This window comes from Theropithecus gelada, chromosome 3 (genome assembly GCF_003255815.1).
Source record: "Theropithecus gelada isolate Dixy chromosome 3, Tgel_1.0, whole genome shotgun sequence".
Lineage (NCBI taxonomy): Eukaryota > Metazoa > Chordata > Mammalia > Primates > Cercopithecidae > Theropithecus > Theropithecus gelada.
The window spans coordinates 89,185,368-89,246,695 of NC_037670.1; the positions used below are offsets into that span (position 1 = coordinate 89,185,368).

At 40.5% G+C, this 61,328-nt stretch overlaps 1 protein-coding gene and 1 pseudogene across 6 annotated transcripts; both read right to left on the bottom strand.

Moving 5' to 3' along the window:
- Nucleotides 1-12,298: 12,298 nt before the first annotated feature.
- Nucleotides 12,299-53,462, bottom strand: CCDC126 (coiled-coil domain containing 126). 6 transcript variants are annotated; one of them, XM_025381236.1, is made up of 5 exons: nucleotides 53,185-53,462; nucleotides 52,738-52,822; nucleotides 45,708-45,901; nucleotides 39,436-39,818; nucleotides 13,103-14,091 (listed from the first exon to the last, which is right to left on the bottom strand). In XM_025381236.1, the coding sequence occupies exons 4-5, from the start codon at nucleotides 39,671-39,673 to the stop codon at nucleotides 13,907-13,909; spliced, it is 423 nt and encodes a 140-aa protein (XP_025237021.1). In that variant the 5' UTR covers nucleotides 39,674-39,818; nucleotides 45,708-45,901; nucleotides 52,738-52,822; nucleotides 53,185-53,462; the 3' UTR covers nucleotides 13,103-13,906. The 6 variants fall into 6 exon arrangements, with proteins under 6 accessions (XP_025237019.1, XP_025237021.1, XP_025237022.1 ...); XM_025381237.1 differs by lacking the exons at nucleotides 52,738-52,822; nucleotides 53,185-53,462 and adding exons at nucleotides 49,432-49,433; nucleotides 52,569-52,651; XM_025381238.1 differs by lacking the exons at nucleotides 52,738-52,822; nucleotides 53,185-53,462 and adding exons at nucleotides 49,432-49,433; nucleotides 52,569-52,628 and having other exon boundaries at nucleotides 45,708-45,845.
- On the bottom strand, nucleotides 31,114-31,702 carry LOC112621815 (annotated as a pseudogene).
- Nucleotides 53,463-61,328: the final 7,866 nt, after the last annotated feature.

Sequence of the window (61,328 nt, forward strand, 5' to 3'; positions counted from 1 at the left end):
ATGTATGAGCCACTGTAAAAGTGTATTTAGAATTAGTATAGATGGTTCTTTCCTGGTCCTGCAGGTACTTTAGAGCTTGACTAAGTGCATACAGCTTATAAATTTGAATAGACTTTTATTAAACACTTTGACTTTATTTTTCCAGGAACTTCTTTATTAATTACTGAACACCTGTTGCATTCTTTTTCCCTTAGTCATTTCTGAAGAGGGTTTCTCCTAAGTTTGGCCAGATGTTTATAACCAGCTAAATCTAAATATGTGTGCTTTCTTTTTAGATTTGGATCTCTTGTTAAGAAACTTGCTAGGTTAGGCGAATTATCAGTAGTTAATGTTAAACCATCTTTTTTGACAGAATAGCCTTATACACATGTAATACTTTTCTGGTGGTACATTTTAATATAAGTGACCTTAAAGAATTAAAGTTCTTTTCTGGTGGATATTTTCACTTTAACATTGGCCTGACCACAATAATTGCTAGTGGATGTATCAGCTGAAAGATTATCTACTACTTACTTAGGAAACTTAACTGCGGGGATGCCTAGCTGCTTGGAGCCGCAGCTGAAGCCCCGTGTTACTTGGCCCTGGCAAACGTAAGGCAGATGTTCCCTAATGTAGTCGGCTTGGGGCATAGGCTGCGGCCTGGCCCGCGTGTCCCGCAGAGCCGCGGTCAATATGGTGCCGGGACCCTGGACCAGCCCCGGGGGCAGGAACATGAGCTTTGCCTGCCGCGAGGGAGCACTATGGGCTGGAGGAGGCCGACAACATGTTGCAGCGGATCCTTGATGTTGCTAGCCTGGCAAAAGCCACCTGGTGAATTAGGAGCTTGGAGTCCTTTCAGAAAGGGGGACTTAAGCTGGGCCTGATGGGAAAGGTTGGGGGGTATTAGGTGGGGGACTAGGGGTATTAGGTGGAGGATGATCTAGGGGATCCGGTGTGCCGTTCTCTTTGCCAGATCCCCGAAATCCCTTCCTTCACTGTCTTTACAGTAGGGGCAGGTGCATAAGGGAAAAGGGAGGACAGGTCTTTGCTTCCAGCAAAGAGCATAGTCCAGTTCTTCTTGAGAAACTGGGCTTTTATTATTTACATGTTGAATTAAAAGTTGACATAGTATCCCCTCAGTCGACCCAAACTTTGGACAGAAAATTGAGGGATTAAGGATAGGTCTTGAGTCCAAATAGAACAGCAACATTTTATCATTTGTTGCCTTTCCTTATGGTCTTTCATTATCTTCCCAACATTTTAGCATGAGACTTAGGGGCTATCAGGTGGTATATTTTTGTTACTATTCTTATCTTTTCTCATGGGATCTAGGGAACTATCAGGTGGTGTATCTTTTTCACTGTTCCTATCCTTTTTGCTTTCCCATATTGGGTCTTGGCTAGGTGCAATCCCTCATATCAGGAATTTCTTGCCTAGCAGGGGCTTGCTGTGGCTCAACCTCTCATATTAGGGACTTCTTGCCTATTTGGGGGGTTCCTTGTGGCTCAACCCCTCATATTAGGGAATCTCTTGCCTATCCTTCACTGGAAGCTTTACTAAGGCTCAATGCTAACATATTAGAGATGTCTTGCCTATCCTTTTTTTTTTTTTGAGACGGAGTCTCACTCAGTCACCCAGGCTGGAGTGCAGTGGCGCGATCTCGGCTCGCTGCAAGCTCCGCCTCCCAGGTTCACGCCATTCTCCTGCCTCAACCACCCGAGTAGCTGGGACTACAGGCGCCCGCCACCACGCCCGGCTAATTTTTTGTATTTTTTAGTAGAGACGGGGTTTCACCGTGTTAGCCAGGATGGTCTCGATCTCCTGACTTCCTGATCCGCCCGCCTCGGCCTCCCAAAGTGCTGGATTACAGGCGTGAGCCACCGCGCCCGGCCTTCTTGCCTATCCTTTAGCCCCATCTGCTGGAGGTTCCTTGCATCCTTTCATTTCGTCCGCTCTGGCCACTTCCCTCAAGGGAATATTTCAGGTCCCTCTTAGCATTAATGGCGGGTCACTATAAACCCCTGATGGGACTCCCGGAGGGCCTCCCTAAGCTATATGAGGTGATCATGGAAAAGCAGATTGGACTCACTCCGCACAGTAGTGTTTGTTACCATTCACACACTTTCAACCTCCAGAATGCCCCGACACCCATCCCAACCACCAAGGAAGTACTTTGTCGCCCCTGCAATGTTTCCTACCTTGATCTGTGCACAGAGTTTACCTGCTCACCGTGGTATTGCAAGCCTCTCCTCCCCGCGTTGCTGAGAGTCCAGGTTTATTCATCACAATGGGTGGGTCTCAATTTCCCATCCCTGAGGCTACCGCAACAGGGCAGTGGAATGCGTCTCCCCTGGGTAGGGTGACTGAAGACCCCTTCCCAAAGGTGAATGGGGATCCTGATGAGCCCCCAGAATTGCTGGATATAAAAATGCTCTAGGAATAAATGCTGGGTGCTGCAAAGTGAAACCAGCACTCAGGCAAAAGTTGTCTCAGCAAGGAAATTTATTTCTGCAGAAGGGTGCCACTCACATCAATCAAGATCACAAGAGCACACCAAACAAAGGAGAGCAGCAGGTTTTATTCCTGACACATAGTCCCTACTTCTGGGTCACTCCCCCATGGGTTGGGGCCAGACCGCACAATCTGAGCTGACCCGATTGGCTACTTGCAAATATTTTTCTAAATATGGAAGAGAAGGGGGATGTGAGGTACAGTGGTGGAGCATGTGAGACGTGCAGTTTCGGGGCAACAATGGGTGCAGGTAACCAAGAGAACAGATGTGAGTTATTGACTAGAGCTGATGGGAAAGGGGTAGGCTGCTTATAGTAACTAGGGGCAAGGAGGAACAATAAAGTTGAGTTTGAAAACAAAGGACAAGGAATTTAGCAGGGTAAATCTTTGAAGAGAAACTCAGAAATTCATTGTATCTTACCAAGAAATACAGAAAATAGAATTAATCTAATAGAAAGCAAGAAAGGGAAAAATGAAAGCATAAACAAGGATTGTGATATTGTGATTTATAATAAGAAATATAGATTTGGTTTTCACCCCATCCTGTTTCTTGACACACAGCTCCAAAAACCCTTGGAATCTCTGAAGCAGTGTCTTTTTCTATGGTAAGGTTAATGGATGGGGGGTTTGGTTGCCAGGCAAGCCAACTATTTGATTAGAGGGTTGGGACTTTCAGCCTCACCTTCCCCACCTCCAGGGAGACGAGAGGGGATGAGGGTTGAGTTGATTACCAATGATGAATGACATAATTAATCATGCCTACTTAATGAGGCCCTCACAAAAGCCTAAAAGGACGGGGTTTGGGGAGCTTGAAAATTGCTGAACAAGTGGAGGTTCCTGGAGTATGGTGCGCCTAGAGAGGGTATGGAAGCTCTCTATCCCTTCCCACATACCATTCCCTGCATATCTCTTCCATCTGGCTGTTCATTTGTATATTTTAAAATATCCTTTTAGTAAATGGGTAAATGTAAGTGAAGTGTTACCCTCTGTTCTGGGAGCAACCCTAGCAAATTAAACCCAAAAAGAGGATCATGGGAACCCCCAGTTTATAGTCGGTTGGTCACTGATTGGTGACCATTTCACCTGAAATGGCACTGTATGGGATGAAGCCTTTAACCTGTGGGACCTGACACTATCTCCTGGTAGACTGTGTCAGAACTGAACTGAATTACAGACACCCAGCTGGTGTCTGCTGAAGAACTGCTTGGTGTGAGGAGAAATCACCCTCCCATATTTTGGTCACAGAATTGTTCCGTGTTGTATGCGTGTAGTAGCAGAAAAAGCTGTTTGTTTTCCTACATCAAACAAGGATAGGCCGGGCTCAGTGGCTCATGCCTGTAATCCTAGCACTTTAGGAGGCCAAGGCAGGTGGATCACCTGAGGTCAGGAGTTCAAGAGCAGCCTGGCCAACATGGCAACACCCCGTCTCTACTAAAAATACAAAAATTAGCCAGGCATGGTGGCAGGCATCTATACGTCTATAATCCCAGCTACTTGGGAGGCCGAGGCAGGAGAATCACTTGAACCTGGGGGGCGGAGGCTGCAGTGAGCCGAGATCAGGCCACTTCACTCCAGCCAGGGCAAAAGAGCAAAATGCCATCTCAAAAAACAAACAAACAAACAAACAAACAAAAAACGAAAAACAAGAATAAAGAGCACAAAATAAGACAAGTAAATGAAAACATATCAGTAATCACAACAAAGGTAAATAGATTAAGTTCACCAGTTAAAAGAAAAAGAATCTCAGATTGGAGAAATTAAAACATCTGAACATAGGCTATTGACACATCTAAAACATACAGGGGAAAAAACTTCAAAGGAAAAGGAAGGGGAAAAAAACAAGCAAATATTAACCAAAAGAAATTACACTTGTATTTTGAGATAGTATATTGGTATTCTGAGATAATTATTTTAGTGTCAGACAAAATATACTTTTAAGAAAAAAATCCTTATTATGGACAAAAAAAGTTACAACATGAAGATAAAATAATTCATTAGAAAGATTAAACAAACTTTATATAAATTTTTTCTTTTCATATTTTATAAAACTTACTAACATGTAAAAGAAAAAAAAGTACAATGAACACCTAAAAATCAACAATTTAGGTAGGAAAACTCACCTTTTTCCAGATGTGTGAAGTATTTTGGCATGAAATGTTATAATGTATGAAACTTACTTTGAAACAGTTCAACCACAATTATAAAAAACAAAATATAGATAAATCAGGAAGCTATTATGACAAACTGTTAACAATGGATGACTCGCATTATCACCTCAACACATAAAAATAGCTCCATAATTTCATCTCATACTCATTCTATAAATTTCCCCATTGTCACCAAAAATACCATTTATAGCACATATTTTTTCATAGCAATATCCAATCAAGGATCATCTGTTGCATTCCATTGTTATATCTTTTATAAGGAAGAAAAAATCACAGATCATTTTCTTCTCATTACATGTAGATTTTTAAATTTCCTATGACGAAATAATAGCAAATTAACTCTAGTAAAATATAAAAAGAATAATACAAACCTTTTGTACCAAGTTGGGTTTTTTCCGGGAATGCAAAATTGGCTTAACATCAGTCAATGCAATTCACCATATTAACAGAGTAAAGAAGAAAACAATGCAAACTGACAATAACATGGAATAGGAATCAAAAGCCCATTATAACCAGATGCCTCAGAGCACAGTAAGTCTACAACACAAGCAAAAACAAAAACAAGACAAAAACCACGTAATTATTTACAGAGAAATAGGTAGCAATTTAGTTTTGAATTTTGCCAAAGGACGAGTCATCTCTAGGCTAGACCTTACTTTTTTTTTTTTTTTTTTTTTTTTTGAGATGGAGTTTTGCTCTTGTTGCCCAGGCTGGAGTGTAATGGCGCGATCTCAGCTCACTGCAACTTCCACCTCCCAGATTCAAGCGATTCTCCTGCCTCAGCCTCCCGAATAGCTGGGATTACAGGTACCTGCCATCACACCCGGCTAATGTTTTGTGTTTTTAAGTAGAGACAGGGTTTCACCATGTTGGTCAGGCTGGTCTTGAACTCCTGACCTTAGGTGATCCACCCACCTAGGCCTCCCAAAATGCTAGGATTACAGGCATTAGCCACCACACCCAGCCACTTTCTTTATATTACAATTAACAGACAAGTTTGGGGACACCAAAAGACAGTGACTGATCAAAAAGTCATTCTACTAGTACCTTTATTCTCTGTTTTAAAGACAATATTTTGCATTTCCCTGATGGAAGGAGGTATTATGACTCTTTTATTACCTTTTACCTACCCTGGGAATGAGGGAATATGGAGACATCCAATCATTGGGAATGTAAAATAGCACAAACACTTTGGGGAAAGATCATTCGGAAAAAGGTGCATTTCTTAATGCAATTATCCTATGATCCAGTAATTTCACCCCTAGATATTTATCCAAAAGACATGAAAGGTTAAATTCACAAGAAGGCTTCTATTAGAATGTTCATATCAGCTTTATTCATGATAGCCAAGCACTAGAAATAGCCCAGGTGTTCATCAATAGGAGAATGGATATACAAACTATGTCAGATTCATACGATGAAACACAACTCAGCAATCAATTACTGACACATCAAACAACGTGAATGAATACCAAAAACTGATGAGTGAAAGCTGCCAGACATGAGAATACATGTTTTATGATTACATTTATGTGAAATTCTAAAATAGGCAAAACAAATCTATGGTGGAAAATTTTGCCTTGTGCGAAGAGAGGTGAGAATTGACCAGGAAGAGTATGAGGGGACTTTTCGGTGTGACGGTAATGGTCTATATCTATAGGAGTTTGCGTAAGCAGGTCAATGCATTTGTCAAAACTCAGCTAGTGCATACTTAAAATTTGTGCATTTTACTTTTATATCAAAAGAAGAAAACCTTAAACAAATACCAAATTTGCTAATGATTTACATGCTAAAGTGTTTATGGGGAAGTGTACTGATGTCTGTAATTTGTTTTGAAAAGCATAAAAAGATAAAATGGATTAGTAGCTGTGGTGGAGTATAATTTAAAAACTAGCACTTTGGAAGGATGAGGCGGGCAGATCACATAAAGGTCAGGAGTTTGAGACCAGCCTGGCCAACATGGTGAAACCCCATCTCTACTAAAAACACAAAAATTAGCCAGGCACGATGGCACGCACATCTCAGCTGCTCGGGAAATTATATATATATTATATATAATCTGATGTGTGTTCACTGTCATTTTTTTCAATTTGGCTGCATGCTTGAAATATTTTATAAAATGTTGAAAAAAAAATTGAGCTCTATTGCCTCATTTGAAGCAAGTTAGTAAGGAAGCTTTCTCTAAGTTGATAGATTAAGTAGCAAGTAAGCATAATTTTAAGAGGAACTTGTCACAGGAATTTTTTAAAACATCAAATTTTCATTCCTTTTAAGCAACACATATAATTTGTCTTCAGGGTAGGGTGTTCACAATTCTTAGTGTGACTTTTAAAATGTTAGTTGAGGCCGGGCGCAGTGGCTCACACCTGTAATCCCAACACTTTGGGAGGCCGAGGTGGGTGGATCACCTGAGGTCGGGAGTTCAAGACCAGCCTGGCCAACATGTAGAAACGAAACCCCCAACTCTACTAATAATACAAAACTAGATGGGCATGGTGGTGCATGCCTGTAATCCCAGCTACTCGGGAGGCTAAGGCAGGAGAATCCCTTGAACCCGGAAGGCAGAGGTTGCGGTGAGCCAAGATTACACCATTGCACTCCAGCCTGGGCAACAAGAGTGAAAGTCTATCTCAAAAAATAAATAAATAATCAAACAAGTCAGTTGATAGTTAAAAATTTGACAATTCCATTTTTTTCTCATAAGAAATGAGAGAAATCATTAATTGCATAGTATGAGGGAAGGGGGAAGGAAAGTCTTCAAAAATATTTGACCAAGAGTTTCCCAAAACATGACCTGAGCCTATTAGTAAAGTAGGTGTATTTTAGTTTCTTCTAATTACCTCCTCCACCTGAAAAATAGTCCCTTCTATATCCATTATTTTGTTTTCTTAAATCAAGCAAAATGAGAACAGCACTGTGTAAATTATAATCTATATAACTATACTGCGTCAATGACTTCTAAAACTTTTAACTTATCTAAGGAATACATTTGATATCATGACCCAGCACACACACACACACACACACACACACACACACACACACACACACACAGTTGAACTGAAGCTTCAGGAAACATTTACCCTTATTACTTATAATAGAATTTTTCTGTTTTTCTTACTTGCCCCAACTTAAAGCTCATGATATTTCATATTCCATTGCTTTAAAATGCTAATCACAACCCACTAAATTGATAACATCTAATGGATTGTAACATACCATTTGAAACACAGTACTATGCATTCCTTAAGGTTTTTTAGAAATACTGGATTTGGACTGTGTTGTGATACAGTGTAAGAACTGTAGGACCATGAAATATCTTTATATTGCTTTATATGTGCTATTCCAAAGATGCCTTTTCTCATATAACAAATATATATTGAACACCTATTTGTGCAAGGCCTCATACTAGAAACTTGAGGTGAACAATCTGATAATTCTTTTATATATTTTCTTCTTAAGAATTGAAAAGGGCCGGGCGTGGTGGCTCAAGCCTGTAATCCCAGCACTTTGGGAGGCCGAGACGGGCGGATCATGAGGTCAAGAGATCGAGACCATCCTGGCTAACACGGTGAAACCCGGTCTCTACCAAAAAATACAAAAAATTAGCCGGGCGAGGTGGCGGGCGCCTGTAGTCCCAGCTACTCGGGAGGCTGAGGCAGGAGAATGGCGTGAACCTGAGAGGCGGAGCTTGCTGTGAGCTGAGATCCGGCCACTGCACTTCAGCCTGGGCGACAGAGCCAGACTCCCTCTCAAAAAAAAAAAAAAAAAGAATTGAAAGGGTTTTAAACACATATGCTTATGTTACCAAAATTCCATGTAGTCACATAGGATAGACATTATCAATGATTTGGAGCTGGAGACACCAAATCAGAAAGCACATACATGGTTAGGTGTGGTGGTTCACACCTGTAATCCCAACACTTTGGGAAGCAGAGGTGGGAGGGGAGAGGATTGCTTGAGCCCGGGAGCTCGAAGCCAGCCTGAGCAAAATAGCAAGACCCCATTTCTACAAAACATGAAAAATTGGGAGGTGCCATGGCTCATGCCTGCAATCCCAGCATTTTGGGAGGCCGAGGCGGGTGGATCACGAGGTCAGGAGATCCAGACCATCCTGGCTAATGCGGTGAAACCCCATCTCTACTAAAAATACAAGAAATTCGCCAGGCATGGTGGTGGGCGTCTGTAGTCCCAGCTACCGGGGAGGCTGAGGCAGGAGAATGGTGTGAACCCGGGAGGCGGAGCTTGCAGTGAGCAGAGATTGCGCCACTGCAGTCCGGCCTGGGCGACAGAGCGAGACTCCGTCTCAAAAAAAAAAAAAAAAAAAAGGCCGTGTACAGTGGCTGACGCCTGTAATCCCAACACTTTGGGAGGCTGAGGCGGGCGGATCACAAGGTCAGGGGATCCAGACCATCGTGGCTAACAAGGTGAAACCCTGTCTCTAAAAATACAAAACCTTAGCCAGGTGTCGTGGCATGTGTCTGTAGTCCCAGCTACTTGGGAGGCTGAGGCAGGAGAATTGTGTGAACCCGGGAGGCAGAGGTTGCAGTGAGCCGAGATTGCACCACTGCACTCTAACCTGGGCGACAGAGCAAGACTCCCTCTCAAAAAGAAAAAAGAAAAAGAAAAAAACATAAAAAATTATTAAATATCTGGCCATGGTGACCCATGCCTGTAGTCCCAACTACTCTGGGGGCTGAGGTGGGAGGACTGCTTGAGCCCAGGAAGTCCAGGCTGCAGTGAGCCGATTGTGCCACTGTACTGTAGCCTGGGCAATTGAGCAAGAACCTATCTCAAAAAAAAAAAAACAAAGAAAAGAAAGCACATACATACTTGCCCACAGTCATACCATTAAATCGATGGAAGAACCAAATTTTCCCAACCTCCATTCTAAAAATATAAGGTATTTTAAAACAACTTCAAAATAATATTTTCTATATTAAAATAAATGCCCTTTTTGCATAGAAACAATCACAAAAATGTTTCCTCTCCCCAAGCCTTGATATCACATCAACTGTATCACCCTCTCCCCTCCATAGACTCCTCAGAAAGTTTATTTCTTTGCCTGAATAATTAGTAAAGAAAGGGTGGGTGGGTGGATGAATTAAGCACCAAAGAAGATTAAGTTAAAAACAGTGATTTATTCAAATAGATGCTGCTGCTAACCAACACTTAAAAGCAGTGTGAAGTTACACTTGCCCTACGAAGGACTCGACGGAGGTCCGAAACTCATCTGAAAAGATATGTGAAACATACTGATACTGGTAACATCTGAAGGACAATAATTTTTTTTAAATCATGTCCTAACTTCCTTACTTAAATGCACACTAATATTATTGATTCATTTAAGCCAAAAGCAACAAACTCAATCTGATTCAAGCAAAAATCTGACCACTACTCAATCTCCTCCCCACTCTCAAACAAAATTATGAATTAGCCATTGTACATTTTATTCCCAGTCTTCTCCCTATGCTGCAAAATGCTTCTAGCCTGCTGCTCTTGATATAAAACAGAGTATGCGGATGAACACCTATTTTGGGTTTTCCATGTCCTTATATATTGATACAAATGGAGATATTTCACCATTTTGTCTCCCCCATATGGGTATTAATCATATTTTGTTATGTTACCTCCAACATCTAAAATAACAGTAACAGCATGAAGCAATAAAAAGAATGTGAATGTGAGTCTAATTTCCCCTCCCCACACTCTATTATAGACTTCCCACTTCTCTTCAGACTTGTCTCACACCTCGGGCTAAATCTTTTCTCTGCAACCAAAATGCTTAATAATTAAGTGAAAGATACACCAATGTGATATAGCCACACAATGGAGTAACTATTAAAGTTATTTACTTGCTGACTTAGAAATTCATCCTACATTGTACAAAAAAAAGTATATTATTTTTAAAACGTATGTATATATGCACAAAGCAAAAAAAGTATAGAATGGGTTTAGTAACTCATTGTCTTAACAAATATTAATTGGGTACCTATTATGAGCTAGACACAGTTGTAAATGCCCAGGTTACATAAATGAACATGATGAAGTCCTTGCCTCCATGGAGTTTATATTCTAAGAAACATGAGAGAAAACAAAATAAGTTAATATACCATTTAAAGTTGAGTATATCAGAACTACAAAGAAAAGTAAAATGGCTAAGCGTGCTGAGGCCTAGTATTTTAGGAAGGTGGTCAAAGATGACTTCCCTTAAGAAGTAACATTTAAATGTACACCTGAATGCTGTTTGGGAGGGAACCATGACGTTATCTGTGGGTGAGAGTGGTGGCAGGTAGAGGAATAAGGTGTTTGAAGTTACTGAGGCAAAAGCATGCTTGGTATGTCCTAGGAAGGACAAGTCAGTATGACTGAACAGGAATTGGGAAGGAGGAGGGTGGTAAGAAATGAGGTCAGGAGGCATCCAGGGGCACATTAGGGCTTTGAAGGCCACAGTGGGAACTTTGGATTTTAAGTAGAAATGGGAAGTCACTAGAGAGTGTGGGGAGGGGAAATCAGATTCACATTTATCTACTAAAATATCAACAGTAGTTATCCCTGGGTAGAAAGATTTCAGACTTTTTCCCATTGTGCTTCTCTATATTCTCATTGTTTCGCCTGGTTTGTTGTTGTTACTGTTTTGAGACAGGATCTTGCTCTGTCGCCCAGGCTGGAGTGCGGTAGTGCAATCGTGGCTCACTGCAGCCCCCAGGCTCAAGCCCCTGAGTAGCTGAGACTACATGAGCAATACCAGTTCCCTAAACAAAAGTTCTTAAGAATCATTCAGGGCTTTCAATTATGGGAGAAAAATGGTTTCAATTAACTATATATTTTTTGGTCTGTTTCATTACATCATGCTCCCTTTTCAGGTAGATACTTCTATAAGAGAAAGGGGAAAAAATGGTAACTACATTAATAGCTACTCAGCTCAAAGTGTTTGGTTAAAAACAGAATATTGTTTACATTTAAACCAAAACTGTGTGTGAGAGGCTCCTATGTAAGCTGCTAACACTTTGGGCTTCCAAGGCATAACTAAATGACATGAGACAGATTTCTGTAAATTCAAAATAAGTAATATGCTCAACAAAAAAGCAGACTTGAGTCTCTGCAGTCTATGTAACTCCAGAGTCAAAATCATACGTGTTTCTTGAAAACTAATGAGACCTAAGTTATCTATCATTAACTACCTGAAATAATGTTTAAATTACTTTTTAATTTCATATATTTGCTTAAAGTAAACCCAAAGACACCCTGATACAAGTTTGCAAGTTTTTAGTACCTTTAGTGATGCCCTCTGTGCTAATGTCCAAATTAAGATTAACTGAAAATATAAATACTAAGGCTTGACTTCTTAAAAACCAACAGTCTACTGTTGATTTTTAAATGTGGCTGCTACCCATTTCAGATTATCAGTTTACTGTTGATTTTTAAGAAGTCAAGCCTTAGTTCTCCAATCTATCTCTGCACTCAGACTCTCCTACCCTAGGTACCAAATGAGAGGCACTATTGGGTAACCTTCAGTTTTTCTCTTTTGAAAAAGTTATCTGGAATTGAAACAAAACCAAAATTTTCTTAAGATTCCTTTTAACTATCATTTATTAAATGCACAACCAACATTAAAGAAAAAAGCCTGTAATACTTTGTAGGTAGAAATAATATATTTTATTTCATCCCTGAAAAAAACAAAAACAAAAACAAAAATGTCCACATCTAATAGGAGAGACTAAACAATTATTCCAAACTTCTACCTGGCAATGGCATATAATTAATTTCTTCACATAAAGGTAGAGAGTACAGAGAAGAGAACAGAGATTTGGAAATCTGTCTTTCATGAAACAATATTTCACATATTTATTTTAATAAAATATTATAATTATTGCTACTACATGTGGTAGCATATTATAATAATGAACAATACAATATCTAAACTAAATTCTATACAGTCTACATCTAGAAGCTAGCTGCACTTAAGCAGTTATTATAGAGAATAAATACTATGAAATATAGGGCACCATGTGGCAATTAGATTTGCTACAAGGAAAATTTAAATAAAAGTATAATTTGTTTTATACCAGAATTACCCAAGATTAGGGTTCCCTGTACTATATACAGCTTTTTTCCTGAAAAGATAGTCAATCTTCATAGTTTATACTTTAAATGTTCTTAATTAAGTGGCCATATATAAAATGAATATCTAATGTATCTGTTATACAAATTCAAAATTTCATAAAGGATACTCTTATATAATATAATGTTAACATTTTCCAAGCAATTTAATGCAGCACAAAAGTACCTTTATTATATACATCTGGCTAAAGTCCTCAAGAGTTCATCTCCCAAGTCCCTTCCTCCTGGACAAAAGCAAAATTAACCCAAATATGGAAATAATGTGCTTTCCTGATAGCATCACTCAAAGGGTTAAACTTTTAAAAGAACATTCATGTATGTGAAAAATCATGAATAATTTAGTTATTGTTACTCTCATCATAAAAATATCTTTCATTCTTCAGAATATAAGAAAAATTTAAGTATGAGATTAGAGTTTACAACTATTTTAATGCTGTTATTAAATTGCCCCAATGTTTATGATAGGTAATGGACAGTGGCTGCTACCCATTTCAAGATTATACTCTTATAAGTGTAATTTTTAAAAATAAACAATAATTAACCTTCGGTTATTCTGAAGGATAGTGCAAATGAATACATTCTTTGGGTCATGATTTCAAAACATTACTTCCAACATTATATTTCCTTTCTCTGCTCATAATTGGAATAACAAAATATAGTACTAGAAATAAGCACATTTTCAAATAGCCTTAGTCTAACAGTTACATCAATTGAGAACAAATGACAGAATGATTAAATATTCTCCACTTGCCCAAAAAACATGTTATATACTTAAATAAATATGTTATAGAAATGAATCCATGTTTTTCAGAGTTTTCATTTCAGCTTGATCTCAAACACAAAAGATTTATACAAAACTCACCTACCTGCTTATCACATCAACCAAATTACCAAATTCCCTTTAAGGACATAGTACAGCATTGAACAGACTTGCCTGAAAGCAAACAAATAACTTTAAAATTTTTATGTACAGAATTAGAGTTCCATGAATCCAGCATACTCCTTGAAAATGTGTAGAGCTTTTATTGTAAAGTATTAGTCTGTCCTAGCCAGCGATTATAAAGCTTTTCTGCCATAGGATAAAATCCACAGTGGATGGAGCAGCACAAGGTGATTTTCAACTGCTATCTGATACTGCCTGAGACATTCGTTCTTTTATTTGTGGTTACTGGCACCAAATTCCCACTAGTACCATTGGTGGTGTTGGTTGCTGAGCCATTCACAACAATATAGTCAACTTTGTTCTCCAGCTTCACCAATCGTTGCAAAATGTCATCCAGAAGGACAGCAATTGTTCTTTTCAGATCCGCTAGGGGAAAAAATCAGAATAAAATAAACATTAACAGAGCTCTTAATTTTTGTGTTTTTACAGTTTGAAGGAAAGAGGTGGACAACTACTGGGTCATCTAGAGAAAATGTACTAGAGAGAATGCACTCATACTACAAATAGGAAAAGCCTTTTTTTTTTTTTTTAAGACAGTTTCCCTCTGTCGCCCAGGCTGGAGTGCAGTGGCATGATCTCAGCTCACTGCAGCCTGCACCTCCTTGGTTCCAGTGATTCTCCTGCCTCAGCCTCCTGGGTAGCTGGGATTACAGGCTCCCGCCACCATGCCCAGCTAAGTTTTGTATTTTTAGTGGAGATGGGGTTTTACCATGTTGGCCAGGCTGCTCTTGAACTCCTGACCTCAGGTGATCCGCACTCCTCAGACTCCCAAAGTGCTAGGATTACAGGTGTGAGCCACTGATCCTGCCCTAATTTTTAAATCAACAGCATCATTTACAAAGAGTTTCCAAAAGGAATTTTGGAGTTGTAAATGTGGGGGAAACTCTCACTTTTCCAGGGCGATATAATAGATTTCAAAGTCTGGTTCAAAATATTAGTCTTGCTGTAAGTAATTCATTTATCTTGAGTTTCTTAAGCAGTTTGTAAAAAATACCACAGACATGTAATCCCAGCATTTTGGGAGGCCAAGGCGGGCGGATCACGAGGTCAAGAGATCGAGACCATCCTGGCTAACATGGTGAAAACCCGTCTCTACTAAAAATGTAAAAAATTAGCCAGGCGTGGTCGCATGCGCCTGTGGTCCCAGCTACCTGTGGAGGCTGAGGCAGGAGAATCCCTTGAACCTGGGAGGCAGAGCTTGCAGCGAGCCAAGATTGCGCCACTGCACTCCAGCCTGGGCGACAGAGCGAGACTCCATCTCGAAAATATAAAAATAAAAAATAACATAGACTAAGCCGGTAAAGTAAAAAGCTAGCTAAGTAAGAGAGTCCATGAAATACAGAAATAGAGAACCTCTACAGGGGTGGAGTTGTGGGGGAGCCTAGGGTCCAGCGCAAATGCCAGGAACCTGTTCAGTGCAGTAGGACACTAGCAGTAGTTCTGACTTAAATTTCCCACAGAAAAAAGGTGGGGAAGACTGTATCTTCTAACCTCTTTGTAATGTTATGGAGTTTTAGCAAACTTTACTTGGCAAGAATAAAATTATGAGGCTTTTCTGCCTTAGAATTCTCTTTCTCAGGTTTCCCAAAATCATCTAGCATGTATTAGGTACTCAGTTAGTGACAACGAATACTGTTATTTTTGTTGATCATGTACCAAAAAATCAGCCCATGCCCTAATCCAGGATCACCAGGAGAGAAATCATCTAACAACTGATAAATGTGCTGATGGTTCTATCAGAAAACCACAAGCAACAAAAGAGAAAATAAATTGAACTTCATCGACATTTAAAACTTTTGTGCATAAAAGGACATTAATCAAGAAAATGAAAAGACACCCTATAGAAGGGGAAAAAACATTTGCAAACCATATACATGATAAAGATCTACTATCCAGAATATATAAAGATCTCTTACAATTCATGAACAAAAAGATCAATCAAGTTTTAAAATGGGCAAAGAACTTGAATAGACACTCTCAAAAGAAGATATGCAAATGGCCAATAAGTACATGAAACGATGTTCAACATCACTGGCCACTACGGAAATACAAACCCAAACTCAATGACATGCCATTTCACACTTACGAGGATAGCTGTCACCAAAGAAATGAAAAATAAGTGCTGGCAAGGATGCAGAGAAACTGAAACCCTCACACATTAGTGGTGGGAATATAAAATGGTGCAGCTGCTGTAGAAAATAGTTTGTCAGTTCCTCAAAAACTTAAACATAAAATTGCCATATGACCCAGGAATTCCACTCCTAGGTATATACCCCCCCAAAAAAAAATCAAAAGCAAGGACTCAGAGCTCAGAGGGATACTTATACACCAATGTTCATTTCAGGTTTATTCGCAACAGTCAAAAGGTAGAAACAACTCAAGTGTCCATCAACAGATAAACGGATAAACAAAATGTGGTATATATGTAAACACAATGGAATATTATTCAGCCAGAAAAAGGAATGACATTCTGATACATGCTATAACACAGATGAACCTTGAAAACGTTATGGTAAGTGAAATAAGCCAGACACAAAACATCATATATTGTACAATTCCACTTATACAGAATATGTAGAATAGGTATATGTATACAAACAGAAAGTAGACTACAGGTTATCAAGGACCAGGGGAAGGAAGGAATAAAGAGTTATTGCTCAGATGTTACAGATTTCTTGTTTGGAGTGGTACAAGTTTTGGAAAGATACAGTAGTGATGGCTGCACAACACTGTGAATATAATGAATATTGATGAACTGCGTATTTTAAAAACAATTTTTTTTTTGAGACAGAGTTAAACTCTTGTTGCCCAGGCTGGAGTGCAATGGCGCGATCTTGGCTCATCACAACCTCCACCTCCCAGGTACAAGTGATTCTCCTGCCTCAGCCTCCTGAGCAGCTGGGATTACAGGCATCTGCCACCATGCCTGGCTAATTCTGTATTATTAGTAGAGGTGGGGTTTCTCCATGTTGGTCAGGCTGGCCTCAAACTCCCAACCTCAGGTGAGCCACCCACCTCGGCCTCCCAAAGTGCTGGGATTACAGATGTGAGCCACTGTGCCCCGCCCCTGATTTTTTTTTTTTTTTTTTTTTTTGAGACAGAGTCTCACTCTGTCACCCAGGCTGGAGTGCACTGGAGCAATTTCGGATCACTGCAACCTCCACCTCCCAGGTTCAAGTGATTCTCCTGTCTCAGCCTCCTGAGTAGCTGGGATTACAGACGTGCACCACCATGGCCAGCTAATTTTTGTATTTTTAGTAGAGACAGGGTTTCACCATGTTGGCCAGGCTGGTCTCTGGTCTCAAACTCCTGACTTCAGGTGATCCGCCCACCTCGGCCTCCCAAAGTGTTGGGATTACAGGCGTGAGCCACTGCAGCCAGCCTTAAAAATTATTTTAATGGCAAATTTTATGTTATCAATATTTTACAACTGTTTAGAAGTGGGAAAAAAAGGTATCAGAAAGGAGTAGTACTACAATAGTGGTTGTTATAGAGGGTGATAAAAAATACTTATCAAAAAATAGAAATTTAATATAAAGTGAGGGGGAAACTATTTGGAGCAAGTCTTATGCTAAAATGAGATTTTCCAAGCAGTGCATCTCTGGCATCATTCATCATGAACACCTCAACATTCTAGTTTAAAGGGAATATACAAGAAAAACATTTACAAAAATCCTTCAGCAAGAAGTACCCAGGAATGAAGTATCATGACATATATTTCTTTCAGATGGTACCAAAAAGAAATAAACATAGATATTTGTATATATAAAGAGGATTGGGCACGGTGGCTCACGCCTGTAATCCCAGCACTTTGGGCGGCCGAGGCGGGGTGAATCACTTGAGGTCAGGCATTCAAGACCAGCCTGGACACCACGGTCAACACGGTAAAACCCCATCTCTACTAAAATACAAAAAACTTAGCCCAGGCGTGGTGGCATATGTCTGCAGTCCCAGCTACTCGGGAGGCTGAAGCAGAAGAACTGCGTGAACCCGGGAGGTAGAGGTTGCAGTGAGCTGAGATCACGCCACTGCACTCCAGCCTGGGCGACAGAGCAAGACTCCATCTCAAAAAAAGAAAAGAAAAAGCAGACATTTAAAAATAAAAAAAAGTTAGCCAATTGTGAACTTAGATGAAAGATATATGATGTTTACCATACAATTTTTACATTTCTTCTGTAGAGTTGAAAATTTTCAAAATAAAACATTGGGAGAGGGGACATTTATTTATTAATATCTTTCAATCAAGAGTTGCAATAGTATTTGGTAAACAGGAGATAATCATATTTTTAAAAACTCTTCAGCAGTTAAGACTAAATCATAAATCCTGGATCTCCTTTCCATGGCAATCACCTCCTTTATAATACTAAAAGAAGTAGCAACCAAAAATGGGCAGGCAGGGGACAGTCTTAACACATTAATGAAATGAAGCTAAAGACCTTGGAGGTTTGACATTAAACTGAGGTGTGAGAATTATAAAGGTACAGTCTAATCACTTATTTCAGTCAGGGTTAGAAACTGGCAATTAAAGAAAAAGTTAGGATAAATGAGAAACAACTATATGATAACTTTACGGTGTTCTAAATTATTATTAAATATAGAACTTTTAAATTTTCAAAAATCGACTGTTATAATATTATTAAAAAAAGAGACGAAGAGGATTATATCTACCTTCCTCCGTGATATAAAATCACTTAGTTGAATTTGGAGTTCTTTCAAATACACCAAACATTTTCCTTTCTCTACATTCACAATACAATTTTATGTTTACATGTCATGAGATGACATCTTTAAGGGAATTATACGCTTGTATTAATATTATATGTGCATCTATAATACTTTCCCCCATAAAGCTCCATCACTGAAGGTGCTAGCAGTAAGAACCCCTTCCCTATCTTAGACCTTGAACCCCTAAAAGCAACTTGGAAATAGAGATCCTGTCATAGCTATCCTTTTAGGGTGCTTCATCACACAGTAGACACTCGACAAATGTTTGAAATGAACATTTGCTGAAGGTCTAATTCACATGTTTGGTAGGTAGCATCATCACTGAGATAGAAATGAGGGATCCAATTTAGAAAATAAACCACTTTAAGGTTACTCTCTTTCTACTTTAACTTCCTTATTCTGGGAGAAGATCAAATAGTTTAAGAAGGGGAAAAAATCACATAACAACATAAACCTAGCCTGATTATTTCATAGCACACAAAAATCAAAAGAAGGGTATATGATGCTATTAAATATGCTAAAGATACTGGGTATAAAAAGATTCTAACTATGCTAAACATAATCAGTGATTGTAAGGCACAGCAGGAAGCCACTATCATCCCTTGAACTATGGAACAGAGGGAGAACGCAGTGATTTACCAGAGGCCAAGTCCAAGGGCACCTTGTGGAAAAACAGAACCAAAGCAGGCTGTCTGGCAGAAAGTAGCACTACAAAACCATCATGGGCACCGCCAGAGACCCCACCTGAAGCAGAGAGGAAGGGGGAAAAATACCTTCCCTTCTTCCTACTTTCCAAATTCCTTCCATACCTCCCACTGGCTGAACCCAGGCAGAAGCCAGCTGATTTGGGAACTTGGAAAATGCCACCTACTGGAATCACTCACTCTTCCTTGAGAAATAGAACAGAGTAAGGGTAAGGAATAAATCTGAGGGCCACCAGCCACATGACTGGCACAAACATAAGCACACAGGCTCTTGCAGACCCCCTACTTATGTCATATGTCTCTTAATCTTTTTTTTTTTTTTTTGAGACAGGGTCTTGCTCTACCGCCCAGCCTGGAGTGCAATAGCACAATCATGGCTCACTACAGCCTTGACCTCCTGGATTCAAGTGATTTCCTCCCACCTCAGTGCCCCCTCCCCACTCCCTGCCGAATAGCTGGGACTACAGGCACACACCACTATGCTGGGTTAATTTTTGTAGAGATAGGGTTTCATCATGTTGCCTGGGCTATTCTCAAACTCCTGGGCTCAAGCAATCCATCCACCTCAGCCTCCCAAAGTGCTGGGACTACAGGCGTGAGCCACCAGGCCTGGCCGTACTTTACCTTTTTATACCTAAATATTGTTTTCTGGTTTGTACTCTTAATGTCAGCTGCCTCAAATCTATTTAGTAGAGAGGCAGGTCTAAATAGATAAACCTGTATGTACACACAAAAGGAATAAAACTGTTGTAAAATGCAAAATGACACAGAAGTGTTTAATATACATTGTACAAGTCAAAAACTTTTCCTTATTAATATTTTTCAAATTAAAATCAATACTTTGCCACCACTAAATATTAGCTTAATGGTGCGAGCAAGAAAATTTAGAAATCACTTCTTTTCTTTTTTCGGATACAGGGTCTCACTCTGTCTCTGCCCAGGCTGGAGTGCTGTGGTGCAATCTCGGCTCATTGCAGCCTCAACCTCTGGGCTCAGGAGGTCCTCCCACCTCAGTCTACCAAGTAGCTGGGATTACAGGTGCCCACCACCACACTCAGCTAATTTTCTGTAGAGACAAGATTTTGCCATGTTGCCAGGCTGGTATCGAACTCCTGAGCTCAAGTGATACTCCCTCCTTGGCCTCCCAAAGTGCTAGGATTACAGGCATGAGTCACCACGCCCAGCCAGAAGTCGTTTCTTGGTTATTAAAGTGAGTTACCCAGTGTAAACTTTTATTATGAAGCTACTAGCAGTAAAGAAAGAATGCTTCCAAAGAAATACAAACTAAATATCATAGCAAAGAGAACACTGTTAGGTAAAAGTGCTTTCAAAGACCTCATTAATTCTATGATTAAGTGTACATTCATTGTTTAATCTTTTGTATTTTTAATATAGCTACCTTCTCCCACTGGGTGCTTAATAAATTATGTCACTCAACAATTACTTTATTACTTCTCTTCTTAAGATTGCAAGGCAGGGCCGGGCACAGTGGCTCACGCCTGTAATCCCAGCACTTTGGGAGGCCAAGGCAGGCAGATCACCTGAGGTTGGGAGTTTGAGATCAGCCTGACCAACATAGAGAAACCCTGTCCCTACTAAAAATACAAAATTAGCTGAGTGTGGTGACCCATGCCTGTAATCCCAGCTACTCAGGATGCTAAGGCAGGAGAATCGCTTGAACCCGGGAGGTGGAGGTTGTGGTGAGCCGAGATCGCGCCATTGTACTCCAGCCTGGGCAACAACAGCGAAACTCCGTCTCAAAAAAAAAGATTGCAAGGCAGTTTAGATCACATGAGTGAACTAAGATGAGTTCTCATCAAACATTAAATACAAATACCTTAGTTCCTAAAATAAGCCCAATTTTTCCTAAGAAATGCTAGATAATGGCTTTGCCTAAATGATACAAATCACCATAAAGAGCCTATGCTGTTTTGTTTTTTTTTTTTTTTGAGACGGAGTCTCGCTCTGTCGCCCAGGCTGGAGTGCAGTGGTGGGATCTCAGCTCACTGCAAGCTCCGCCTCCCGGGTTTACGCCATTCTCCTGCCTCAGCCTCCCGAGTAGCTGGGACTACAGGCGCCCGCCACCTCGCCCGGCTAGTTTCTTGTATTTTTTAGTAGAGAAGGGGTTTCACCGTGTTAGCCAGGATGGTCTCGATCTCCTGACCTCGTGATCCGCCCGTCTTGGCCTCCCAAAGTGCTGAGATTACAGGCTTGAGACACCACGCCCGGCCAACAGACCATGCTTTAAATAGCTACATAGAAATCCCATCTAATAGGAATTCTGAGATTGACTTTCCTTTAACATATCTGGAATACAAGGACCACGCATTTTACAGATTTGGCTTCGGGTTTTTTCCTTAATTGTTAAATTAACTTTTTGTTTTGAGATAATTGTAGATTTACAAAGAGTTGTAAGTAATAATGAATACAAAAATTCCAATGCCCCTTGCCTAGTTTTCCTACCATGGTAACATCTTGGAAAACCGTGTACACAATCACAACAAGAATGCTGACATTGATAAGAGTTAAGATGCAGAATATTTCTATCACCACTAGGATCCCTATGTTGCCCTTTTACAGTAAAACCCATTTCCCTCCCATTAATCTGTTTATTTGGTATATGGTATTACAATGACTGATCTTCAAATACTGAACAGCTTTGCATCTTTGGATTTGTGGCCGGGCATGGTGGCTCATACCTGTAATCCCAGCACTTTGGAAGGCCAAGGCGGGTGGATCACTTGAGGTAGGGAGTTCAAGACCAGCTTGGCCAACATGATGAAACCCTGTCCTTACTAAAAATACAAAAATTAGCCAGGCATGGTGGCAGGCACCTGTAATCCAAGCTACTTGGAAGGCTGAGGTAGGAGAATCGCTTGAACCTGGGAGGCAGAGGTTTCAGTGAGCTGAGATCACACCACTGCAGTCCACCCTGGGCAACAGAGTGAAACTCCATCTCAAAAAAAAAAAAAAACTTGGTTTTTAATTCTTTTTATATGCTGCTGAATTGTTTGCTAATATTTTCTTAAGAATGTTCACATCTATATTCGGGGGAATTTTGATTTGTAGTTTTTATTTTTTATGCTGTATTTGCCTACTTGGGTGTAAAGATAAACTAGCTTTATAAAATGAAGTAGGAATTGCTCCTCCTTCTATTTTCTGGAAAAGACTGCATAAAATTATGCTAATTCTTCTTTAAACTGCAGAGAGAATTCTCCAGCAAAACCATCTGAGCCTAGAGATTTTTTTCTGGTGTGGGGGGGAACTTTTAAATTATAAATTAAGTTTCTTTTTTTTTTTTTTTGAGATAGGGTCTTCCTCTGTCACCCAGGCTGGAGTGCAGTGGCTCCATCTCTGCTCACTGCAACCTCTGCCTCTCAGGTTCAAGCAATTATCCTGCCTCAGCCTCCTGAGTAGCTGGGATTACAGGTGTGCGACACAACACTCGACTAATTTTTTTTGTTTTTAGTAGAGATGGGGTTTCGGCATGTTGGTAAAGCTGGTCTTGAACTCCTGACCTCACGATCCACCTCGGCCTCCCAAAGTGCTGGGATTACAGGCGTGAGCCACCGTGCCTGGCCAAATTTCCTTAATAGTTATAGGGCTATTCAAATTATCTATTTCATATTGGGTGGATTGTGGCAATTTGTTTTTTGAGAAACTGATCCATTTCATCCAAGTTATCAAATTTATGTGCATATAGCTGTTCAGTGTTCCCTTATTATCCTTTTGGTATCTGTAGGATCTGCCGTGATATTCATTTTTTCATTCCTGATGTTGGCAATTTATGTCTTTTTTCTTTTTCAGTCTTATGAGAAGTTTGCCCTTTTTTTTTTTTTTTTGACCCTATTAAAAGGACAAGCTCTTTGTTTCATTGATTTTCTCTACTGTTTTTCTGTTTTCAGCTTCATTGATTTCTGCTTTTATCTTCACCATTTCCTTTTTTCTGCTTGCTTTGGATTTAGTTTGCTTTTCTTTTTCTAGGTTCTCTAATAGCTTAGATTATGGATTTGAGACTTTTCCTCTTTTCTGATTTATGCACTTAGTGCATAAATCTAAATTTCCCTCTCAGCACTGCTTTAGCTGTGTCCCACAATTTTTTATGCTGCATTTTCATTTGTATTCATTTCCCTTGAGATTTCCTCTTTGACTCATTATTCAGAAGTATGTTGTCCAGTTTCCAACTATTAGAGATTTTCCTATTATCTTTCCATTATTGATTTCTACACTGTGGTCAGGGAACATACTCAGTATGACTTCAATTCTTTTAAGTTTGTGAGGCTTGTTTTATGGCCCTGAACAAGGTCTACTTTGGTAAATATTCTATGGACTTTTTTTTTTTTTTTGAGATAGGGTCTTGCTCTGTCACCTAGGCTGGAATGCAGCAGCATGCTCATGGCTCATTGCAGCCTCAACCTCCTGGGCTCAAGGGATCCTCCCACCTCAGTCTCCCTAGTTAAGAGCTCCTGTTCTCAAGCAATCTGCCCACCTTGGCCTCCCAAAGTGCTAGGGTTACAGGTGTGAGCCACCACACCCAGCCTTCACGGACAATTGACTGATTGATTGACTGATTGACTGATTAACTGAAACAGTCTCACTCTGTCACCCAGGCTGGAATGCAGTGGCACAATCTCAGCTCACTGCAACCTCTGCCCCCCAGTTCAAGCAATTCTCATACCTCAGCTTCCTGAGTAGCTGGGATTACAGGCGTGCGCAACCACAACCAGCTAATTTTTGTATTTTTAGTAGAGATGGGGTTTCACCTTTTTGCCAGGCTGGTCTTGACCTCCTGACTCCAAATGATCTGCCTGCCTCGGCCTCCCAAAGTGCTGGGATTACAGGAGTAAGTCACCACGCCCTGCCTCCATGGACTCTTGAAAAACGTGTATTCCACCATTGTTGGAATGTCATATATATGTAAGTTGGATAAATAGAGCATTCTACATAAGTCAATATGTAAACTTTTTATGTACAAATTTTAAAACTTGTCTTTCTCTCATAGGTAAAGGCTGGTTGCTGGTCACTTTCCTTTTTTTTTTTTTTTTTTTTTTTTTTTCCAAATTTTAATTACTACGTTATCTTGGCATGAAGTTCTTAGCATGGTTTTATCCTACTTGGGGTTTGCTCAGCTTCTTAAATCTGAGGACTCTGTCTTTTGCCAAATATGGAAATTTTACAGCCAGTATTTCTTCGATTGCTTTTCCAGCTCTGCTCTCATTCTCCTCTCCTGAAATTCTAATGACACAAATGTTAGATTTTTAGTTATGGTCCCACAGGTTCTGGAAGCTCTATTCTTTTTATTCATTTTTGTCTGTTTTTCTCCCTGTTATTTGGATAGGGTAATTACATTGTTCTATCTTCCAGTTAACTGATTCTTTCCTCTGTACCCTCCATTCTGTTGTTGAGTCCATTTGCTGAACTTGTTACTTTAATTATATTTTTCACTTCTAACATTTCCATTTGGTTTTTGTTTATATGTTCTATTTTTCTCCTGAGACTATTTTTTTTTGAAGGTGTCTTTTTCATTTGCTTCATATTCATTAAATGCTCATTGAAGAAATTTTATCATAGCAGCTTTAAAATCTTTTTCAGATAATTCTAATATGTCCTTGTCTTAGCCTATTCAGGTTGCCATCACAAAACACCATAGACTAGGTAATTAATATAAATTGATTTCTCACAGTTCTGGAGGCTGGAAAGTACCCTATTAAGGGGCCGGCAGATTTGGTATCTGCTGAGGGTCTGTTCCTCACAGATGGTGTCTTCTAGGTGTCCTGACGTGACAGAGGGGTGGAAGAGACAAGGCAGCTCTCTGAAGCCTCTGTTTAAAGGGCATTAATCCCATTCACAAGGGTAGAGTCCTCATGACATGATCATCTCCCAAAGACTCCACCTTCTAATTCCAACAGATTAGGTTTCAATATAGGAATTTTGGAGGGACACATACACTCAAACCATAGCAGTCACTGTCATTTTTCAATCAGTCTGAGATCTTCCTTGTTCTTAGTATAAGTGATTTGTGTTTGAAATTTGGACATTTTCATATTATGAGACTCTGGATCTTATTTAAACCTCCTGTTTTAGGTGGTTTTCTCTAACACCACTCTGGTGGGGGAGGGGTGCCACCTTGTTACTGCCAGGCAGAGGCAGAAGTCCAGGTGCCCCATTCAGCTTCCATGATACTCAAGGGTGGTGGGCTCCTCATTCCTGCTGGGTGGAGATGGGAGTTCCAGGTCCCCACGTATTCTCCACTGACAGTGTGGTGGGGATGGCCTCATACTCACTGGGGACAATGAGGGTCCTGACTCTTTGCAGGCTTCCCCCGACATCATACCAGAGGGAAGGGAGATGAACAGTTCATTACTGCCATGTGGAGGTAAAGTCCTGGTTCTCCATGTGGTCTCCACTGGTCCCATGAGTACAGTGGGGACAGTTCTCACTCCTGGCTGGCAGGGGTGACATTTCCGGCACCTACTGCCTTCTCTAACACCTCCATGGCAGGAATGTTGTATGCCTCACCGTAGCCCCGCAAGGATAAAAGTCTAGGCTTACCACTTGGCCCTTGATCAGGTAGCTGGTAGTGTAGCAACAGTTTTTTTCTGTGATGTTTGGCTAGAGGAGAGCTGTTTTTGTCTACAAGTTTTCTGACTTGCTAGGCTGCCTTTTCTTGGCTAGAGAGAACAGGCTTTTGTTGGGCCTTTTTCTGTCTTTGCCTGTTGGCAGTTATCAAGGTTGCTGACTTCTTTAGCTTCAACTGTGAAATACACACAGGGAACATACCACTGTGTCATTCCTGGTCTCCTGAGGTCCCTAGACTGTCTGCCTTTTTCTCCTCCAGAGTCTTATATAAAATGTCCAAGGCTTTTAGTTGCATTTGGAAGGAAAGAACAGGGGAGAGATGGATAACATAGATGAGGAAGGATCTCCATTTTCCCAGACGTCCCTGGTGTAAGAAATTTTTAAAACTGGTTTTCTTCAAACTATAAAAAATAATCTTCAATAGCCTGCTTCTGAAAATGCTTATAACACTGTTTTACATTCATTACTTATATAATAAAGTATATATTTTTTAAATGAATTAAATAAATTTTAATCTTGGTCATTTTACTAAGGAAAATTTTTGCTGGGTTTGTGTGCAAGAGCAATTTTTAAACTATTATTTTCTGAAGAATATTTAAATAGTAACATTAAATTATTCTCCGGGCTGGGAATGGTAGCTCACACCTGTAATCCCAGAACTTTGGGAGTCCGAAGCAGGACTGCTTGAGCCCAGGAGGTTGAGTTCAGCCTGGGCAACAGAGCAAGACCCCATCTCTTAAAAAAAAACAACTGTGTGTTGTGGTGCACACCTGTATTCCTGGCTTCTAGGGAGGCTGAAGCAGGAGGATCACTTGAGCCCAGGAGGTTGAGGCTACAGTGAGCCATGATCGTGCCACTGCACTCCAGCCTGTGTGACAGAGCAAGACCTTATCAAAAATTATTCTCCTAAAATATTTGTAGAGTCTTTTTTTTTTTTTCTGAGACAGAGTCTCACTCTGTCACCAAGGCTGGAGTGCGGTGGTGCAATCTCAGCTCACTGTAACCTCCACCTCCTGGGTTCAAGCAATTCTTGTGCTTCAGCCTCCCAAGTAGCTGGGACTACAGGTGCCTGCTGCCTACCTCAAGTGATCCACCCACCCGGGCCTCCTAAAGTGCTGGGATTACAGGTGAGCCACTGCAACTGGCCTTTTTTTTTTAGAGCCAGGGTCTTACTATGTTGCCCAAGTTGGTCTCGAACTCCTGGCCTCAAGTGATCCTCCTGCCTCAGTCCCCCAGAGTGGTGGGATTACTGGCGTGGGCCACTGCACCTGGCTGGCATCTATTTTTTAAAATGTTCAGCTACACTGATAAAGAGGAAAGCCAAAACCCTTAAAAGAAAGCAAGGTCAGTCGGAAAATCTGATGTGGTTAAGGACTGGTGTTGCTGGAGATTCAGAACCAGGTGTAGGAAACCATGCACCAACTGCAAGGTGTTCCAGAGCAGTCAGTGTGAAGCTGGAGCAAGTATTCCCAATTCACTGTTCTAGGCAAATCACAGAATCCAACAGAGAGAATATTACATAGGAAGAAAACAAAATTCCATCACAGAGGACTAAGAATGTGGAGGAAAAGATATAAGGTAGATGGAAATGATTATAGATTAAAGAGAAAGCACACGTTACTGTTCAAAATGTACAGGTCATTATAAAGTTGAATTAATCTGTCCATAGCCTTCAAAATAGTAACAATTTATTGTAGACTAGCATTTTTAAAAAATATTAGCTAATGCAGAAACAGAAAACAAAATACTGCATGTTCTCACTTCTAAGTGGGAGCTAAATGATAAGAACTTATGAACACAAAGAAGTAAACAACAGACACTGGGTCTACTTGAGTGGAGAGGGTGGGAGGAGGGAGAGGAGCAGAAAAGATAACTATTGGGTACCGAGCTCGGTACCTGGATGATGTAATAATATGTACAATGAACCCCCATGACACATGTTTATCTATGTAACAAACCTTCACATGTGCCCCCAAACCTAAAATAAATATTTTTTAATTTCCATTAAAAAATATATTAGCTTATGTTTATTTTACCAACTAGAAAAAATAGGATAAACAGCTCAAAAGAGGTCCATTCAATAAATAATTTTGATTGACTAGCTTTTTTGTATACTAATGAAAGGCTATGGATAAATGGTTTCTATAGATAGCTAAAGGTTTAAGTTATTGTAGAATTCTAATATTATTATAACTTGTACTCCCATTTCAAATTAATGGAGCCAAGGAAAAAATTCAAATAATGAAACTAGAATAACTGGCTAACTCAGCTGGAGAAAAGAACCTGCATCTTACTGCTTACATCAGAAGTCCCAACTGTATTACAAATATAGATGTAAAACAAACAAAAAACAACTAAAAGCATAATACATCAGAATATAAGTTATGGAGAAAAAAATTTTCAACACAAAACTAAATCATAAAAATGATATTTTACTACATAAAATTTAAAAACAGCATACCCAGTTATTAGGCAACTGAAAATCAGAAGAAAAACATCTGTAACACATGACAGCATTAGCATCTTTATAATCAGTCAAATAAGAAATAAGCAAATTTCCCAGCAGAAAAATTGTCAAGTGACTCAAATAATTCGCATTCTCATATGTACAAGAAATATAAATAGCCAACAAACATTTTAAAAAATCTTTTAACCTCCCTGAAAGCAAATAAATCCAAAAGCAAACAATTAAATGTCATTTAAAATTAAATAGAATTGGTAAAGTCTGCATATAAATGGTCATCTTCCCACTGGTGGGAAAGTGGTATAGTAAGAATGTAAATTGATAGAACCATTCTGGAGGGCAATCTGACAAATGTCTATTAAATTTAACGTGTGCACATCCTTGACCCCAAAATTCCATAATTAGGTAATCTATTCTTAAACATTCATACAAATATGAAATACATATACACACTCACACATATATTTCATACACACAAATACACCACAGCACTAAATAAAACACACAAAAAAGGTTAGCACCAAATTATTCATCATTAAAGAAGTGAAAGAAAGACATTTATAAAATGAGGTAATAGGCCACGCATAGTGGCTCACATCTGTACTCCCAGCACTTTGGGAAGCCATGGTGGGAGGATCGCTTGATTCCAGAAGTTTGAGACTATGCTGGGCAACACAGTGAGATCCTGACTCAACAACAACAACAACAAATTAGCCCGGCAGGGTGGCACACACCTGTAGTCTACTTGGGTGGCTAAGGTGGGAGGATCACTTGACCCCAGGAATTTGAGGTTATACTGAGCTATGATCACACCACTATACTCCTGCCTGGGCAAGAGTGTGAGATCCTGTCTCAAAAAATAAAATGAAATGAAATAATATTAAGTCATTAAAAAGGATAAAATAGACCTATGTGTATAAAATGGAAGTATATTTACAGTAAATTAGTGAAAATAAGTAAGTTGCAAAACCAACATGTACAGTACAATGCCATTTTTGTTCAAAATAAAGCAATGTGTTGGAATATGCGTGCATATGTACCACAGGTTGGCAAACTACAGCTGAATGGCCACTTATCTCTGAAAATAAAGTTTTATTAGGAAATAGACATGCTCGTTTATTATAACAGACATCATATACAACCCACAAAACTGAAAATAGTTATGACATAGCCCTTTAAGAAAATACATAGCCAAATGTTGATATATACCAAATTAACTGAAATTACCTCTTCTCTACTCTTGTTTCTTTATGTTATCTATTTCTGTAATATCTGGCTGGCTATAGTGGCTCACGCCTGTAACCCCAGCACTTTGAGAGGCTGAGGTGGGAGGATGACATGAGGCCAGGAGTCTGAGACCAGACTAACCGTCATTACTTCAGGAAAATCAACATAAAGGGAAAAAGGAAAAATATGTGTCCAGGGCATTCCCAGGTAAAGATGGTAAAGTGAACACAGGCATTTAGCCTAAGGTGACTCTAGGTACCCCACAAAAACAGTAAAAAGAGAAACAGTTTTTCTCTTTTAAAGCACAAATCCTCAAGGCTAAAGATAACAAACAAGAAAGGAAACCACAGTAACAAAACTCCAGAGCTGAATGGTAACTGACTTAGCAGACCTGAAAAGGCTAAATCTTTAATGAGAAGTAAGAAAAGCCAAGAAGCAATCCTGTTTTCTCCATAGAATTCTACCCCGAAAGGTCCCAGAAATTTTACACCATGTACTACTGAAAACAGAGGTAAAGAAAGGACTAAAAACCTAGATGGACTAGGAACAAAGTTCTGGGATATATGTGCAGGATGTGCAGGGGTTTTTTATTCCTAAAAAGATGCAACAAAAATTTTTGTTGTAAATTGACAATTTATACTTGTATAAATTTATGGGTTACAAAGTGATGTCATAAATTGTGGATACAATATGTAATAATTAAATCAAGCTAGTTAACATATCCAATACTTCAAATATATTTCTGTGATAAGAACATCAATTTTGAAATCCATAATACCCCATTATTAAGTATATGCACCATACTGTACAACAGAACTCAAAAAAGTATAAAACATATTCTTCCTGTCTGAGATTTTGAACCCTTTGACCATCTTTTTTTTTTTTTTTTTTTTTTTTTTGAGACAGTCTCACTCTGTCACCCAGGCTGGAATGCAGTGGCACAACTTCGGCCCACCGCAACCTCTGCCTCCTGGGTTCAAGTGACTCTCCTGCCTCAGCCTCCACAGCAGCAGAGACTATAGGCAAGCAACGCCATACCCGGCCAACTTTCTTTGTATTCTTAGTAGAGATGGGGTTTCGCCATGTTGTTGTGGCTGGTCGCAAACTCCTGACCTCAGGTGATCCACCCACCTTGGCCTCTCAAAGTGCTGTACCACAGGCATAAGCCACCATGCCTGGCCTAAAATTTTTATGAGACAAAATACCAGTTTCAAAACAGCATCAAAAAGTGAGCAGGCCAGGCACAGTGGCTCACACCTGCAATCCCAGCACCTTGGGAGGCCAAGGCATATTTTTCTGTACTAAAAATACAGAAGTTTTTATCTCTACTAAAAACACCAAAAAAAAAAAAAAAAAAACACACACACACAAAATCAGCTGGGCATAGTGGCACGAGCCTGCAATCCCAGCCACTTGGGAGGCTGAGGCAGAAGAACTGCCTGAACCTGGGAGGCAGAGGCTGCAGTGAGCTGAGAATGTGCCACTGCACTCCAGCCTGGACAACAAGAGCAAAACTTCATCTCAAAAAAAAAAAAAAAAAAAAAAAGAGTTGAGCATATGTAACCTTCCTCAGTTCACAGTAGAGCAAATAGGTCAACAGAATAATAATTCATGCTATTGCATGTGTAATGAACTGGCAACAAGAAAACATTGGTTGCAGAAAGGCAGAGGAACTGTGTCTTGTAAGATTTAGAATGGAGGGGCTTCATAATCATCTGGCAACCATTCAATGTTGTATCTACCGTTAAAATGTACATGATAGGAACTCCAGGAATCTTAAGGGTCAACTGTGGCCACAATGTAACACTTATGCTGAGCTACTCTCTGTACTAAGCAGTCATTTGCATAGGTTCCTTTGTGTGTACACAGTTCAAATCTTGGATCCTTGGCAATCCTTAGAGCCACTCAATACTTCTGCCCCGATTTCTCAATTTCAGCCATTACACAATCAGTTATACAAGGGATACACTTGGCATACAGACAGTCCATCGCTGACTGCACTAAATCCAGTTTCGCTTTTAAGGAAAAGTTGATAAAGTTGGTATCAATGAGGATGTAGTAAGGTGGGCCCAGCTGTGTATTACATTGGAAAAATAAGCAGGAAGGGTGTTAGGGAACTTCTCTTTCCTTTAATGTGCTGGGATCCTTCTTTTCTTTCTTTTTAGGTTTTAATCTATCCTTTTCTTTAAGCCTCTGATCTCTGAGTCTAAGCATGCACTTCATGGTTGCATACTTCCTTGTTTTCTTTTGCTTCCCCATGGTCACACCACACTCCTGTTTCTTCGGATGTGCAGGTTTGTTACAGAGGTAAACGTGCACGATGGTGATTTGCTGCACCTATCAACCCATCACCTCCGTAGGTATTAAGCCCAACATGCATTAGCTATTTTCTATGAAGCAATTTCATCCTTAAATTCTGTGCACCACTCCAAAACCTCCCCCACTGCAGGAGATCTGAGACGTATTTTCTTAAGGGGATAGAGCAGTTGAGGGCCTGGGTTTACACTGGAAACTGGAAGAGTAAATAAAAGTAGTGAGTGCTGAGATCACTCTTCCTTGCCCAGCCTTTTTCTCTCACTCAGATCCCAGAACACTTACAGGCCTATACTCTCCAGCAACAGATAGGAAGTGCTTCTCCAGGGTATCTGACCAGCACAACAGGAGAGACCTAAATATACTGATATCAGAGAGCATCTCAAAGGAATAAAATACATTGATACCATGTAATAAAAAATTTAGGCCAAGCGCAGTGGCTCACCCCTGTAATCCCAACACTCTGGGAGGCGGAGGCAGGTAGATCACATGAGGTCAGGAGTTCAAGGCCAACCTGACCTTGAACATGGTGAAACCTCATCTCTACTAAAAAACATAAAAATTAGCCAGGCGCGGTGGTGCATGCCTATAGTCCCAGCTTCTCGGGAGGCTGAGGTAGGAGAGTCACTTGAATCCAGGAGGTGGATGTTGCAGTGAGCCAAGACTGCACCACTGCACTCCAGCCTGGGCAACAGAGCAATTCTCCGTCTCAAATTTAAAAAAAAAAAAAAAAAAAAAAAATTTAGCTGATCTTTTGTCTCCAGTTCTTGGGAGGTAGCCACTAAGTGCCTGGAATTTCCTGAGTGACGAATGTCTTTGTTAGTCATGGTAGGCCCCTGGGACCACATCTGTTAGTTTACCTTAAGGAGGCAACTCAGAGTGGGGCCCGAGATATTTTATGCTAATGGGATGACTCAGAATCGGGGGTTGGGGAGCTGGCCATATCAGAAAGGACGACCATTTGATTAGAGAGTTGGAGATTTTCAGCTGACTTCCAGGGAGGGGAGGAAGGGTGGAGATTAAGTTCAACCACATGGGCAATAATTCAATCATGCCTACATAATGAGACCCCAATAAAACTGTACTTTGGAGTTCAGGTGAGCTTTCCTAGTGGGCAATATTCTGCATATTATCACACATTGATGTGTGTTGGATATGCCAGGAAGGTAATGTGTCCTGGTTCTATGAAGAGAGGATAACAGAAACTGCATCTTGTACCCTCCCAGACTTTGTCCTATGCGTATCTCCCTTTGGCTGGCTCTAGTATCTATCCTTCTTCTATAGTAAAACTGTAATAGTAAGTATACTTGGCTCTCTGTATCTGTAGGGAATTGGTTCTAGGACCCACCATGGATACCAAAATCCATGGATGCTCATGTCCCTTAGACCTCTGTATCTGTGGGTTCTGCATCCACAAATTCAAACAATCATAGATTGAAAATAAAGTATTTATATCAAAAGTAATGCATAATTCTTTTCAGTGAGTTTTATGGGTCAATCTAGTGAATTGTCAAACATGAGGAGGTAATGGGAACCCACAAATTTGTAGCCACTTGGTCAGAAGTGAAAGTGGCCTGGGAATACCCTAACTAGTGTCTGGTTTCTGAAGTGAGGGCAGTCTTGTGGAGCACTGTGCCCTTACTGCAGGCCTAACGGCAGGTAGTTGGTATAAGAAGTCATCGTAAATATTAAGGATATACCCAAGGAAATGTCCCAGCCAGATCATCCTATAGTGAATACCACACAAAAGCTCAGCATTTGCCATCAACCTTTTAGTGTCTCATTTCTCAAATACAAAGAAAAACGATCACCAGATATATTTGGAAGAAACATAAAAACACTTCAGAAAAGCTACCATTGGTAACCTCAGAGATGTAACAAAAGACAGCTTTTTTTTTTTTTTTCTGGAGACAGCGTCTCACTCTGTTCCCCAGACTAGAATGCAGTGGTGTAATCTCGGCTCACTGCAACCTCCGTCTCCTGGATTCAAGTGATGCTCCTGCCTCAGTCTCCTGAGTAGCTGGGATTACAGGTGTCTGCCACCATGTCCAGCTAATTTTCATATTTTTAGTAGAGATGGGGTTTCACCATGTTGGCCAGGCTGGTCTCGAACTCCTAACCTCAAGTGATTTACCTGCCTAGCCTCCCAAAGTGCTAAGATTACAGGTGTGAGCCACTGCACCCAGCCCAAAATAAAGCTCTTAGAAATTAAAAATATTAGATGAGATGAAAAACTCCATAAAGATCTGGAAATTAAGCTAAGGAAATCATCTCAAAAAATGAAGTAAAAAGATAGAAATGGAAAGTAAGGTAAATAAGGGAAAACTGGAGGACAACAGTCCAGAGAGCCCAAAAGCTGAATAACAGAATGCCAGAAAGAGTGAATGAAAAACATAGAAATCAAATTAATAAATTAAGAAAATATCCCAGAATTGAATGACATAAATTGCAGGATGTCCTGCTGAGGGCCCAACACCTGTACGAAAGAGACCCATACCCAGTCACATCATTGAGAAATTTTAGAATGGTGTGGGACAAAGACCTTACAAGTTTCCAAAAATTAAGTCACATAAAAAGGATAAAGAACAGCATCAGCTTCTCAAAAAGAACACTGGAACCTAGGGGGATGAGGAGTAAAACAGAACAGAGCAGAGCCTTTAAATCTCAAGGAAAATTATTTCCAACTTAGGATTCTGTACCCAGCCAAACTTACAATGAAGCATGAGGGTTGAGGGAAAAAAGATCTTTTCAAGATATGTAAGAACTCAAAACTTTTACCTATCTGCATCTTTCTCAGGAACCTACCAGAAGATCTAGTCCCTTAAAATCAGGGGATAACCAATAAAGGGGAAGCTAAAAAATTCTAGAAAATAGGAAATCCAATATAATAGAGGAGTAAAATAAATCTACAAGATGATGACAAATTGTGATCTTAAAACAATTCACTGCTGCAATCCTATAGAGAGCAAACAGTCCAGGCCAGAGCTGATTGGAAGGCATCGGGAAAGACTTCTTCAATATACAGGAAGTGCTAAAAGGCCTAATGTGTCTGAATATGCTAGGAGAATATTTAAACAACTGTAGGGGGATGCCGTAGAAAACTAGGCAAAGAAGCAAAAATCAATACTCATTATACTCTAGGGTGAAAGTTTATAGGAAAGTAACCATAATGTAATAGAGAAATACATTGTTTTATTGCACTTCACTTTACAGATACTGTGTTTTTACAACTGAATGTTTGCAGCAACTCTGCATGGAGCAAGTCTATTGGTGCCATCTTTCTAACAGTATCTGCTCACTTTGCGTCTCTGTCACATTTTGGTAATTCTCATCATATTTCAGACTTTTTCATTATTCTTGTATCTGCCATGGTGATCTGATCAGCAATTGCTGATGTTAACATTGGAACTGTTTTGGGACACCTTGAATTGTACCTATATAAGACAGCAGACTTAATTCATAAATGTTACATGTGTTCTGACTGCTGCATCGACTGGTCTTTCCTCTGTCTCTCTCCCTCTCTTCAGGCCTCCCTATTCCCTTAGACATAACAATATTGAAATTAGGCCAATTAGTAACCCTACAATGGCTTCTGAGTGTTCAAGTGTAAGAAAGAGTCCCTTTTCTCTCACTTTAAAAGCCAGAAATGATTAAATTTAGTGAGGAAGCATGTTGAAAGCTGAGACAGGCTGAAAGCTAGGCCTTGTGCCAAACAGTGAAGCTGTGACTGCAAAGGAAAAGTTCTTGAAGAGAATTAAAAGTGCTACTCCAGGGAACACATGAATAATAAGAAAGAAAAACAGCTTTATTGCTGAAATGAAGCAAGTCTGAGTGGTCTGGATAAAACATCAAACCAGCCACAACATTCTCTTAAGCCAAAGCCTAATCCAGAGCAAGACCCTAACTCTCTTCCATTCTATGAAGGCTAAGAGAGGTTAGGAACCTGTAGAAGAAGAGTTGGAAGCTAGCAGAGGTTGCTTTTGAAGTTTAAGGAAAAAAGCCATCTCCATAAGATTCAAGTGCAAGGCGAAGCAGCAAGTGCTAATGGAGAACCTGCAGCAAGTTATCTAGAAGACCTAGCTAAGATAATTGATGAAGGTGGCTGCGCTAAGCAACAAATTTTCACTGTAGACAAGATAGTCTTCTATAGGAAGAAGATGCCATCTAGGATTTTCATAGCTAGTGAGGAGAAGTCAATGCCTGACTTCAAAGCTTCAAACAACAGGCTGACTTTCTTCTTAGGGGGTAATGCAGCTGGTGACTTACAGTTGAAACCAATGCTCATTTATCATGTTGAAAATCCTAGAGCACTTATGAATTATGCTAAATATATTCTGCCTGTGCTCTATAAATGGAACAACAAAGCCTGGGTGACAACATATGTTTACTGAATGAGTTACTGAACATTTTAAGCCCACTAAGACCTACTGTTGAGACCCACTGTTCAGAAAAAAATGATTCCTTTCAAAATATTACTGCTCCTTGACAATGTGCCCAGTCACCCAACAGCTCTGAAGAAGATGTACAAGGAGATTAATGTTTCCATGGCTGCTAACACAACATCCATTCTCCTGCCCATCAATAAAGGAGTCATTTGGACTTTTAAGTCTTATTATTTAAGAAATACATTTCATAAGGCCAGAGCTGATGGGTCTGGACAAAGTAAACTGAAAGCCTTCTGGAAAGGATTCACTATTCTAGATGCCATTAATAATATTTATGATTCATGAAAGGAGGTAAAACTGTCAACATTTACAAGAATGAATGAATGAATTAGAAGGTGATTCCAGCCCTCATGGATGACTTTGAGGGGTTCAAGACTTCAGTGGAGGAAGTAACTGCAGAATTAGAAGTGGAGTCTGAAAATGGGACTGAATTGCTGTAATCTCATAACAAGACTTGAACAGATGAGAAGCTGCTCTTATGGAAGAGGAAAGAAAGTAGTTTTTTGAGATGGAATCTACTGGTGAAGATGCTGTGGACACTGCTGAAATGACAACGAAGGATTTAGAATATTATGTAAAATTTATTGGTAAAGCAGCAGTAGGATTTGTGTGGATTGACTCCAGTTTTGAAAAAAGTTTTACTGCAGGTAAAATGCTATCAAATAATCCATGCTACAAAAAAAAAAAAAAAAAATCTTTCATGAAAAGAAGAGTCCATCAATGTGGCAAACTTCAGTATTGTCTCATTTTATGAAATTGCCACAGCCACCCCAACCTTCAGCAACCACCACCCTGATCAGTCAGCAACCTTTGACATCAAGGCAAGATCCTCCACCAGCAAAAGGAGTATGACTTGCTGAAGGCTCAGATGATTGTTGGCATATTTTAGCAATAAAGCATTTTTAATTAAGGTATGTACATTGTTTTTTAAGACATAATGCTACTGCACACTTAAGAGATTACAGTATAGTATGAACTTAACTTTTATATGCACTGGGAAACCAAAAGAGCTGTGTGACTTGCTTATTGTGATATTCACTTTATTGTGTGGATTGGAACAGAATCCACAGTATCTCTGAGGTATGCATTTACATGGCTCAATAATGAATACCATCAACATGGTCATAATAGTACAAATACTGAATATTATTCTAAACAAAATTATGAAGGGAAAATGAAAGGACAAGAAGGATATGGATGTGACAACAGCCTGGGGGGTGGATGGAATGCATTTTTAGGTGAGAAAGAAAGCTAAACTCTCACCTTGCATAGTGAGAAGTTAACAGATAACACCTAAAACTGAAAAATCTAAAATAGCTCATAGGGCATATTATTTAGACACAGAAATAATCACCAAAAAAAATGAGATGAAAGAATTAAAAATGGGTGGCTCTAAAGAACAGGAAATTTGAGGACTTTTGTGAGTGGAAAAAACTGCCCTTTTTCATTACAGGAATCATAACATACTTTGATTATTTAAATACATGCATGTATCACTTTTTTTTGAGACAGCGTCTCATTCTGTCACCCAGGCTTAAGTGCAGTGGTGTGTGATCACGCCTCACTGCGGCCTCAACCTCCCAAGCTCAAGCAGTTGTCCCACCTGAACCTTCCAAGTAGTTGGAACTACAAGTGCGCGCCACCACGTTCCTCTAACTTTTGTATTTTCTGTAGAGAAATGGTTTCACCATGTTGTCCAGGCTGGTCTGAAACTCCTGGACTCAAGCAATCCACCTACCTCAGCCTCCCAAAATGCTGGGGTTACAGGTGTGAGCCACTGTGCCCAGCCATAACTTTTAATTAAACAAACAAAACTGAAATAGAGAAAATGTCCACACATTCATGTATATACATTGTTCCAGACAGAACCATACTATCTGTTCTCTCTCCTTTTTAAGTCTTAAAGGAAAGAAATAACATGTCATGAGAAGAAACTTAAAACACAGCAGGACCCAGTAATGTGGAAGGGAGAATAGCAATAAACAATACTGGAGATATATAGGCAAATCCTGCTTCTTAGGAAATAATAAATGCTATACAATTGATGGCTTATATTGGGATAATCAGGAAAATTTAAACATAAACTAGATATGATACTGGTATTACGTCCAAAGAGGTCATTTTTTAAGACTTTTTTTTTAAGAGATGAGGTCTCACTGTCTTGCCTAGACTGGAGTATAGTGGTGCAAACATGGCTCACTGTATCCTTGACCTCCTGGGCTCAAGCGATCCTCCCACCTCAGCCTCCTGACTAGCTAAGGCTAAAGGTGTGTATCACCACGCCTGGCTAATTTTTTTTTTCTTTGAGAGGCAGTCTCACTCTGTTGCCCAAGCTAGAATTCAGTGGCACTATCTCGGCTCACTGCAACCTCTGCCTCTCTGGTTCAAGAGATTCTCCTGCCTCATCCTGCCTCAGTCTCCCGAGTAGCTGGAATTACAGGCACCCGCCACCATGCCTGGCTGATTTTTTTTGTATTTTTAGTAGAGGTCTCACTATGTTGCCTAGTCTACTAGGCTAGTCTCAAACTCGTGGGCTCAAGCAATCTTCCCACCTTGGCCCCCAAAGTACTGAGTACTGAGATTATAGGTGTGAGCCATCAATACCAGGCCAAGATACATTTTTGGTTTTTCTTGTTTTTTTTTTTTTTTTTTTTTTTGAGACGGAGTCTCATTCTGCCACCCAGGCTGGAGTGTGGTGGCGCGATCTCAGCTCACTGCAACCTCCACCTCCCAAGTTCAAATGATTCTCCTGCCTCAACCTCCCAAGTAGCTGGGACTACAAGCACGTGCCACCATGCCTGGCTAATTTTTTTTTTTTTTTTTTGTATTTTCAGCAGAGATGGGGTTTCACCATGTTAGCCAGGATGGTCTCGATTTCCCGACCTCGTGATACGTCCGCCTCGGTCTCCCAAAGTGCTGGGATTACAGGCGTGAGCCACCACGCCTGGCCTCCAAGATACATTTTTTTCAGCGATATATATCTAGCAGCGAAATGTCACAATTTCTATAAATACTCTTCAACACTTAGATAAAACAAATGTTGCCAAATGTTAATAACTGTTAAATCTGGATGATGAATATGTACATATTTATCATAGTATCTCTATTTTTCAGTATATTTGAAATTTTCATAATAAAAAGTAAAGAAAAAATTACTTTGCAAAGACCTATGCATGAAGTAATAAGTTCAATTTCCACAACCATCTTTAAACAGGGATCGGAGGAGACTAGAAATATTCTACAGTTATCTTACCATATCCTGCCATAGAAGCACCATTCTCGACATCCACTGTGTTCTTATTTTCCTCTGCTAGAGCTTTAACATATCTTTTGCTTAAGTCTAGTATTTGCTCACGTAACTTGACACTGCTTTGATGTCTTGGTTGTTGAAAAGTATAGTGCAGTAACATCAATCCCCAAATGAGTCCAAATACAAGCAACAGTAAACTCAATTTCTGGGACATATTTTTTCTTGAGATTGTAAAAAACATTTCTGAAGAAGCAAACAAACAGACTTGACTGAAAAGTGGTAACTTGAGACAAGCCACAAATCAAGACTTGAAAGAAAAAAGAAAAAAATCTCCTCAATATTGTATATTCTTCATCTTCAGAAAGGTTGTATCCACTCTATTAACTCTGTAAAATTAAGAAGAAAAACAGTATTAGTCTTAATCTGTATCAGTAACAGAACAGACTACAAAGAAAATACTCTATAATTTTTATTTGGAACTATATCATATATATTTGACAACTTTCCCCACCACTAAGTAAGCTTTCTAGTCTTTTACCAGTCTCACTTACGTATCTTTTCAAAGTTTAAACTAGAAACAAACATCAATTCATTGAAAATACCTGAAAAAACCGCAACCATGGTCATAAAACTCTTCAAACGGTTTCTCATTTGTAACTAAAACCATGGAGATTATAATGAGATATATAGGAGATCTCAGTCTATTCAAACATGTCACCAACCTAAATGCCTAAAAGCTATTCTTCCTCAAAAAAAAAGAAAAGAAAAGAAAAGAAAAAACATCCAAATGAAAGTGAGGAAGTAGGAAAGAAAAAGGATTGGAAAATCAAAATGCCTTTCTAAAAAGAATTCCCACAATATAAACAGAGTGTGCCAACATTTGAAAATGCCACTAGAAATTATTACTAATGGGAATAAGGTAACCTCAGGAAGCATCCAATCTAAGATGCAATCTAAGATAAAAAATAAGTTACAATTTCTAAGTTTATATCATACAAAAATATGCCAGACATAAAGAATGATGACTATTTAATGGCAGGTACTAAAACACTTAAGAGACCAGGGACAGTGGCTTACACCTGCAAGCCCAACACTTTGGGAGGCATAGGTGGGAGTATCCCTAGAGCCCAGGAGTTTGAGACCAGTCTGATCAACACAGGAAGACCTCATCTCTATACAAAAATTCTAAAAATTAGCCAGGCATGGTGGCATGCGCCTATAGTTCCAGCTACCCAGGAAGCTGGGGCGGCAGGATTGCTTGAGCCTGACAGGTCAAGGGTACAGTGAGCCACGATCATTCCACTGTACTCCAGCATGGGTGACAGAGCAAGACCCTGTCTCAAAAACAAATAAACAAACCAACAGGTTGGAACATTTTTCTATATTTCCAAATTTACAATTTCAGATTTCAAATGAGAAAGGTATGCATTTATGTAATTTAAGAAAAAATTAAAAGGTTATACTTCAGGTTTTTAAAACACAGAAAGGTGTTAACAATCACAGAATCTAGAAAAACCAGGAGAGTAAGAAAGGTGTGAATCACCAAAATGTCCAGTGAAAAAACTCTTTGACTACATCAAATGGAGCAAAATTCTTTAGGTAGAAATGTATCTTGAGTCAGAACAGTGCATTTCACAAAGATCTTTCGCAGCTTACTGAAAACAATCCTTAAGAACTTTTTTTAAAATTTATTTATTTATTTATTTTTAAAGACAGGGTCTCGCTCTGTCACTCAGCCTGGAGTACAGTGGTGCAATCTCAGCTCACTGCAGCCTCCACCTCCCAGGCTCAAGCTATCCGCTGGCCTCAGCCTCCCAAGTAGCTGGGACCACAGGAACACGCCACCACACCTGGCTAATTTTTTTGTAGAGAAGGGCCTTTGCCATGTTGCCAGGCTGGTCTCAAACACCTGAGCTCAAGCTATCCACCTGCCTCAGCCTCCCAAAGTGCTGGGATCAGAGGCATAAGCCACAGCACTGGCGGGAACTTAGGTTATAGTTTAACTTAGTTTTTAGTTTAACTTTCCCAAAACAAACCCCCTTCCTGTCTGAGGACTAGACTACCTTTGCAGGACTAATAAATTAGCTACAAAATTAGAAATTGGCCAGGTGTGGTGGCTCACATCTGTAATCCCAGCACTTCGGGAGGCCGAGGTGGGTGGATCACCTGAGGTGAGGAGTTCAAGACCAGCCTGACCAAAATGGTGAAACCCTGTCTCTACTAAAAACACAAAATTAGCCGGACGTGGTGGCGCATGCCTGTAATCCCAGCTACTCAGGAGGCTGAGGCAGAAGAATCGCTTGAACCCAGGAGGCCGAAGTTGCAGTGAGCTGAGATTGCATCATTGCACTTCGGCCTGGGCAACAAGAGTGAAACTCCATTTCAAAAAAAAAGAAAAAATTAGAAATTAAGGTTTAGAAGTCACACAGCTGGAGGCTGCAAAATTCTGAACCTCCCCAAATTGTTCTTGGGGGTAATAACACTACTGTCAAACTGAAGATCAGTGCTTGAGATAGATGGATCAGCTGATACCGCCCAGATCAATGAACTGGCTCATCTGGTCTTGTGGCCCCCACCTAGGAAATGACTCAGTGCAAGAGGACAGCTTTGAAGAGTCATGATTCTATGATTTTGTCTCCAACCTGACCAATCAGCACTCCCCACTTTCTGACCCCCTACCTACCAAATTATCATTAAAAACTCCAATCCCTGAGTTTTCAGTGAGATGGTTTGAGTAATAATAAAATTCTGGTTTCCCATACGGCTGGCTCTGTATGAATTAAACTCTTTCTCTATTGCAATTCCCACCTTGATAAATCGGTTCTGTCTAGGCATCAGGCAAGGAGAACCCATTAGAACCGCCATTAGGCAGTTATAACAGGATGGGCAGTCAGATACACTTCATTATACTTCCCTCCCTTGATAACTGCCATTATCATCATGCCATTAGGCATTATTCTCTAAGGGCTAAATTAGGGGTGTCCAATCTCTTGGCTTCCCTGGGCCACACTGGAAGAACTGTTCTGACCACACATAAAATATACTAACACTAACGATAGCTGATGAGCTAAAAAAATTTAAAAATCACAAAAAAACTCACAGTGTTTTAATAAAGTTTATGAATATGTGTTGGGCCGCATTCAAAGCCGTCCCATGCGGCCCATGGGTCGCAGGTTGAACAAACTTGGACTAAACAGAAACCAGGCCTTTCAAAAGACTCCACCACTGATCTCAACCAACTGCCTGACTGCTGCCCCTCCATTCTGCAGTTTCAACAAAACAACCTACAAGCATTTCTTCCTGATAAGAGACCACCAGCCACAGAGTAGTTCTGGCCAGTCTACACAGGAAGAACAGTAAGGGTTTTCATGTTCTCCACTTTACCTTTTGACATCAGAGGGCTGAAAACTCCACTCTGGAATCATGCTAACGCCACAATTTTTTTATATGCAGGACCTAGGAAGGAGCATGAAGCTCAATTGTGCATGCACATGTTTCTCCTTTCATAAATATTCATGACGCCTTAACTTATTAAATATGTATATTCGGCCACTCTGCTCAGCATAAATTCCTGTTCCCTTTGTCCCTCTCTCCAAGTGTCTGTTTCTGGCTTCAGGCCGGAGGCTATGCTTCCCAGCCTGTCAGAATGATCACCCTGCAGGCTGCAACGCCTTATAAGAAATAAAGCTCTCCTTTCCAAATTTATGAACCTTGTCATTCTTCAGCTGACACCGTGAGGACCTTGAAGAGGAATGGGTGAGGGGGATTGAAAACAGGTGACCACTGCTGGAACCTGAGTCATTACCCCCAGGGTAGGCTAGGCCCTATATTTATAAGGCAAAAGTAGAAGTAAAGTGAAGAGGAAACAATTTCCACTGGTATTACTTTATTCTCCAGGGCCGATATGAATACACTCACTGTTCTATTCTCAGAGAAATGTCTGTGATTTCACATAAGAAAAAAAAAAAGATAATAAGTTTTGACTTCTTTAGCAACTGAAGGTAATTTACTTATGTACTTTTAATTTAGTGATTAGAAAGGAAAATGATTATTAGCCTCAATCCTTAGAAAAGAAAAAAAAGGAAAGATTCAATGTCTCTTCTTTCTGTGCAATGTTCAAAACTGCAAACAACAGAGGAGCTTGCACTTTGAACCTCCCCAAGTTTTCTTTATGTTTCAAGTACTGATCCAGCCCCCAGAAGGCCACTGAGATAAGGACAGAGTCACTAACTGGAAACCTGATAGGCCAACACTGAGGCCAAGGGCTTATGGCTACCATCTGGCATAGTTTTTATTGGAGTACTTCCCTCCATCAAAACAGTCTATAATCTAAAAACTTTTAAATCTTAATTTCTAAGCCACTATATTAATTTTCTATTAATCACTTAAAAAAAAAACAAAACTTGAAATTCACCAAATTAACAACTAGAGTTGTTTTTTGTTTTTAGCTTTTGAAACAGGGTCTCGCTGTGTTGCCCAGACTAGCAGTATAGTAGCACAATCTCAGCTCACTGCAGCCTCGGCCTCCCGGCCTCAAGCAATCCTCCCACCTTTGCTTTCTGAATGGCCTGGGACTACAGGTGCACACCACCATGCCCAGCTAATTTTCGTATTTTTTTTTTAGAGGGGTCTCATTACATTGCCCAGTCTGGTCTCGAACTCCTGGCCTCACGTGATCCTCCTGCCTCAGTCTTTTCAAAGGGATGGCAGGTGTGAGCCACTGTGCCTGGCCTGGAGTTTTTAAGGCAAAAAATAAATCATCGTCATCATTCTTATTTTGGCCTAAGATAAACTCTTGAATATTTTTAAGATTCCCAGGAGAAGGCCAGGCACAGTGGCTCGCGCCTGTAATCCCTGCACTTTAGGAGGCCGAGGCGGGCGGATCACGAGGTCGGGAGATCGAGACCATCCCGGCTAACATGGTGAAACCCTGTCTCTACTAAAAATACAAAAAAAAATTAGCTGGGCGTGGTGACAGGCGTCTGTAGTCCCAGCTACTCTGGAGGCTGAGGCAGGAGAATGGCGTGAACCTGGGAGGCAGAGCTTGCAGTGAGCCGAGATAGCGAAACTGCACTCCAGCCTGGGCGACAGAGTGAGACTCTGCCTCAAAAAAAAAAAAGATTCCCAGGAGAAAGTTCTCAACCAACTGCAGAAATCACAAAAGTAATTAGTCTATATGGCACAAAGGTAGAATAACTAAGGACAGGGGACACACTTAAAATGAAGTATCAGTAAAGCACTAGACCTGAAGAAGGGCAACAGAGTGTGATCCAACTATCACCACCTCCAAGTGGATTCCTATAGCTGCTTGTCAAGTGGTTTGCCAGACTCCTCTCCAACCCTACTTCAATCCGTTCTTCTCAGAGCAATCAAATGTTATTCCAAAAACAAAACTCATAATTTGAAGACATTTTGCCAATTAAAAAAATGCTCAACCTCATTAATCATAGGGAAATGTACATTAAAACCACTATGAAATACCACTTTACACCCATTAGGATAGCTATCATAAAAAAAAAAAAAAAAAAAAAAACAGAAAACAAGTGTTGGCAAGGATGTGAACAAACTTAAACTCTTCTGCTCTGCTGGTGGGCACATAAAATGGTGCGGCTGCTGAGGAAGACAGTATGGCATTTCCTCCAAAACTTAAACACAGGATTATCATACAATCTGTAACTGAACTTCTGGATATATACACAAAAGAAATGAAAGCAGGAACCCAAAGGGATATGTGTATGCCAATGTTCACTGCAGCATTATTCATAACAGCCGAAAGGTGGAAACAACCCAAGTGTCCATCAATAGATAAACCGATAAATAAAATGTGGCATCTACATACAATGGAATAGTATTCAGCCCTAAGGAAGTAAGATGTTCTGATACATGCTACAACGTGAAAGAAGAGAATAGAAAGTTATGATTTAATGGGTACAGAGTTTCAGATGGGGATGATGAAGTAGTTCTGGAGATGGATGGTAGTAATGGTTGCACAATGATGTGAATGTACTTAATGTCACTGAACTGTACACTTAAATGTTAAAATGATAAATTTTAGATTATGTATTTTTTACCACACACACACACACACAAGCATATCACATTCTCCTGATTAAAAACCTTTCAACAGTTTCACACTGCACTTAAAATCTAACATGCAAACTCAGTCACAAATATATCTCCTCCAATCCAGCCAGTCTTCTCTCTGCTTCATACAACAGTAATAATTATATCTTACATTTATATGATATTTTTATTTACCCAGCTTGTGTCTTTACATGTTTCCTGATATCCTCTCATTCAGTTAATAACAGTCAGCTCTCAGGGAGGCTACAAGCTTGAAAAAGTTTCTACTCAGAATTTGTGGACAACATGAAAATATCATTGGTGTGAAGTCACTGGAGCATTACCTACTCCTAAAAGATGACATAACAGCATGTTGCTGATGAGAACAGTTCATCTTCCAAGTAGTCTGAAAGGAGACGAGGTAGAATATCTGTTTAAATCTTACCTCAGATAGAAGGATTTCAAAACCTCCTTACCTTATTCTACCCCACACTGATCTTCTAACTCCCACAGCATGTTACTTTATACCAATTAATTTGATACATCACATCATCCAAGCATGTGTGTAAGCCGTGTCTCCTTGTTTAAGTCCCAGGTCCCTTATGGGCAAGAACAACAAGCCTTACACTGCTGCCACATCCCCTACAGAGCCTTGTGAACAATCAGCCATCGCTGAAAAATGCCTTATGTTTACTTTAAAACACATCCCTGAACCTAACCCCACCTTCTCCCATGCAGCAACGTGATCTCCCTGCAATGAGTTTTGGGGTAGAGGAACAGAGGATAGAAATTTGGGGGTAAAGTATCTTCAATTATCCTTTTCTAGACTGGAAGAACCTGAGAAGAAACCTAATCCATTTCCCTTGCATTTCAGATGAAGAAACTGAAGCCCAGATATGTTAAGTGTCTTGCCTAAAAATGAAACAATCAGTTAATGGCAGAAATCCTACTGGTCCAGAATACAGGTCCTGACTCACTGTCTAGGGTTTTCTCTACACCACACTACCTTCCTTACTTCCACTAGAAAGACTGTGTTTGTAAATACAGAATAAATTGTATTAAACGAAGCTTTGTTCTTTTTTGCTTTAAAAGAATGTAACCAGAAAATAGTAATGGCAGTTTAGGACAATGATCCTGAAGATGCCTAATTGGAACTATTCACTAAATTATTAACCTGGCTCTTAAAGTTTCAAATAAACTGTATTCACATAAATCCTACTATTATAAAGTTGCTACAAGAAGGATTTCGGAAGTCTTATATGCTAGTTTTTATACAGGCAAAAAACTAGAAGATAAAAACATATGAAGTAAAACAAAGATAAATACAAAGTCTTCTAAAGGTAGAGACCTCCACCATGATCAGCAAACATAGCGATAACACATTTCCAGAAAAAAAGAACTGGAGGTGGAGGGTGGAGGCAGTGCATAAAGGCCCAGGCTCAAAACACAACCTTTACTACATGCAGTTCCACTTAAGGCATGAAATAACTTGGTTTCCTCATTCATTTGTTCACTAATTCATTCACAATAGCAAAGCACCTACCATGTGCCAGGAACCAAAGATGTGAAAGGTAAAGCAAGATATGAAAGACAGGATTCCTGTTTTTCTGGACACTATTTTAATAGGAATGGGACAACAAACAACTTATCTCAGCTTGTGATAAACTGCTATGAAGGAAAAATAAGGGTGATGTTTCTTGCAACATCTATCTGAGGTGTGAGGTCAAGGAATAATGAGGGGGTAATATCTGATTTGAGAAAGAAGAGGAAGTACAAAGTCTGGTTCCAATTTCCTTCCAATAAAACTTTAGAATTCTTCTTTTACCAGAATCTTGGGAGCAGGCAACAAATTCCTTATTTCTATTTTCCTCAATACAAACAAATGAGAATGAGAGGGCTCCCAAAGCACAGCATGAAATGGCCTGGTCTGGAGAAATCATACAAAGTAAACAGAAGGAAACCCGCAAGCAAAGAAAGCTTTGCGTTCCCCTGTCTTATGAAAATGGCAGTTCCACTGTTGGTAATATACAGGAATAGTAATGATCTGATATGGTGGTGTTTACAAAGAAAAATATATTCTTATTGGTGTTCTCTAACCTGAAAGGGGCAGTGGCAAGATCAGGTATGAAATAAGGTCTAGGTAGCAATCTGTCTGTGCATTTACTTAAAACTCATATTAAGCATTTTAAATATAATTTTTCAAACTCCAAAATATTCCCTGTTAAGAAACACAAAAGTAGAGAAACAAACATGGATAAATTTTTTTTCTAAATTTTTATATTTATTACAGGCATTAACATGTCTACTCCACTTTACAAGATCTTTAGAGAAAAGTGCTGTTCAAAGCTCTATTATGCCACTTGCCAAACAGCACACTATGTAAACAGCCAAATATTTAAGCCACTTTTCAGTAGTTTCTCCCTGGCCAGAGACATAAAGATATATACTTGTCTTTAGTCCAACTTTATTTCCAGAGAAAAGTAAAACAGGCTGGGCATGGTGGTTCACACTTGTAATTCCAGCACTTTACAAGGTTGAAGTAGGAGGACTTCTTGAAGTCAGAAGTACAAGAAGACCATCCTGGGCAACACTGCAAGACGCAGTCACTATAAAAAAAAAAAATTAAAAATTAGCCGGGCATGGTGGTGCGCACCTGTAGTCCCGGCTACTCTGGAGAGTGAGGCAGGAGGACCACTCAAGCCCAGGAGTACCAGGTTTCAATGAGCGTGAGACTCTATCTCAAAATTTAATTAATTAATTAAATCAAACAAAGAATCAGCAAATATTTAAACTAGAACACCTTCATTATAAAGATAAGAAAAATGAAGCACAAAGAGAATTAATGACTACTCAAAGTCAACCATACAGAGAAACATTAGGCATCCAAACTCTCAGCCTGGGACTCCACCGTTTTTCAAAAGCAGGGAACAAAATCAACAGTTTGCAACAAGCACTTTTTCAAAACACAAGATAAAATAGAAACCATCAGAGTAGACTGTACACACCAATTTTGTTTTGTGAAATTTCCAGTTTATTTTTACGTATACAGACACATGCATGCATACACAGTTGTTGCCGTTTGAGACAGGGTTTGGCTCTGTTGCCCAGGCTCTAGAATGCAGTGGCCATAGCTCACTGAGCCTTGATCTCCCAGACTCAAGAGGTCCTCCACCCTTGCCTCAGCCTCCTAAGCAGCTGGGACTACAGGTGTGTGCCACCACGTTTGACAAACTTTATTTTTAGCAGGGACAAGGTCTCACTATGTTGCCCAGGCTGGTCTCAAACTCCTGAGCTCAGGCGATCTTCCTGCCTCACCTTCCCAAAGTGCTGGGATTACAGGCATGAACCACTGAGTCCAGCCTATGCAGACACAGTGTCTGCACGTTATACACGCATGGAGTCTTTTTTTTTTTTTAACTATTGAGACGAGATCTACCTATGTCGCCCAGGCCAGTCTCAAACTCCTGGGCCCATGTGATTCTCCCACTTCAACCTCCCTAGTAGCTAGGACTGACTACAGGCGCATACCACCATACCCAGCCATCTATGGAGTCTTGATATAAAAAGATCTCTTACTATGGATTTTAACAAAAAAGTTAAAAAAAATACTGCATTTCACACTCCCTGTCATCTGTCATGAAGTACTTCCTTTTATTTTAAGCAAACATAGCAACAGCAACATTAAAAAGACAAATAGATGGCTAATCCTACCTTATAATCTCTCATTCAAATCTCATTTTTGCATCTATTCAGTGCTCTACATTTTGTGCCATTATAACTATAGCTAAAGTAACTATCAACAGCAATAGCAACTAGCAGATAGAGAAGCTTTCACTCAGCCAAAGGTACTAGAAGAACTACTGCCTATTAGTCTCCAAAGGAATTTCAGCTAAAGAGGCATAGATTTACTACAAAAAGACACAGTATGTTCACCACAGCTCAGAGGTTCAAACAGTTCTCTCCAAAAACAAACCAAAAAAAAGTCCTCCACAGACTTGACCCCGGAATGTAATTTCAGGGGAAAAGGAGCATTCCTAAAATATTTTCTCTATGTAATACTCCCTGAGGTTAATATTGTTTGGGGGGTGGGGGGAATTAACACAGAACACAGCCCCATTCACTCCATAATAAGGTCTAAGATTTAAAATGCACTGCCTTGAGAGAAGCTACACTAAAATTCCAGCTAAGATACGGAAATGAGTGTCAAGACATCAGATCATTTTTAGATGGCACATTTGGGAGACGGAAGAGAAGACAACAGCACTGAATATTACAAAAACAGATAAAAGAAAAATGGTACAGTTAGGCAGGGATAAAAACAGAAAATGTTAAGGCAAAAAGAAAACTAAGCATTATGCTACAGTAAAAGTTTAATCTAAAATATGGCCTGGTATAGTGGCTCATGCCTGTAATCTCAACACATTGGGAGGCTGAGGAGGGCGGATCACTTGAGGTCAGGCGTTCAAGACCAGCCCGGTCAACATGGTGAAATCCTATCACTACTAAAAATACAAAAAATTAGACAGGCATAGTGTTGCATGCCTATAAACTCAGTTACTTGGGTGGCTGAGGCACAAGAATCACTTGAACCCGGGAGGTGGAAGTTGCAGTGTGCCAAGATCGCACCACTGCACTCCAAGCTGGGTGACAGAGCAAGGCTGTCTCAAACTAAACTAACTAAACTAAAATGTACAATAAAATAAACTATGCAGGCTGGGCTCCATGGCTCACACCTGTAATCCCAACATTTGGGAAGCCGACACAGGGAGATCACTTGAGGTCAGAAGTTCAAGACCAGCCTGGCCAACATGGTAAGACCCTGTCTCTACTAAAACTACAAAGATTAGCTGGGCATGAGGTACAAGAATTGCTTGAACCCAATATAGGCAGAGGTTGCAGTGAGCCAGCACCACTGCACTCCAGCCTGGGTGACAGAGCAAGACTCTGTCTCAAAAAAAAAAAACAAAAACCCTATATATATACATATACATAGACACACACTGTGCAGCACCAGATACTTTAATCACAGAGCTTGACCTGTCACAGCCTTGGCCAATCATGTTTTGTGCCACATGACCCCACCTCCTGTTCCACAGCCAACTAGGCTAGAATCTCTGGCCTCAAACAAAGAGGCCCCAGGGAAAACCAGGCAGTTGGCAGAAGGAGCTGAAGGAGAAGTCATGAAAATAATAAAGCTGGGTGAGGGGATTGACAGGTAAAGTCATGAAGAATCAGGCACAACAGGTATAGAGGCTATGAGCAAAAGATACAGAGTAGGGAGAAAGAGAACAAAGTATGTCAAAAATGCAGAGAAACTGTGCAGCTCAAGACAGAGTGATAACTCGCCAGTAGAGATTCTGATCTCTGGCAGCTTTCTTGTTGTCTCATATGTATTCCCTCCTTCAAGGTAGTTTGAAAGAATTATATGACCTGAAGCAGGAAGAAACACTAAGAACACAAATGACTAAAAGGGTTTACACCAATTTTGTTTACGCATTTTAAAAAACCTCCAAAAACCTTTATCATTGAAAGTCTGAGCTAGAAAAGTCCTTGGAATCAGACCAATTCACTATTTTAGAGATGAGGAAATTGAGGACCACAAAGTAATCTAAGGTTTCACAGATAGTGACAGAGCAAGGACAACACTAAGGACTCCTATTTCCATAGCCATTACTGTCTGTCCTACACTGCACTAAATAACACCAACATAGAAACATTTTCCTCAAAACAAGTATTTTCGCAACACGTTTTAGAGTGAGTCAGAAATTTTATGTGCATGTGCCTTTTTCCACAGTTTAAGTAAGTTTTCCACTGTTTAAATAAGTTTTCCACTTATTTATTCTCTGGCTCTCTGTTATGCTTATAAAATACATCCTTAGATTTCTCCTTTTCTTCCTCACATATATTTTAAAAATTAATCTGTCACTAAAGAAATAACACCAGCAATTCATCAGGCCCACTGGCTTTTTCCCCCTACAACTGCGTGTTTTAAAACAGCATTTACTCAGGATTGTTATTGCACATATTGTGTAATAGTGTTTGAACTCAAAGTAGTACAGAGCAGACATTTTAAGTGAAAAATAAACTTCAATTAAGGATCATAGAGATTTCCTTGAAGAAAAATTCATAACCAACGTCAGTAAAATTCAGGAGAAAATAGTGCAAGAACTGAAACTGAAAAGGGACCAATGTGAAATTATCAAGTCATTCCTGACGGAATTTATTGCATTCACTCAGGGTGTCTTGTGAACAAAAACTACAACTTGTAAAAAAAACACAAATCCCAAACTGGGGAAATTATTAATCAGTGAGAAGATGCAGACAGAAGTAGAAAAAAGTTGACCCAAGGTAAACATGGTGAAGCCCAGAGGCAGGACTGTAGAATACCTGGATGCCTACTCTGACGAAACAAACACTTAAGCGCCTCTAAGGATCCCCAAAGGACACAACTGACGGGGAGGGGAGAGGTGAATAAATACTTGCATCTCTAAAGCTGATCCACAGAAAAGCAGAGTCATCAATTTCCTAAGAACAGTCTCAGCCATCTCAAAACAGCAGAAATGAGGAAGACGGCATATGTTAACGAATCTTTTCGTTAGGTTTAAGATAAAGTGAAGAACACAAAACCCAGGTATTAATGACTAAAAAAAGAGAAGCGCCAGAAGCGGTGGCTCACGCCTGTAATCCCAGCACTTTGGGAGGCCGCCCTGAGGCGGGCAGATCACAAGGTCAGGAGACCGAGACCATCTTAGCGAACACGGTGAAACCCCGTCTCTACTAAACATTAGCCGGGAGTGGTGGTGGGCGCCTGTAGTCCCAGCTTCTCGGGAGGCTGAGGCAGGAGAATGACGTGAACCCGGGAGGCGGAGCTTGCAGTGAGCTCTTGCAGAGAGAGACTCCGTCTCAAAAAAAAAAAAAAGAAAGAAAGAAAGAAAAGAAAAGCACAAAACTCAAGTCCAGAGGCCACTTCGGTCACTTCAGTCATAGCTAATAAAGTATCACAAGGGATCTTTTCATCAAATGAAGTACTAATGACGTTATAGGTCTATATTCTTAATTCTAACAACGTAAACGTGTGTGTTTTGATGGATGAGAAAACTCAGGCTTAGAGCCTTTAAGTAACCAAGATCACCAAGGCAGGCAGTGAGAGAAACCCAGGCAGGATTCGAACCCTCGCTGGCTGAGCCATTCTCATTACCGCCACAGTCAACAATCAACACGGCAGTTTAAGTTCATCCTTACCAGTCACCCAGGAGATGAGTTTTGAAGAGGGAGTTTAAAAGGGGCATCTGACTTTCTCTCTCTCCCAAAGTAGAAGAGAACTGAGCTGTCAAAAACAGAAAAAGAAGTGAGTGCGGTGCCGCCTGGACTCTCCATCCCGCAGCTCCGGACCGAGCCCGCCCCGCTCGACTCGCGCAGCCCCAGCCACGCTCGGTTCCCCGTCCGGGCCAAGGGACCGCGGCTGTCAGACGCGGAGGGGCAGAGGCACGGCCCAAAGAAAGGGACAAAGAGCCTTGCCGGCCGCGGCCGGAGGCTGCCGGCCCGTTCCTAAGCCGGGTTTCCGCGGCAGCGGCCCTAGCTGGGCGGGGACCGGGGACGGGGGCGCGGCGGGGGAGGAGCGGCCGCCGAGGCGGTGGGGCTGCGCTAGAGGTGCGGGCCCGGCTGGCGGACTCGCCCCCTACTCACTACCTTGCCGCGGACTTCCCGTCACGGTCGCCGCCGTCACGGAGCTTCTGAGCCGGGGCGACGCAGCGAGAGCTGATAAGCGGGCGTCAGCTGCGTCCCGCACTGGCGAAGCAGCCTCCAGATCGGGCTGGAGAAAGGCCGGGGGGTGGGAGTCGGGACGAGGTTTGTTCCTAGCTTGTGGAGATTTTACTCCGCTCGTCCCTCGCACTCGGCTTCCGCTCCGCCTCCCGGCCGGCCCTTCCCGCACTCGGGGGCCAGCAGCCCACAGCGCGCAGCATTGTGGGGGATGTAGTCTTAGAATGAGGAAGCGGCGACACGTGCTTCCAGCCGCCCTGCACCTACCCTGGATCAGAACGACGCCGTTGCGCGGCAACCAGAGAGGGGCGGCGGGCTCTTCTGTGTTGGAAGATGAGCCCGCCAGAGGCATACCTTCGGCCTTAACTCGCTGCAGGCTCTGGAAGAAGGGTTCTGGCATCTTGTTCCCGACCCTCCAGTGAGAAACCAACCTCCCAATACTGTTGACCTGAGGCTGGGAAAGCTTAATGATGATTAAGTGTGCTACAGATGAGAATACCCATCATTGCAGCCGAAAGTCCTTAGCCAGTGGAGTGAGGCAAGAAAAATGAAAGGATTGAAGATTAAATAGGAAGAAACAAAATTATTTTTTCATAGATGATATAATTATGTACGTGGAGGCCGGGCGCCGTTGGCTCATGCCTGTAATCCCAGCACTTTGAGAGGCCAAGATGGGAGGATCACCTGAGGACGGGAATTCGAGACCAGCCTGGCCAACATGGTGAAACCCCGTCTCTACTGCAGATACGAACTTAGCCGGGCGAGGTGGCGGACGCCTGTAATTCCAGCCTCCCGGGGGGCTGAGGTGGGAGAATTGCTTGAACCCAGGAGGCGGAGGTTGCAGTGAGCTAATATCGCACCACTACACTCCAGCCTGGACGACAAGAGCAGAACTCCGTCTCAAAAAAAACAAAAAAAATTATGTTTATGGCACTTCAAAACAATCTGCAGATAAACTTAACAATAAAAGAGTTTAACAAGGTTAATAGATACAAAAATCATATTTTTAAAAATCAATATTTATTTATATATGCCAGTAAAAAAGATAATTTTTTTAAAGATACCATTTACAGTAGCTCCAAACAAATATCAAGTACCTAGGGATAAATCGATCAAAGAAATGCAAAACCTGCCTGAAAAAAACATTGAAAGACCCTGAAGAAGACCTAAATAAAGATATAACATGTTCATAGATTGGAAGAGTCAATACTGAAGAACGCCAGTCTCTCCAAACCTACCTACAGAGCCAGTGCAATTCCCAACAAAATCTCAATAAATGTCTGTGTATGTGTGAGAAACTTGACAAGCTAATTTAAAATGCTATGGAAGAGCAAAGACAAGCATTCATGAAGAAGAGGAGGAAGAAAAAAAAAAAAAAGAGGAGAAGGAGTGGGAGGAGGATAACTTGTGCTACCAGATAACAAGCTTTATTATAGAGTAGGCATGGTGGCCCATGCCTATAATCCCAGCACTTTGGGAGGCTGAGGCAAGTGGATTGCTTGAGGCTGGAGTTCAAGACCAGCCTGGGCAACATGGCAAAACCCCATCTCTACCCCCACCAAAAAAAAAAAAAAAAAGTCAGTTGTGGTGGCATGCACCTATGGTCCCAGCTACTCAGGAGGATCACTTTGAGGCCAGGAGGTAGAGGCTGCAGTGAGCCATAATTGTGCCACTGCACTCGGGCAACAGCAAGACTCTTCCTCAAAAACAAAACAGAAACAAGCTTTATTTTAAAGCTGTCAATCTAAATAGTAGGACCTCTAAAAGAAAAAGACATTCATTTGAGAATAGGGCGTTACAATGGGAATACACATGCCACAGTAAACTCTGTGTATATTCAGGGAAGTAAAGGAAGACAAAGAAAAAATAAGAAAGATTAAATAATTGCTTTAAAATTATTATGCTTGGCTACAAAGATCAATAATAAGGGTGACTCCAGTTCTAGGCTGAACAGGCAGTTGCTGGGCAGATATCCACACAGAAGTACTTGTTGTGTAAGGTTGCAGTGGTCTTTGTGTACGGCTGTGGTTTTTGCAGAGTCTTTTGCAATAGTTTAGTTATCAGGCATACACGTGTGAAAGCCTTCCCTTCTTAGCCTTCCCCAGCTCTGTCATGGTGTTTTGTTTTTTAACACAAGTGACTCCATTTTGATTCTGACAATTTTCACATTTCCCTTTTTCGATCAAGATCTTTCTCAGAATGCATCACTGATCAGTCATTTTGTAGTTACATTCTGATGTCCCTGGAGGCCTGGTTGCTGGTTTCTTCCCACATTGTGGGGAGTGATTGGTGATGAGGAGTCAGTGTCAAAAACCATTTAGCCACATTCAGGCAATAAGGGAGGTTTGAAGAAAATGACTCTCAGGCTAAGTCTACCTGGGGTTTATTATTAAGGTCTATAGTCTTTTGCTGTTATCTCAAAGTGCTGGCCCAGCATTATTTTGTTAAGACCTATACTTCTGCAAAAATTTAACAAGTAACATACAAATTTTTTTTTTTTTTTTTTTTTTTTTATTTTTGAGACGGAGTCTCGCTCTGTCGCCCAGGCTAGAGTGCAGTGGCCGGATCTCAGCTCAATGCAAGCTCCGCCTCCCGGGTTTATGCCATTCTCCTGCCTCAGCCTCCCGAGTAGCTGGGACTACAGGCGCCCGCCACCTCGCCCGGCTAGTTTTTTGTATTTTTTAGTAGAAACGGGGTTTCACCGGTTAGCCAGGATGGTCTCGATCTCCTGACCTCGTGATCGGCCCGTCTCAGCCTCCCAAAGTGCTGGGATTACAGGCCAAATTTTAAAAAAGGAAAAATATAAAGTAAAATGATAATCTCAGTTTTCTTAGTAGTTTTGAGCCATGAATTAGGCTTAACCAGCTGAATAAATGAAATTACTATAGAGGATTAAGTGAGACCTGTTGTAACAGTTTCATAAACCCATCAGTTTTTTAAGTGTGCATGAGAATGAGCCATCAAATGTAGCTGGTTGGAGAGTCCCAGAAAACTTGGCATGCCTTAATGTTTGAAAATCCTAGGCAGAGTACAGTGGCTCACACTTGTAATCTTGACACTTTGGGAGGCTAAGGCAGGAGGATCTCTTGAGGCCAGGAGTTTGAGAAGCCTGAGCAACAGAGTAAAACACCGTCTCTACAAAACAAAACAAAACAAAACAAAAGTAGCTGGGCATGGTGGCATGCACCCATAGTCCTAGCTACTTGAGCCTAGGGGTTCAAGGCTGCAATGATCTATGACTGCATCACTGACCTCCAGTCAGGGAGACAGAGTAAGGCTCTGTTTCTTTAAAAAAAAAAAAAAAAAAAAAAAAAAAAAGAAGAAGAAGAAGAAGAACGAAAAGGAAAAGAAGAAAAAGAAAAGAGAAATTAGGAAAACCCCATTACATTACTTATCAATCTCTCAAGAGCAAAGAAAATTATCAATCTTGTTAGAATGTCAGAAGTTTGGACCAATGTATTTGATGGTAGCAACCACTCTAGTGGCTTTTATCTAGCCATCCTGTGTCCATCATTTAGAATGTGTCCATTCTAAAAGAATGTTTATTTTTGTTCTCAGAAGATTTTCAGAAACAAGCAAGGGAAAAGAGCTAAATCAGTTGTACGTAACCAAAATAAAACCAAGAGTGTTCATAAAAAAATTTTAACCCAGGCATGTGGATCAGACAAAATATTAAAGTAGTCACACAGACCAAAAGTAAATTCATCAGAAAAGACATGCCTCACAGACAGAATGGAAATTGTGTAGAAATCAGAAAAGACTTACCAGAAAATACAAAAAGTCTTTGTTTAATCCCAGGAGGGATGTAAAGTCCCTTATTTAGGGCTGCCTTATTTGAATCAGACCCCAAATAAAGTCAAGAGCTTCTACCATAAAGAAGGAGGCGTGGTATTAGAGAAGACTCATCAGGGTAGAAAAAGTGAGCCATGGAAGCAGAGAACCGAAATGGCTTAAATGAGTACGGCACCAGATTCAAGAACTGCCAATTCCTTGTGATAGTGATCTTTTTTCAGGTCCTGTTTCTGGCACCATTTATGTCAACCTAAATAACAGAGAGAGGCTCTCTAAAAGAAAAATATGTTTATTTGGGAATAGGGCATTGCAATGGGAATACACATGCCACAGTAAACTATGTGTGTATTCAAGGAGGTAAAGGAAGACAAAGGTTTTTACAGGAAAAATTAGGGGCATTACATAATTGTTTTGAAATTATTATCCTTGCCTACAATAATCTGCAATAACAAGGGTGGCTCCAGTCTGAGGTTAGACAGACAGTTGCTGAGCAGATATCCTCATAGAAGTACGTTTTGTGTAAGTTTACAATGACCAGAGTTAATGTTGTGATTTTCTGGAGTCTTCTGTGGTAATTTTGTTATCAGGCATGCAAGTGTGAAAACGCTCTCTTCTTAGCTTTCCTGGCTGTATTTCTCAGGGTGTTTCGGGGTTTTTTACACAAGTGATTCCATTTTGATATTGTCAACTTTCATAGTAATTAAGGCAGTGTGGAAGGAGATCAAGAATAGACAAATCTACCAGTAGTACAGAATAGAGAGCCCAGGGATCTGGGTGTGGTGGTGTACACCTGTAAATCCAGCTATTTGGGAGGCTGAGGCAGGAGGATCACTTGGGCCCAGGAGTTTGAGACTAGCCTGGCAATGCAAAGCAACACCTAAAGAACAGTTTTCAATGATTAAATGGTGCTGGAACAAATAGTGCTCTATTTGCAAAAGAAATGAAATTGGACTCTTCACATTATACACAAAAGTCAATTTCAGATGGCTAACAGACACTTTTTTTTTTTTTTTTCCTGAGAGACAGGGTCTCCCTTTGTTGCCCAGACTGAAGTGATCATAGCTTACTGCAGCCTCAAACTCCTGGGCTCAAGCAACCCTCCCAAGCAGCTAGGACTACAAGCATGTGCCACCAAGCCCGAGCAGTTTTTTTTAACAGACAGGATCTTGCTGTGTTGTCCAGGCTGGTCTCAAACTCCTGCCTCGGCCTCCCAAAGTGCTGGGTTACAGGTGTGAGTCATGATGCCCAGCTGAGACATAAATATTACAGGCAGAAGAATGAAGCTATGTAGAAGCAGACTTTAACGTAAGAAGAAAAAAAAAGGAATAATGCTTTTATTGTTTTTAAAGATAATATAACAGTATATTGATCTCAAGGGTAAGGGGATAGACTTTTTAAACTAATCCAAAAAGCACTACCTATAATAGGAAAATAGATAAATTTGACCACATTAACATTAAGACAGCCAAGTGCAGTGGCTCACACCTGTAATCCCAGCACTTAGGAAGGCCAAGGCAGGCGGATCACCTGAGGTCAGGAGTTCAAGACTAGCCTGGCCAACATGGTGAAACCCAGCTCTACAAAAATACAAAAATTAGCCAGGCATGATGGTGGGTGCCTGTAATCCCAGCTACTCAGGAGGCTGAGGCAGGAGAATCGCTTGAACCCAGGAGGCAGAGGTTGCAGTGAACCAAGATCACACTATTGGCCGGGCGCGGTGGCTCAAGCCTGTAATCCCAGCACTTTGGGAGGCCGAGACGGGCGGATCACGAGGTCAGGAGATCGAGACCATCCTGGCTAACACGGTGAAACCCCATCTCTACTAAAAATACAAAAAAAAAAAAAACTAGCCGGGCGAGGTGGCAGGCGCCTGTAGTCCCAGCTACTCGGGAGGCTGAGGCAGGAGAATGGCGTGAACCCGGGAGGCGGAGCTTGCAGTGAGCTGAGATCCGGCCACTGTACTCCAGCCTGGGCGGCAGAGCAAGACTCCGTCTCAAAAAAAAAAAAAAAAAAAAAAAGAAAATGAAACTATTCACAAAATAATATATACTGTGTTATTCCATTTTTGTAAGGTTCAAAAACAGGAAAAAAAGAATGTATACTTAGGTGTTAAAACTATAAAGAAAAGCAAGGAATTGATCATCATAAAAGGGAGATTAGTGGCTACCTCTGAGACCAAAGGAGTCCTGTAAGGAGGGATTTGAGAGTGTGAGGAGCTAATAGGGTTGGAATTCTACAAATCTTCTATTCCTTGGTATGGGTGGTAGTTACACTGCTGTGGGCTTTGTAATAACTCATTAGATTATGTATTTATTGTTTATGCATTTTTCCACGTGTGTGTTATGTTTCCCAGTTTAAAAAATAAAGAGTAGAGGTCTGGAGTCAGATTGCCTTCATTCAGTTCCAAGCGCTACAACTGTGTAACCTTGGGCAAGTTCCATAGCCTCTCTAAGCCTCCGTTTCTCATCTGCAAAGTGTCAGTAATAAGAGTACATCAAAAGGATATTGTGAGGATTACAATGAGAATGTGAGCTGATGTGTATAGTTTCCACAGTACCGCCATCCCTTGGTATCCATGGGGGACTGATTCCAGGACTCCATAGTATAACAGAATCTGCAGATGCTCAAGTCTTGTAGTTGGCTTTCTGTATCCACAGGTTCTGCATCCACTATTATCATTGTAAGCACACTAAAACATTAAAGAAAGACACTGAAGCAAGTAACTCATGAAATGGTCCTTTATGCTAAAGTATGTATGTTAAGCCAATGGCCTATATTTGATTCTAAACACCTCACTATTCACTGTTTCCAAACACTTGTAGTAGCACTCAATAAATACATCGTGGCCAGGCACGGTGGCTCACACCTGTAATCCCAGCACTTTAGGAGGCTGAGGCGGGCGGATCACAAGGTCAGGAGATTGAGACCATCCTGGCTAACACGGTGAAACCCCAACTCTACTAAAAATACAAAAAATTAGCCGGGCATGGCAGCGTGTGCCTGTAGTCCCAGCTGCTGGGGAGGCTGAGGCAGGAGAATGGTGTGAACCCCGGAGGCGGAGCTTGCAGTGAGCCAAGATCGCGCCACTGCACTCCAGCCTGGGCAACAGAGCGAGACTCCTCTCAAAAAAAATAAATAAAAATAAATAAATAAATACATTGTGAATCGCCAGGCATGTTGGCTCACACCTGTAATCCCAGCATGTTGGGAGGCCAAGGCAGGCGGATCACCTGAGGTCAGGAGTTCAAGACCAGCCTCATCAACATGGTGAAACCCAGTATCTACTAAGATACAAAAATTAGCTGGGCATGGTGGCGGTGCCTGTAATCCCAACTATTCAGGAGGCTGAAGCAGGAGAATTGCTTGAACCCGGGAGGCAGAGGTTGCAGTGAGCCGAGATCGCGCCACGGCACTCCAGCCTGAGCAATAGAAACAAACAAAAAAAAAACACGCACACACGCAAACAAAAACAAAAAAACATTGTGAATGAATTATCACTTCTCAGCCTTTTGGCTAAGATTAAGTGTGAATGAATGAATTTTTCTGCTAACCCCAGTACACAAATCTCTGGACACTGTATATATTTAATACATGTTGTTTGGCTCTCTGACAGAGATTTTCCTGGTCTCTGTCTAACGATTCATGTAACTTTCAAGATTTTCTGTTACTTCCATAGTATTCCACACCTTGGTAGACAAGAGTATATTAATTTAGAAGGTTCAAGAGATGAAAATAATAATAATAATAAAAATAATTGTTATGATCTTTTATAGCACTTTTCACTTTAGAAACCATTTTCCTAGAAGTAATGGGAGGTATTGCCAAACTCCACCCATTCATCTGTCAAAGAAAGACCTAGAATCAGAAGAACATAATTAGTTGCTCAAATTAATTCAATCAGAGTTGAAGCCATTCCTTTTTGGAATCAAGGAGAATAACCACAGCCAACTCGTATCAGGCCCGAGATAGAAAAGTGTCACCTTCCTCAATGCCATAATAGGGGAGAAAGCAGTCTATTCCTAAAAGGCAAGCTCAGAATATCATGGTAACAAGAAAAAATAACCTTTCCAGAGGTTAATGGTTGTCTCTGAGGAAAAGAGTTAGAAACTGAACTGGGAGAAAAAATTGGAATTGGAGTACCTACTTCCATATATATATATATATATATATACACACACACACACACACACACACATATATATATACACTTTTTTTTCCTACTTCTGTATTTTTTTATCTTTTTCTTTTTCTTTTTTTTTTTTTTTTTTTTTTTTTTTTTT

Bases quoted from the DNA above. Each gene is read 5' to 3' on its own strand.
- CCDC126 (XM_025381234.1), bottom strand. From the start codon at position 39,673: ATGTTTTTTACAATCTCAAGAAAAAATATGTCCCAGAAATTGAGTTTA. The intron at 14,092-39,435 runs GTAAGATAACTG...TTTTTCCCCTAG, and splicing joins TGCTTCTATGGCAGGATATG to CGGATCTGAAAAGAACAATT.